A 71,662-nucleotide genomic window follows, 5' to 3' on the forward strand; every position below is an offset into this window, starting at 1 on the left:
TTGCATAAACATGGCTGCCGCTTTTTTCTGGCTCGGAGATTTGCCGGAAAAAGCGCCAGTCTAGACGGGGATCTTTCGGAAAATAAAGCCTTTTCCGAAAGATCCCTTATTCCTTTTTTTAAGAGGTATAAGGGATCTTTTGGAAAAGGCTTTATTTTCCGAAAGATCCGCGTCTAGACTGGCGCTTTTTTCCGGCAAAGCTCCGAGCGGGAAAAAAGCAGCAGCCATGTTTATGCAAATGAAGCAGGGGGGATTTAAATCCCCACCTCATTTGCAATTGCGCTGTGTCTAATTTGCATCCCTTTTACGGAAAAAGGATGCATTCTAGACACAGCCCTAGTGTTTGACTACCCTGATAGTTAGGAACTTTTTCCTAATGTCCAACCTAAATCTCCCTTGCTGCAGTTTAAGCCCATTGCTTCTTGTTCTATCCTCAGAGGCCAAGATGAACAAGTTTTCTCCCTCCTCCTTATGACACCCTTTTAGATACCTGAAAACGGCTATCATGTTCCCCCTCAGTCTTCTCTTTTCTAAACTAAACAAACCCAATTCTTTCAGCTTTCCTTCATAGGTCATGTTCTCTAGACCTTTAATCATTCTTGTTGCTCTTCTCTGGACCCTCTCCAGTTTCTCCACATCTTTCTTGAAATGTGGTGCCCAGAACTGGACACAATACTCCAACTGAGGCCTAACCAGCGCAGAGTAGAGTGGAAGAATGACTTCTCATGTCTTGCTGACAACAAGCAGTATAAGAACCTCTATAGAGTAGTGAAGGAAAAAAGAGCCTCTTCCCAGGATTATCCCTGTCCCTGTCCCTGTCCCTACAGATAGAATCATAGAATCATGCGGAGTATAATTTGATGTATTTCTACAACAGGGAATATAAATAACAAACCCACACCACTAGGTGGAGGCAGATATTTTGAGGAGTTTGTGAGAAAACTTTCAAAAAAGAGAAGTAATATTGGAATTCTGCTTTAAGTCATTTGGCTCACATCTCAGCAGAGTGATCTGTACAGTGCTGGATCTTTAATTTTTTTCCATGAAAGAACCTGGTTAAAATCTTTTAAATAAATCATGTTATTTCCACTCTCCTATTTCTCTGTGCTCTAATAGGGATAGAAAAAATATAATTATTTGCTAATAATGGCTTATATTTGAATCAGAGAGTTAGTAAAATTATTTAAAAAGGAAAATCTCTCTAGAAATGCATATTGTTGTTGCATCAAATTCTGCCGTCCTTGCTCAGATCCTCCCAGGTATTGAGATTCCTGGCTCCCATTGGTTTCAATGGAAATTAGTCTAAATACCTTTGAAGATCTGGGCCTCATACCCTACTCTGACAAATCTTAGGTTGAATTAGAGTCAGTCAAACACTGAGCGGGATTAAGGTGTGCATCTTACTGCACATTGTACAAAAGCTTCTAGCTATCAGTCTATTTTTTGCAGTGCAGCTGCTCCCCGAGTTGCAAATGGTCGAGTTACGACCGTTCGCACTTACGACCAAAGCTCCCATGGAGCAGTCGTAAAGGCGGTCCCCGTGTTACGAATGTGACCCGCGCTTACAAACAGCGCGGTCACGTGTAACTCAATGGGGTCCAAGTTACAAACTGATCGAGTTACAGCCAAGTGTTTGGTCTGTAACTCAGAGAGAGGCTGTAATGTTTTTTCTGTATTCACCAGTTTTGTTTTCTTGCCTCCTTGGACATGTTGGACTTTGTACATAATGGTGAATAAATGGTATATTTATCATCCTCTCTGACTGTAATGTGTTTTGAGTGATGGCAAATTGTCAAGCCATATTCAGTACAGGCTGATCAATTGATACCTATTAGTGAGATAAGCATGTGAATTGTAAGCCCAGGACTTGCTAAGGGCAGGATCCCACTACTAATTGCTGCAGGACAGTGTGCGTTGCTGCAGAACTCTTAGTTGTGTATGTGCACATGACTTGTTTTTGTAAAAATCTGGCCCTGGGGCAAATAAACGAACATTCAACCAACGATTCAGCTTTTTATCTTGTAAAATACTACCAACTGATAAGTAAAATACAACCAGTTAATAAGTAAAGTTTCCTTTTGAGGATATACTATTGCACCAAGATCTGAATTAAGGTTATATGCTAACTTATGAGCTCCCTGACGTCTGCACGGTGTTTGTGATGACTTTGCCACACACATTGGTGTCCTTAATCTGTTCTGTGGTCCTGGGGTTATTTGTCACATGCACAAACATTATTCCTATTGCTGATCCACCCATAGTGGACTGATATTGGATGCCTTGCTCTCATGTGAACAGATACAACGAACAAGCATTGTTACAGTTACCTGTACATGATGCTGTGTTTTTGAAAGGCCTGAACTTATGGAGCAGGTGTAGACAGTGAGGGATGCGAAAAACTAGCAGAGACAGGAAGTTTCTCTGTGCTGACCATGCCCTTAGCTTCTTGTGGAAGTGGCCTCCTGTGCATGTATTAAATATGGAGTACTCTTGAACTGTACTGCTGTACACTTTCTATCTAGCGCAGTTGTATAAGACCCCAGTTTGCACAATGGTATGGAACTGAAGCTTAGCCACGACAGACCCTGAATCAGGGATAAAGTTTCCTAAATATGTAGTATTATTACACTAGTTTCATGTTGGTACCTGGTCAAAGTAGGCTTATCTTCTTGCTTAATTATCTTCTCTGTTGTGCTGTGAATAAATATTACTTAATGACAGTTAAGGACCATCTTATTCTGAGTTTGTACAGGTTCTAAGGCAATGAGATTCTGGCCTATGACTGGGACTACGAGGCAGTACCGCAATACAAATAATCACATGCTGATCTACAGAAATATTTTTCTGCCTTGGACATCCCCACTAGCTTGAGAGATCCAGATGGATCAGTTACTGAAAATGGAAGCAGGTGAACTTGACAGCTTCAGTTTCAGTCCCCTTGTTTCCTGCACTGAGTGTTTTTTCTGCTCTAAATGGTAAGCATGTCCACATAATAGTGTGATGAAGATGGATGGATGGGAGGTTTTGACTTCCTCAGTCATGGCATACTGTTGCAGGAAGGTGGTTTGCTGGGAAGAGATGGGGTGGATCTGACCACAAAAGGGAAGGACATCTTAATGCAGTGACTCACCAATCTTATTAGAAGGGCTTTAAACTAAGTTGAGTAGGGGCAGGTGACAAAAGGCAACTAGGTTCAAAAGGTATCTTTAATAGAGGACTAGTTCTTTGGGGAGAATCAGATATGGAAAATTAGAGTAGAATTACAGGAGCAACAAGAGGGAAATCCCTGGGGGGAATTTGATCAATACCTTAGATCAGTGTTTCTCAAAGTGCTCCGTGAAACCACTTTGAGAAAGTTGCTAACTGGCTGCGCCGGTGTGTTTATTTACCAGCACTGAGGTCACGGAGCCTTGCAGGTCCCTTTGGCTCTGGTTAGCCAGTCATAGCAAAAGGAGCTGTGGCTGCTGCTTCCCATGGCTCCCTTTGGCTGCAAACAGCAAATCGGATCCAATGGGAGCCACGAGGCTTTGTGGCTGCGGCACCAGTAAATAAACACACCAGTGTAGCCAGTTAGCAGTTTTCTCAAAGTGGTTTCATGGACCATTTTGAGTATCACTGCTTTAGACGTCTACTCACAAATTCAAGGAATAACAGGACTAAGCAGTTAGAATTGGGAGTACTAATAGACAAGTCATAACTGAGCTTAAGTGGCATCTCAGATACTTGATGGGATAAATCTCATAACTGCAGTATTGGCATAGAGGGGTACATCTTGTTCAGGAAGAGCATGTAGGAATAAAAGGGAGGTGGTGTTGTATTGTACACTTGTTCTGAGTTCCAGAAAGAGGCAAGAGGCAGACCGGCTGAAAGTCTCTGGGTAAAGACGAAGTGGGGAAAACACATCCAAACCAGGAGGAGGAGGGAGATGAGGCATTTCTAGAACAAATAAAACAAATATCCAGAACACAGGCCCTTATAGTAATGAGGAACTTTACCTACCTAGACATCAGTGGGAAAAGTAATATGATAAAACACAAAATATCCAATAAGTTCTTGGAATGTCATGGGGACAATGCTTTGTTTCAGAAACTGAAGGAAGTAACCCAGGGCATAGGCATTTAAGAATTGATTCTGACCAACAGGGAGGAGATGGTTGTGAACCTGTAGGTAGAGGCCTATTTGGGTGAAAGTGATTATGAATAAGGCTGTGAATCATTCATGGAGGTCACAGAAATCATGAAACAAAAACAGGACTATGTAGCACTTTAAAGACTAACAAGATGGTTTATTAGGTGATGAGCTTCCATGGGCCAGACCCACTTCCTCAGATCAAATAGTGGAAGAAAATTGACACAACCATATATACCAAAGGATACAATCAAAAAAATGTACACATATGAAAAGGACAAATCAAATTTTATGTGTTCATTTTTTTATTGTATCCTTTGGTATATATGGTTGTGCCAATTTTCTTCCACTATTTGATCTGAGGAAGTGGGTCTGGCCCACGAAAGCTCATCACCTAATAAACCATCTTGTTAGTCTTTAAAGTTCTACATAGTCCTGTTTTTTGTTTCAGCTACACGAGACTAACACGGCTACATTTCTATCACAGAAATCATGGATTCTGTGACTTTCTGGGACCTTTGTGACTTCCACAGTAGTTGGTGTGGTACATCTCAGGGCATCCCTGGGGCCAGATGCTGTGCTGGAGCAATGGTTGGAGAGCAGTCAGGGTACCCTAGGCAGTTCACCCACCTGGAGTGGAAGTAGTAGTGGCACCCTAGCCTGCTCTCAGAGCAGTGGAGTCTGCTGGAGTGCTGCCTTTCCCCAGCACCTAAAATTTATTTAGGGCCATTTTTAGTAAAAGTCATAGACAGGTGACAGGTCATCTTAACCATAGTTCTCTCCAGCACAGTGACAGAGTCCCTGTGTGCCTACCTGGTCATCAACAGTTTATGGAATTTGCTTTGGTCACAAGGATGTCACAATAGTGCTTGTGTAAGTTTAACTGGAAGTTCTGGTTGACAGACTGAGAGGCCATCTATCTCTCAGTACTGGAGCTAGTTGGAGGGAGAAAGGATTGAGAGAAGGTGTTGAGGAAAGACTAAACCATGAATACATTTGTGAGTGAACAGGAGGTAATTGATAGAGGTAAGGGTCACTATTGTATTTTTTATATCCAACCTGTATCCACACATACACATTCAAGAGCATGGGTGCATAGAAACGTGTAATATTCTCCATTTATATGACCAGATCATTAGCTGCTGTAAATCCAGTGAGCCTCTACTGACTTCCCTTTTAATTGACTTGAGTTGAAGGACTGGCCTACAGCCTCTGAACCTGGAAACTTTCCTGACAACCTGAGTCACTATTGGATGTTATGGGGAAGGTCTTCTTTCCTTTCTCCAGTTGTTTTATGTTTAATATGGGTCCTTATTTTATGACTTCTGCATCCTTGGAGCCAAAATCTAGAGGTGCAAAGCATCAGAGATGGGAGAAATTAGAAGAGAAAACACAGAAGGACTTCTCTTCTAGCTGACTGTGTCTAGACTACAAAGTTCTATCACTTTTCTTCTGAAAGAGGCTTTTCTGACAGTTGGCCCGTCTACAGTGGGCCAAATGTCAGAAAAAAAGCCTCTTTCAGAACATCCCTTCTTCCTCGTAGAACAAGGTTTACAGAGATGCTGAAAAAACATGTCTGCTTTTCCAATATTTTTTTGGAAAAGCAGACGCATTCCTTGGACGTGGCAGAGCTTTTCTGGGATATCTCTGGTATCCTGGAAAAACTCTGCAGTCTAGATGTACCTGCTGTCTACTTAAGATATTAAGTGGATAGCTAGCATATTAAATGGAGGATAACAAAGCGTTTCTTAGCTCTTAATCCTACGCCATTACTATTGCAACTGTATGGGCAATGTAAGTTACAGTTCTGATTCCATCTGCATCTGGGTGTTGGAATCGAAGGGTAAGGATGGGTAATCGCCTAATCTTGAGCAATCTTTCATGGGAAGGGTAAATTCTGATCAATTCCTCCTCCATGCCTTGGAATGCTGTTACAATGGAGACAGATAAATATGGCATTTCAGATTTCTTGTTAAATATTAAGTCTCCAGGAGAATTTTTGCTGAGAGACACATGGGAGATAAAATCCTGATTTTATTAATACATCAACTATTTCACAGTTTCATAGAGTTTAAGGCTGGTAGGTCATTAGATCATGTACTTTAATCTTCTGTATGTCACAAACCATTACGTTTCACCTAGCAACCCTATGCTGAAACCAAAACTTGTCTTGGACTAAAAATTGTCACTCTTGAAGGGTATGTCAACACAGCAGTGTTAATTTGGAATAACTGATGTTATTGCAAAATAACATAGTCCGCATCTACACAGCAAGCCATTATTTCAACATAATGTCAAATAATGTCAAGTTGGAGAACTTCTTTCTCCGACTCCTATAACCCGCATTTTATGGGGAGTAAGGGAAGTAGGAGGAAGAGTGCTCTTTCCCCGACTTCCTGCTGTGTAGACAGCGCCAAAAGCCGAAATAAACTATTTCAACTTAAACTGCACAATTGATAGCTCAAGTTGTGTAGCTTATTTCTGCTTTAGCCCTGCTGTGTAGATGTGCCCAAGGCCTAGGAGACTAAGATGCTGTGTGCTGCAGACAGAGGATAGGAGAAACTGAAATGCTACCAATGCCTGAGGCCTTTGCAATGGTAGAGAAATGATTAGGTCAGAAAAGCCCTGATGATCCTGGTGGTTGATCAGTGCCCCATACTCCTGAAGAAGACAAATTCCCAACCTCCCAAACAATAATCCCTGCTAGTCTGACCCAGGGAAAATTCCTCCCCACCCTCAAATCTGGAGATCAATTGCATCCTGACCAATGTTCTCTCCAATTCTACGTGTAGAATACATTTTAGGTGCATTGAGGCATGTACGGATGTGTACAACCATTAGAAACACATGTCTGCCACCCAAGTGCTCAGTTTACAGGTAACACTGATCCTGACTATGTGAGCAAGACTTACCAAGACTTAATCTCTGAGGCTTCACATAAAGGTATGGGGCAATCACCCTACCCATGGAAAACACCTAGCTAGATAATTTCATGGAGGTTAGGTCCATAAAAGGCTATTGGCCAGGGGATAAAATGGTGTCCCTGGCCTCTGTTTGTCAGAGGCTGGAGAGGGATGGCAGGAGATAAATCGCTTGATCATTGTCTTCGGTCCACCCTCTCTGGGGCACCTGGTGCTGGCCACTGTCGGCAGACAGGATACTGGGCTAGATGGACCTTTGGTCTGACCCAGTACGGCCGTTCTTATGTTCTTATGTTGTGCATTGGGGGAAAATCTTTTAGGGTCTCTAGAGGCAACTGGACAAATACCTAGTCCGTGTGTCTTCTCTGCAAGTATTTAAATTATCATAAAATAAAACTGAAGCCTTTTTTCAAAACAGAGTGCATAAAGTTTGACTTCTAAATTCATACAGTGGGGTCTTTGAAAAGTGGCTTGATTTTCTAGAGATACTGAACCCCTAGAAGATTTTTGCACCATCCATAGGTAATTCTGGGTGCTCAGCACTTTTGGAAATGACACCCTGACTAAGCAAAACACTTCAGCATGCATGTGTTTAACTTTAGATTTATTTGTTGGCATAGAGTTAGGCATGTGATTAAGTTGCTGAATCAGGATGTAGGCGTGTTAATATGGATTTAGGAGTTTTAGTTTAGGCACCCAGTTTTAAAAATCTTGGCTATAAATTATTCTGTGTGCTATCAAAATGCCTAAATTAATAGTAAAGGTGGAAAAGATTAGTTTATGTGGGGATCTTATTTAAAAGGAGCAGCTTTTCCTTATTATAATCCGTCCCCCCACAATAGCTCTGCAAACAGACATGGTCACCATGAGGGAAGAAAAGGATTTGCATGATTCCCAGGTCCACTTATCACCATGTCTGGTCTCCTACAGAGTCTTTACTAGATAGTGAATTAAAGACACAAGCACTGAATCCCAACATCAATGATAACCAGCAGAATCCTTTCCTTTAATTTCAGCTGTTTACAGCAAGGTTGTTCTCCTCCTGGACCATATGGACGATCAAGATAAGGCCTCTATTGCCCTTGAGATTGTCAAGATAGCTGAGACCAAACTGGCTGTCGTTGTGACTGTTCTGCTAGAAAAACTTCAGCAGGATGAGGTAAGGCAGTTTCATCAAATCACATCTGTTTTCCATGTTTCCACTCCAAATTCTGTTTGACTTCATGGAAGTAATTCAATACAGAACTTGGCTCAGCCCACCTTCAGTGTAATCAGTATTTACCCTTCTGTCTTCATGCAAAACTCATCCTGCAAAATTCTGTTACAGATCAGGATGATATAATAAAGAGACACTCAGAGGAGCACTGTCCTTTTGTACACACTGGAGTACATGGGCTGTATATTATAAAAGTGCACTGTAGGGGTATCTATAATCTCTTATAGCAGTATTTTGTCCTCCTTTAGCATCTTCATCCAAAAACCTCAAAGCACTTACCTACTTACTCATGAATTAGGTTTTACAGCACCTTTGGGAGAGTGATAAACATCCCCATTTACTGATGGGCTGTGTCATGGGGAATTAAATAACTTGCTCAACACCACATAGTGAGTTAGTAGAAGAATGGTGAATAAAACCCATGTGAACTGACTCTCTGCTCTAAACCCAAGACAACACTTCTTAATTATAATGACATATGATTGGGATATAGCTTTGAAGGGTTCTTAAATAATCCAAACCCCTTTTTCCTTTATTAATACTCGCATCCAGCAAAGTCCATTTCTCTATTAAGGGTCAACACAGAAGGCATTTTAGTTTCAAGTACCAGGAAGCCAAGACAAGCAGTTCATTTCTGGCTCGCTTGAATAGTGTGGGGTTCTTGTATTCATAAGTTATCAATTATGATTTTCAATTAAAAATCCTCCTTACATTTAAAAATGAATGGAAAGAGGCAGAGCCTCTCCCCACTAGAGCAGTAATAATAGCAGTTTGCAGCAGCATCCTTTAAAAGCACAACCACTGGAATGTGTAGCCAACCATTGGCTTTGAACATTCCAAAGTGCTTTATGACCTTAGCAGGCAGTTCACACCTTCAGCTGCCTGAATTCAGAGTTATAGACTCACAGGAGACAGATGCAAAAGGCTTGTTGGATCATCCAATTTCCCAGCAGTGCCTTTTTCATTTTTTTGGGCCAAACCAATTTTAACAGCTCCTAGTGACTGGGTTTCCACCACTTTCCAATGAAGACTATGTAATAACCTGATAGATGTCTTATAGCTGGGGCATTTTTCCTGATGTTAAAGTCTAAATGTTATGTCTCTGATACTGCCCCCTGCTGTGCAATGTACGTGCTGCAGGGTAAGAAACACTGACTCCTAAGCATCCTCACTCCACAGTGCATGCTATGCAGCAAGGAGGTGGTGGCTGGCTGGAGTAGGCAGTCACGGTTGTGCTGACTCTGTGGAGGAGAGCTGACCTGATCTGAGCCCAGGGGAGTCCAGTTGTTTTCCCACTGTGATGTGATACGATTTATTTTAGATCCAAGAGAAACCAGGACACTCCAGGGATACTTAACCACTTTCTTATTTATTGCAAGCTTTAAGCAGTTATGACAGTTGTTTAAGTTTTACAAGCCTTAAAAACAATTACTACACAATTTAAACCTTAAATGCCATACATTCTAAAGCAATAATATAGTGCAAAGCAATGCAAAAGCAATTAATAAAAGAGCTACTATAATACAATAATAAAGACTAGTTCACTTACACTTCACCCGTATGCTACCTACAGTAGCAGGCAGGAGGTCAGGGTTCATTTTCTTCCCATGCATTGGAACACCATGCACTGGATCACCGGTGTGTAGGGCCTATTTACTTCTAGTTACATCGAGCAGTACCTGTGGGTCAATCCTGCTCATTCCCTCCCACTGATTGTTCTTACTAAGCCCATTTTATAGCAAAGCGAGACTTGGTTGTTCTAATAATATTTACCAATTGATTACATATTGTGTAGGATATGTAACATGCCCAATACCCTATCTGGAGTACATCCTGTCACTCAGGATGTTGCTGCTATGTGCATAGTTGACAGTTGTATGGCTGCATCTGTAATTTGTGGTTATCAGAAACAGAAGTACCTGTACAAGATTGCTTGCCATGTGTTCTTGACATAGTCTCACGTACCATGCTTCATCTGCATTGTTATGCAAAACATTCCTTCCTCTCACAGCTTCTCCCATGACCTTGCCTGCATGCTTATGTGCACCAGACTTGAGACAGGCCTGGGTTTTGCTTGTTAGAGATCCGCACGTGTCAAAGGGAGACGTGGCCATTTATTGTCAAGGCAGGCTCCCCTACACCCACCCAACCTCACCCTGATGCATGAGGTCAGATCCCATAGAGGTTGCAGGTCTCTATTTAAAAGTCAGTTCTGCTGGCCTCCCTGCACTTTTTAAAATTTTCTCCTGAATTACTTCCAAGCTGTTGATCTTTTCTGGGGAATGTGGTGCCAAAAAAGTGAAATAAGCCAGAAGCAGTCACACCTCAGATGAACAATGAGAAACTGTTGTCTTCCTGCTTTATGACAAGATTCCTGTATGTAACAAACCCAACCCAGATGGCTGACTTTTTTTTTCACTGTCACTCCAGGTCACTTGTTGTTTCCCACTTTTCTCCCTCTCATTATGTCAGTTATATTGACCCCCTCTCTAGGTGCGCTAGTTTGCAGTTCTCTGAAATCAGTCTTGTTCTGCTCAGGTTTCTAATTTCTCTGTGCCCCTCTTGATTATTTCTCTGTCACAACTCATACCTTCAACTCCTCCATATTTAGTATCATCTGTGAATTTGAACTTTGATGGATCCCATAAAAGAGACCTTCAAGTGTGCTACTGTCAATGTAGAGGTAACTCCTGAGCTAATTTTCCCTAAAAGCTGCAGAAGATTTACTGCAGGAGTTGGGTATTTTATAATTGTATTTACAAATTCTGTCTGGAGTGGATAAAAAAAGGCATGATGCTAATAATAACAAGAACAACAATAACAACAATAATAATAATAATAACAACAACAACAATAATAATAATAAACGAAATTAGATAAGGGGGCAGTGCAGGGCCCTTCTTCTGATTAAAAAATTTGTAAATTGCTCAGCTTCTTCTGAAATGCTGCTAGCTGGGGTGATTGTGGAGGGCATAGCAAGTTTTATACAAATGAAGACTAGGGGTTACTTGAGTGAGTATGCAGGCTGTGGAATCAGTGTGGTCTAGTGGAGAGGACTCCAGATAGTGAATCAGAAGACCTGAATTATTTTCCTGGCTATTGATCTGCTCTTTTAGCCTGGGCTAGTTGTTTCATGTTTAGATTGTAAACTCTTTTGGGCAGAAGCTTATTAACGTAAGTGTTACTATATTGCGTTACTATATTAGCTTATAGCATTACTATATTGTCATCAAGGAAACATTTTCCCCAATTGTTCTTTTATGTTTTGTCCCCAGAAAAACAGAGTAGACATTTACTGTATCCTGGAGAAAGTATTACAGCAGGATGCCCAGGTCCTAGAGAGAAGGCTACTGAGCAAAATAATAACACTTGCCTCAAACCACATGAGAGAGACTCAGGTAAGTTAGATTAACGGAAGTGTTGGAGCATAAGCTTTTGTGGTCAAAGACCCACTTCACTGCTTTTGCAGATTCAGACTAACACGGCTACCCCTCTGATACTCAGGTAAGTTAGTTTTCCCTATATGCTAATGACAGGAATGAAAGCATTAAAACACTAATTAAAACATTTTTTGTAAACTATATACTGAAACTCCAGGATTAATGACTGCTAGGGGCCCACAGATCCCCACACCGTCCTCCAGAAATCCCAGGTCCTAAGCAGCATGTGACTAGTTTCATCTTGTTCAAGTTACACATGTGCTTAAGTGCTTTGTAAGGTCAGGATATTGTGACATATATCAGATGCAGAGAGGCCTACCGTTTCTTAACAAGCAAGTATTTTGTGAAGTCTACTAGGGATTTCATTATTGATACTGATTTTGTGTGGAAGGTGCTCTGATACTATGGTGTTAAGCAGCAGGATGAAACCTTTAAACAGAATCTGAGCTGTTTCCAAAAGAAGCAGTATTTGGATTTAGGGGATAGTTTATTCAGGAAAATTCTCTGAATATCTTGAAGCTGCCCACCTCCTCTGAGGGAAAAATATCATGTCACTATGATAGCCAATCATCCACCACAAATAGCTAATAGCGAATAGTCTAAGCAGCTTGCAAACAACTGAAAGGCTGACAAGTGTTTAGCCAAACGATTCAATGATTATTTATGACTCATGATTCTGTTCTCAGAAAGTTGGGTGGAAAACAGAAATAAGAACTTGATTCATTTGAGCAGCATTGGCTGGTGTAGTTGGCTTTAATCACTTCAGTCTCTCTCTTTTTGTATTTTTTAAGGAAGCAACAAATGAACTAAAAGTGGCAGCGAGCAACACATTAGTGGCTCTGGCACGCTGCTATTTCAATGAGGTGATGTATGAGCTTCAATGTCATCTGAAACCACTGAAGCTGTCTGACGTGTTCACTTTGATTACGCTGGACAACCTATCATCAGCCTATCGTATGTCAACTTCCATCTTTTGTTTCAAAGTTATTGTCTTCCATTTAAGGACAGAGGTTCACGCTCTGTACAGCTACACAGAGTGCTATTTGGGGGGCATGAGATGAACTGCTGTGGCTGGTTCCAGTTGCTAGACCATGAGCTATCCACACCAAGGTGCAAGCTCTTATGCCCCATTTGAAGTTCTTAAAGGACAGGATTGAGGAAAATCAGGTCTAGTGGAGCTCTTCTCCATTCCATTTCTCATCCCTCCCCAGTGCTCTCTCTCCTACTCTGGGAGAGGATTGGGCATCTGGCACAGCTGCACATTGGTGGAGAATGCTCCTCCTCAGGGTAAATCCCCCACTGATTTTTTACTTCTGCCTTATCATTTGTGTACGCAGCACAAAATGACCTAGGAGCCCATAGCATCCGACCCAGCGGTGTTTCTAAATGCGATAGTAAGAAGGCAGATAACAGTCAATTGACTGTCTTCCTTTTCTTCTGGTCCTTCTTTTCAGCACTCAAGTGCATTCCTTTTGAGGGAATGACCCTGTACAGCATGAGCTCCATGCGGATGTTAGTCGGCGAGAGCAGGCTGAAGCAACCATTTTGTGGTGGTAAGTGCCAGCACTTATTGTAGATGTCCAAAATGGATATTTAGGGGCCTTGGTACAGAGTTAAGTGACTGATCGTTTACAAACAGGCTCTGAACTGGATTGTACCAGGGGCTGAGTCCTCATGCTCCTGTGGCACTCAGTGGAGTTGAGAGTGCTCCTTACTTTGCTGGAGGTGCTGAGCATTTGTAAGTTCAGGCCCTTTATGACTTGTGGATATTTTAAAAATAAACAAAAGCTGATGCTGCCCATGTGCCAGGAAATTCCTGGGGGAGAATGTGCAGGCAACAGACTGAATTACATTTAAAAATGTCCCGTTTTCCACCCCTCCACCCATTCCTCCTCTTTAGTTTCTTAATTATCATCTCCTTTCACCCTCTTTCTCTGTCCTCTGGTCTTCTCCACTTCTCTCTTCCTTTGCTTTTTAGTTGATGCTCAAGTAAGGCCACGTCTACACTATGCAGAAGATCAATGCTGCTGCAGTTGATCACCAGGGTCCAAATTAGCAGGTCTAGTGAAGACCCACTAATTCGAACTGAGTGGGTGCTCCCGTTGGCACCGGTAGTCCTGCTTCTCATGAGGAATAACACTCCTGTCAACCTTCCACTGTGTGGACAGTCTGAAAACACGATTTAAGATACGTCAACTCCAGCTGCATAATTAACATAGCTGGAGTTGCGTACCTTAAGTCAACTTTCCCCTTTAGAGTAGATCAGGCCTAAGGGATTAATCCTGCACCTTTGAGATAAATGGGAATTTTGCCATCAGCTTCATAGAACATAGGATTGAGCCTTAATTTTCCTTTCAAGGGCAGCGGGTGCATCTAATTTTAGGGCAAAATGCTGTCAAATCTCAGTATAGCTAATAGGAGTTAGGGGCACTGAACATCTTTCAGACAAACTGTAACCCAATAGGAAATCATACAGTTTTAGGGCTAAATAAGCAATAACTGCAGAGGACATGAATCATTCAGAAAACAGCTGGTCAAAATATTTTGTTTTTTTATTACATTTTTCATATTTTTTTCCAAGTTGATGGAATATTAAACTGAAAAAATGTCAATGACAGTTTTAATCAGGATGTGTTCAGTGTTTTTGTACAGCTAAAAAGGTGGCTGAAATTTGTTGATTTTTGAAACATGTGAATGATCTTTGTAATTTGAAATTTTGAAAAAAACAAGAGTAAACACTTTTAATTTAATTTAAACTACCTTTACAATCAGCTCTAATTAAGAGGTAACAAGGGAGAAAAAAATATGTTTTCAAATGATGGGAATTAAAAAGAGATGGAGAGAGACAAAAGAGAAGAAAGCCTTTTGAGAAACAAGAAACGGAAAGGAGGGAAGAGAAATAATTCAAAACTGTTATTGGATTTCATCAGCTGTTCCTGAATTGGGCATGGAATTGTAATAAACTACAAGCCTGGGTGTCTTCACTGATAAAACAACGTATCCTTATTACTATTGCATCCTTTTCATATTGCCTGTCTTTTTTCCTTCCATGCAGTTCTGGAAAAATGGTCAAGGGCAGTAAATCTATATTTTAGGAACTGGGAAAGGTGGCCATTTCCCAAAATGGGTAAATCTCAATTCTGTGATGAAATTCTTCCCCTCTATCGTCATGTGACAAGCAAATGGACCACATGTGAAGATTTGGAGGTGAGAATTGTAGGCTTTCTAAACCTTGATGAGAAATTATATTGTTAAATTCTCTGTGTATGGCACTCTTTGTGATGATGGAGTTCAATGGCAGGTTCTTTGGGATAGAACGGAGTATGATGTAAAACATTTAAAAAAGATTATAATGTCACAATCTCATGGAAATTCTGTCTGTACATAGTGTACATAGATTCCAGTTTTGTCACCTGACATGCAGATGAATATAGGAGAATGGGCTAAATTCATTCCTGGCAGATGTCTATTCAGTTCCAGTAGAGTTACAGCAGGAATGAGTTGGTTTAGTGTGCATACTAATCTGGGGAAATATCCCACTTGGGAAAGTTGTGAGGTGCAGTAGAATATAATTCTGAAACCAACACCATAGCTGTCTCTAGACTGGAAAAACTTGCCAGCTGTCTACACTGGCTGCTTGAATTTCCGGAAAAGCACTGACGATCTCATGTAAGATCGTCAATGCTTTTCCGGAAATACTATGCTGCTCCCGTTCAGGCAAAAGTCCTTTTCCGAAAGACTTTTGCGCAAAAGGGCCAGTGTAGACAGCACAGTAGTGTTTTCTGCAAAAAAGCCCCGATCGCGAAAATGGCAATTGGGACTTTTTTGCGGAAAAGCGTGTCTAGATTGGCCACGGACGCTTTTCCGCAAAAAGTGCTTTTGCGGAAAAGCATCCTGCCAATCTAGACGTGCTTTTCCGAAAATGCTTTTAACGGAAAACTTTTCCGTTAAAAGCATTTTCGGAAAATCATGCCAGTGTAGACGAAGCCCATGAGTCTTAACTCTTTACCAGGAAATATTGAGATAGGGCTGTTTCAACAGTGGAAAAGGGAAATTGCACTCGTCAGAAGTAGAAAAGATGGGCCCATTGCATGATATTGAATGAATTTGTAGGAACATAAATTCTGTGTCTCTATGTAGGTCAAGCAGGCCATTATCAAAGCCCTTGGTACTATGATGAGCCTCCTCCTGCATAAAGAAGATCATCAAGATAAGGTGTTCGAACAGATCCCATGGCTCCTTGAGCAATATAAAGAGGATGTTAATGTTTTTCATGTCACCAAGGTGAGATACTTATTAAAATAACTATCAATGTGTGCGCATAGGTGAACTGCACTAGCTGCTACCAGTGGCGTTTCCTGGTCTACATAGTGACTTGTTAGATAATAGATAAACACGCAAGTCTTGATTTTATAGACATGGTGACCCAGGTGACAAGTTTTGTAGGTAAAAGCCTCTCATGAAAAGTATCTTCTGTTTCTGGAGATGATAAGGAGGTAAGAAACAAAACACCTGTTCCCTCCCCCCGCCCCCCCATAAGATACTCCCTCCTTGTGATTTACTGGTACATCCTATCAACTCTGTGTCTCTCTTTTAGATTATAAATAAACTCCTCAGAGCAGGGGCTGCTGTGTGTTGTCTCTGGGCAGTATTAAATAAACTGCCAGTAGCTGAAAATTAATACTAAGAAGGCCTGAAGTGCATTGCTTTAGATTATATAACTAGATAGATATAAAATCACCGTCTAGTTCATCTACCGTTGTGTACAGGGCTGTTGTAGCTGTGTTGGTTCAAGGATATTAGAGGGACAAGGTGGGTGAGATAATATAATTAAAGATATTATTTCACCCACCTTGTCTCTCTTATTTCATCTACCCTCAGTATCACATGACCAAGGTAACTCTTGTCTGCTGATAGTGAGAGGATGGATTGAGGGCAGTTGGCTTCAGTAGTATGATTGAGCATGCTCAGTCTATGTGAGCTGGCTCAGTACAAGCCAAGCAGCAAATCCAGGGCCACAACCCTGCTGCCCTTCCCCCCTCCCCACTTCCTCCATGGTTTACTCCCAATCTATGTTGGCTTTCTGGTCCAGAATATGTGGTTGCTTTTGGGATTGGAATGCCCATGATTTTGAGGGAATCAATGTCTCATGGACTTGACTAAAAGTATCAGAGGACTACACAAGAGCCTAAATGTAGTAAAATATGTAGATTTCATCAGAGATATCCTGGAAGCTTCAAGCAGCAAAGAAGAAAAGTGTGTAGGTACCGGAAGGAGTTAGACTGTCATCTCATTATCAATAGCCTGGAAGAGAACATAAAATCATCATTGATAAAATTGGCAGATGAAATAAAAATTGGGGAGTGGTAAATAATGGAAAGGACAACTCACTGATTCAGAGTGATATAGATCATTTGGTAAACTGGGTGCTAACAATAAATGTGCATTTAAATATGGCTGAATGTAAATAGATGCATCTAGGAACAAAACAATGTAGGTGATACATACATGTTGAGGGATGCTTCCTGAGAAACAGTAACTCTGAAAAATATTTTGGGAAACTTGGTGAATACTCAGCTGAACATGACCTACAAATGTGATGCTGTGGCCAAAAAAGCTGAAGTGATACTGGGATGCATACATGGGGAAATCTCAAGGAGGAATATAGTGGGAAATGCAAAGTTCATTTCCACACTAGAACTGACCAACAGTTATTAGTAGATACCCCTGATACCGGCTTCCTGTGAGAAGAGTGCCTTCCACACCCTGCTTGGCTTATAGCAATTCAGCAGGATGCCATTTGGGCTGCACAGAGCCTCAGCCACTTTTCAGCAGCTCATGAACCAAATATTGCAAACATATATGCAATATACAGCCGTGTGCATTAAGAATATTGTCATCCACAGCACCAGCTGGGGGAAACACCTCTGACATCTTAGCAAGGTATTGTAAGCCCCAATAGATGCAGGACTCACTGTGAATCCAGCCAAGTGCCATCTTAGTGAACACAGTAGGAAGGGGAAAACTATAGCTCCTTGATAAATAAGGTCTAAGGCTTGTGTGACTGCCCCACCTCCATGACAAAGAAACAGGTGCCACAATACTTCAGACACAGTGGCTGCTTAGTACTCAACTTCATCACACTGGGCACCCTATTATTGGACCTGATGAAGAACACCCAATCACAGAAAGTCCAGTAATCAGAAGACTGTGAGGAAGCCTTCCAGGCCCTGTGAAAACAGCTGAACCAAGAGCTGGTCCTATCCCATCCAACTTCACAAAGCCTTCTATCCTTCAAATGGAGGTCTCGGAGGTAGGACCAGGAGTGGTACTATCTCAAGAAATAGGTGGGAAGGAGCACCAGATCCTTTATCTCAGCTGCAAGCTGTTCTCCTGAGAGACCTGCCGCCCTACTATAGCAAGGGAGGCCCTGGCCATCAAGTGGGTGATCTACACCCTGGGGGTATGTCTACACTACAAAGTTAATTCGAACTAACGGATGTTAGTTCGAATTAACTTTGATAGGTGCTACACTAGCGCTCCGCTAGTTCGAACTTAATTCGAACGAGCGGTGTGCTTAGTTCGAACTAGGTAAACCTCATTGAACGAGGACTAAGCCTAGTTCGAACTTACTAGTTCGAATTAAGGGGTGTGTAGCCCCTTAATTCAAATTAGTGGGAGGCTAGCCCTCCCCAGCTTTCCCTGGTGGCCACTCTGGCCAACACCAGGGAAACTCGTCTGCCCCCCTTCCGGCCCCGGACCTCTTAAAGGGGCACAGGCTGGCCAGCACCCAGCTAGCAGACCCTGCACCTGGCACGGCTCGAGCCAGCCACCCGCTGCCACCCAGCCATCCCCCTCTTCCCGGGACCAGGCTGGCGGCTCTCGGGAGCCTGCCCAGGACCGCACCCGCCTGGTTTAGTGCGGACATCATGGACCTCGTCCACGACCTCCGCACTAGGCACAGAAAAGTGGCCGTCTAGGGCAGGAGAGCTGCCAGCCTGGCCACCTAGGAGCAGGTGTGCATGAAAATGAAGGTGGTCCACTGAGACCCCCGACCCTGAGCCCTGAGCTTACAATGGCCGTCCTGGGTCAGACCAAAGGTCCATCTAGCCCAGTAGCCTGTCTGCCGACAGTGGCCAACCCTAGGGACCCTGGAGGGGATGGACCGAAGACAGTGATCAAGCCATTTGTCTCGTGCCATCCCTCTCCAGCCTTCCACAAACTTTGGGCAGGGACACCACTCCTACCCCCTGGCTAATAGCACTCCATGGACCCAACCTCCATCACTTTATCTCACTTCTCTTTAAACTCTGTTCTAGTTCTAGCCGTCACAACCTCCTGCAGCAAGGAGCTCCACAGGTTGAATCTTTGCTTTGTGAAGAGCAACTTTCTGTTAGTAGTTTGAAGCCTGCTACCCATTCTTTTCCTTTGGTGTCCTCTAGTCCTTCTATTATGGGGACTAATGGAGAACTTTTCTTAATGCACCCTCTCCACCCCACTCATGCTTTTATGGACTTCTATCCTATCCCCCCTCAGTCTCCTCTTTTCTAAGCTGAGAAGTCCCAGTCTCTTTAGCCTCTCTTTATATGGGACCTGTTCCAAACCTCTGATCATTGTAGTTGCCCTCCCCTCTCCCACCCTCTCTCTTCCCCTCTCCCACCTCCTTTTCCCAGTCTCCCCCAGTTTTGTTCAATAAAGACAGATTCTATTTTTGACCACACGTTTTCTTTATTTTGTACATCAGGAAGGGGGGCTAGGGAAGGGTAAGTGGAAGGAGGTGAGGGAGGAATGGGGTACGAGCCCCCGACGGGGAGGACTGGGCTGGCTCTGCGGGCTTCTGGGGGTGGAAGCTCTCCTGCAGCCCCCCAATTGCTCCCTCTCCCCAGATGGCAGCCTGCGGCAAGTACAGCCGGTCTGATGGCCGAGTGCTGTGATGTGCCCAGTGTGGGCACTCAGAGCACTCCAAGCCAGGACTGCTTTGCAAGAGGGGCACCCCTGAGAACTGTCTGTCCGGGGTGGGGGTCGGGTCCCTTTAAGCACAGCCCTCGGCTAGCCTGAGGCAGCAGCTCCACGCTCTAAGTCCTCATCTGATGCCCTGCCGGCACTGCTTCCGGCCATCCTTAACCCCGGTTCAGGGTCCACTTAATGTGGACATGCTAGTTCGAATTAGCAAAACGCTAATTCGAACTAGTTTTTTTAGTCTGGATGCATTAGTTCGAATTAGCTTAGTTCGAATTAACTAATTCGAACTAAGTTAGTTCGAATTAGCGCTGTAGTGTAGACATACCCTGGGATATTCTGTACTGGGGAAGCCCTTTCAACTGGTCACCAACCATGCACCCCTCAGATGGATTAATAACATGAAGGACACCAGTGCCTGAATCATGAGGTAGTACTTCCCGCTCCAACCCTATGACTTCTGTATGTTACACTGGGGCAGGGAAGGCTCATGCAAACACAGACTTCTCCCAAGTGGAAGGAGACGATGAAGAGGAAGGTCCACCAATGGACACCCTCTTAAGGGGGAGTGTTTGTGACAGAGGATACCCACCATGCATGGTTCAGCGGGGGCTAATCATGATCTGTGGGCTATGCCCCTTCATACTTGCTGGGAATGCTCCAACTGGAATCAGGATATAAAAGGGAGCAGCTCAGTTCTGTCTAGGCTGACAGCTGAAGGGAGCAGAGGTGCTTTGCAGGCTTTTGTGGAGGGACTGCCAGTGCCCTAGGATGCAGAAACCAGCCAGCCTGTGGTTCCAGTTGACCCCCCCACAACCATCCAATGCCACAGATGGAGGAGAGACCACGGAGTTACTGAGATGACCTGCTGCAGAAGAATGGTGGGAAGTAATCTATGTGAACTAAGCATTATTGAGTTGAGGTATTAGGCTTTGACTCTGCATGTTTTGGAAGAAACCCCATTGAGCTGCAAGACAAGGCCCTGGGCTGGGACCCTGTGGAGTAGGTAGAGCCTGGTGGAGAAGGGCTGGCCACTAGGCAACACTGGTTTGCCCCAAAGGGTGGTTGAGCACTAGGTTGCACGGTCGTACCTAGAAGGGCTTGGGTCATTGAGCTGAAGAGCCTCATTAAAGGGCTGCTGCACTGACCCTGACTATTAGGCAATGCTGCTCTAAGAACCAGGCCTGCTATGGTGGTTGGGGAGACTAGGTCACTTGGGCTGCCTTAGTTCTTTAACTCCTCCACAACCTGATACCATCCAAACAGGGTGGACCTACCCTGTGACAGGTGACTTACTTACAGTCTATAATATCTTCATGGGGAAATATATGTAATGACCTAGCAGAGAAAGGCATGATATGATCCAGTGGCTACAAGCTGAAACAGGATACATTCAGATGGGAAATAAGGTCTACCTTTTCAGTGGTGGGATATTAGCCATTCAAACCATTTACCAAGAGTCAAGGTGATCATTTTAAAATCAAGATTGGATTTTTTTCTGAAAGTTCTGCTTTAGGAATTATTTTGGCAATTTCTAAGGCCTGTGTCATACAGAAGGCCTGACTAGTTGATGACAATCATCCCTTTTGGCCTTGGAATCTATGAATTCCATGAACCTGCTTCAGTCATTGCATATTGCTCCTTTGTATGCCCACCTTCTAACTTTCACCCTCTGTTGTAGAGTCTGAGGCAGCTCTTGGAAGTCTCCGGTGAATATAAGATCCTTCTACCTGAAGGGAAATTTCAAGCCATCTGCAGTGCTCTGCACGACCAGGTGAGGGGAACTTGTTCTTGTATCACTTGAGCTTAAGCACAGCAGATCTGAAGCATATTAAGAATAAACATCTTTTGAATGCTAGTGAAGAGCCCGGAGACCTTCTCATGCCTTATTGGTTTCTGCTGGCTTAAGAATAAGCAGATAGTGGTCTCATTTTATTAGCTAAAATCCAGCTCAGTTTGTAAAGCAATTTTAGCATAAGCCAGTTCTTAGAGGGAGTTAGAGTTATATAGTAAAAACTGATCCCATCCAAATGGGGAGGACCTATCCTGTGACAGGGTGACTTAATTGCAGTCTATAATATCTATGTGGGGAAACATATGTAATAATCTAGCAGAGAAAGGCAGAACGTGAGCCAATAACTAGAAAATGAAGCTGGACAAATTCAGACTGCAAATAAGGCCTACATTTTTATGGTGGAATAATTAACCATTTGAACCAGTTACCAAGGGTCAAGTCTTGATTCAATTAGCTCTGCTGCTAAAAACACTTTGAAAGCATGAACTTCTGTTATCCAGTGTATCGGTCATTGTTTCTGATTCTTGTTGTGCAGTCAGTACCATTTATTTTGGGTTCAGAGCTCTATTTGGAAAGGTAGGAAGTGAGTGCTTAGAAATTAATTGAGCATCTTCTTTTCAGTTGCTTGTTCTGATTAGTTTTCCTTTGATCACTTCTCTTCTTCCCACAGATCTGTTCTCCAACTCAGCAGCTCATCATGGAAAATCAAATGGAGCTGTGCTATTGTATCCTACTGCTAGGTAGGGGAAGAGACTCCAAATTACACAGTAGTTTCCTTGTAACTTCCTTCTTTTGTAGGTGTGGTAAGAATGAGCTTTCAGTTGTTAGTGAGGATGTGATTTCTTCCTTTGCAGCCCGTTCTTCTCCTGATGACCTCATAGCATTTCTGCACTCGCAGCTGAAGATTGAGAATGAGACTGTTCGTGTGGCATCCCTGAATCTGCTCACAGCTATTATTGGTGCTGACTGTAAGTAACACAGGAGTAACTGTGACTGCTGCGATCATCGCCATCGTGCTGGGGGTTGAGTTGGGGACATCCAGAGCTAAAAGCATGAGCTGCTATAGGTTGATCTAAAGAACCAAGGCTTTGCAGGCATGGTAGGGCTATAACATACTCATGATCTCTGCAAATGGGGCACAGAGGATCTGTAACACAGGGGCGGATATAGGGCAGGGCGAGTGGGGTGGCCGCCCCGGGTCCCGCGCTTCAAAAAGCCCCGCGCACGCGCCGTGGTGCCACCGCGCATGAGCATGGCATCACTGTGCATGCGCCGTGGCAAAGGGGGGGCCCCGCGGAATTATGCTGCCCGGGGCCCCGCAAAACGGTCATCTGCCCCTGCTGCAACACATAGAGTCATATAGTCATAGATTATTAGAACTGGAAGGGACCTTGAGAGGTCATCAAGTCCAGTCCCCTGCCCTCATGGCAGGACCAAGCACTGTCTAGATCACCCCTGATAGGTGTCTATCCAATCTGCTCTTAAATATCTCCAGTGGTGGAGATTCCACAACTTCCCTGGGCAATTTTTCACAGTGTTTAACCAACCTAACAGTTGGGACGTGTTTCCTAATGTCCAACCTAAACCTCCCTTGCTGCAATTTAAGCCCATTGCTTCTTGTCCTATCATCAGAGGCCAAAGAGAACAATTTTTCTTCCTTCTCCTTGCGACACCCTTTTAGATGCATGCTCACCAGAGGGTTGGAAATTCACTAAAGGGACCCAGTGCTGCGCTAAGTAACTCCCATGTGGTCACACAGAAATCAACAGGGTTAATTAAGTGCTGAATGTAGCCTAAAATATTTTCAAGGTACAAATACAAATGTAATCTTGTGGCGGATGCATGTTAATAATAATGAGATAAAAACAAAATAGTACTCCTGACTGAATAAGTATTAGACACTCTAGAATAGATTCCGAATTCTGCTATACTGGTGGTAAACACAGACTAACTTCACTAACCTCCATTTGTCTAACTCTCTTACAATATTTCCATCAGGATAGTATGATGGTGCTATTTACAGAAGTGGAAATACTTCAGACTTAGACTGGTGTAACTGAGATCAGAGTCTGGTCCTATATTTTCCCCGCTGATTCTGTATATGAGTGAAGCTTGGTAGTACTCTTAAATAGGGCACAGGACACATTCTAATGTGGAGCATGAGTGTTTGGAACAAAGATATACTATATTGCACACTTCTCCTTATCTTTCAGTGCCTGAGACAAGAGTTAGAAAGTTTCTGATTGTGAAGGCAGTGCAATCTGCTCTCAGTGATCAGAGTGCTAAGGTAAGATTGTGTGTGGAATAGTGGTATTGCTGTTAATATCTGGGAAGTATTTCACTCAGTGGAGAGTCTGGCAATGAGACACATTTTTAGGGTGAGATTATTAATAGGGTTTCAATTAATCACAGTTAACTAAAAATTAATGCGATTAAAAATTGAAATTTATTAAATATTTTTGTGGTTTTTTACATTTTCAAATATATTGATTTCAATTACAACACAATGACAAGTGTGTACTATGCACTTTATATTATTTTTATAACAAACATTTGCATTGTAAAAATGACAAAAGAAATAATATTTTTCAATTCATCTCATAGAAGTGATGTAGAGCAATCTCTTTAGCGTGAAAATGCAACTTACAAATGTAGATATTTTTTGTTAACTGTAACGAAACAATGTAAAACTTTAGAGTCTACAAGTCCATTCAGACCTACTTCTTGTTCAGCCAGACACTAAGACAAACAAGTTTGTTTACATTTATAGGAGAAAATGCTGCCTTTTTCCTAATTACAGTGTCACCTGAAAGTGAAAACTGGCATTTGCATGGTACTTCTGTAGCCAGTGTTGCAAGGAATTTACATAACAGATGTGTTAATCATTTGTACTTCAGCCACTATTCCAAAGAGATAAAAGCAAAAGCAAAAGGACTCTCATATCCTGTCTCATATTGCATGCAGAAGAGATAATAATAACTCGTGCATAATCTCTACCCTTGCAGGTGAGGATGGCAGCTCTCCATTTTGTCCTGAAGCTGCTCAGTTCAGGAAGTGTGGAGAATTGTGCAGCAGGGGATATGGTCGCCTATGTATTCAGAGAGTTCGATGTGTCCACCAGAAATCTGGTAAGGAGAGTTCTTAACACTTAGGACTCAGTTCTGCCATTCTGGCATGCTGATTGTTCCCCTTGACTTCAGTGGGAGCTTTGGATGCTCAAGGATGCAGCTGGACTGAAGGATTAGAGCTAGAATCTGATCAGTGATATTCGTGTAAAGCCAGGGTAATGCCCCTGACTTCAGTGGCATTATTTTGGATTTACACAAGTGTAACAGAGACCAGAATCTGATTCTGGATATTTACATCTGACAGTGCGACCTACATTCCTTAGACCTCGGGCAAGTCAGTGAAAATTCTGACAACACAATCTTTCAGTGAAATGCTCTTGTATAAGGAAGCACATCTTTTTTATAAATAGACTCTTGATACAATTGCAGTGCCGCTTGTTAAGTTATTGTGGTCACACATAGGCTGGCTGTGTCAGTGTCATAGATGCATTCCTATACTCTCAGGCTGTTAAAGTTGAAGCAAAATGCAGGACAATGTAGCACTTTAAAGACTAACAAGATGGTTTATTAGATGATGAGCTTTCGTGGGCCAGACCCACTTCCTGATCTGAGGAAGTGGGTCTGGCCCACGAAATCTCATCATCTAATAAACCATCTTAAAAAAAAATAAAAATAAATAAATCTTGTTAGTCTTTAAAGTGCTACATTGTCCTGCATTTGCTTCAGCTACCCCAGACTAACACAGCTACATTTCTATCGCTGTTAAAGTTGAATTTCTATTTCTATTTAATCAGATAAGAACATAAAACATGAATGGCCATTCTGGATCCCCCAGACAAATGGTTCATGTAGCCTGTCTTCTGACAGTGGTGGGTGTTATGTGCATCAGAGGGAACAAACAGAACAAGGCAATTGTTGAGTGATCTCTCCCTTGTTGTCCAGTCCCAGCCCCAGGCAGTCAGAGATATAGGGACACCCATATCATGCATCTCTGATCATCTTATATGGCTCTATCATACCCCCCTGTAAGCATCTCTTTTCTAAGATGAATGGTCCCAGTCCTTTTAACTTCTCCTTGTATGAGTTGTCCCATATCCCATATCATTTTTGTTGCTTTTCTCTGAACTTTTTCCAATTATAACCTAACTTTATTTAAGTTGGAGGACTACAATTGCTTGCAATATTCAAGGTGTGAGTGTACCATGGATTTGAAACAGTGGCATGATGATATTTATCATATTATTATTCATCCCTTTTCCTAGTGGTTCCTAACATACCATTAGCATTTTTAACTGCAGCTGCATGTTGAACAGATGTTTTTAGAGGACTATCCACAATGACTCTGAGATTTTTCTTGAGTGCTACAGCTAATTTAGACCCCATCAATTTGCATGTACAACAAGGATTATGTTTTCCAATGTGCCGTACCCAGGTACAGTAATGGAGTTCACAATAAAGAAGGCAAATAATGTCCAGTATAGCCGGAGAACTTTCATTCTTCATTCTTTTAAAATTAGCCTCAGGAAACTTTTCATCAGATTGGATCTCTGATTGGGCTGTTAGCACCATACACCTGTGATTCAGTTACGACATCGCGTCAGAGGGTGGTTGACTGTATCAACTGTCTTCTCAATATACAAGGTGAGGAGACCATGAGCAGGTGTAAGTAACTCTTCACTTTCTTTCATTGTTGTAATGACCATTTTTTCCATCTGTAATTCTTTCTGTCTTGTTAGCAACACTTATATAACAGAACGATTGGGGCCTTGTAAGTACATTGCTGGAAGAGAACTGCACAAATAATAAATAATCTGCAAATATTAGAGGGTGGACAAAATATAGCACACAGGCCAGATCTGCCCTTCTCCCCAGAATTTCTGTCTGGAGCGCTCAGCTGATTAGCAAGCATGCCAGCAGCATGTGTTCAGCTGCCCCTCTCCGACCTTGCTCCATCCTATCTGCTGCTAGTGGTGTGTGGAGGGGAGGTGAGCAGGGAGACGTGCAGAAGTCAGGGTGACCCCTTTGCCCTTGTCATCATCTCTGCAGAGCAGAGTTTGGGGAGAGGGACACATACAATAGTGCTGCTCCAGTCTGAAGTATGGTGAGTAACGGAGTGCCTATCTAAAGAGGCAGTGCACTGTTTCTAAGATTTCTCTGGCAGCCAGCATGTCCCTCTCTCTCTCTCTCTCTCTCTCTCTCACACACACACACACACACACACATTGTCTCACACACACTCTCTCCCCCGCCATATGCCCATATGCCCCCGCTCTGCAGAGTGGGGTGGGGAGAGGGAGATGACAGAGCAGGACAGCTTTCCCTTAAAGAGACTGAGAGCAGAGTGGCTACTGAAACCAGATATACAGAGAAAGATGCTCCACACAGAATACAGTGCCTGTTTAATCCTGTACGAATCACAATGAATCACATGCCATTACTGTTAACTTTCAGACATAGGGGCTACGTCTAGACTACATCCCTTTTTCGGAGGGATAAGGGATCTTTCGGAAAAGGCTTAATTTTCCGCAAGATCAGCATCTAGACTGGCGCTTTTCTCCGGCAAAGCTCCGTGCCGAAAAAAGCTGCAGCCATTTTTATGCTAATGAAGCAGGGGAGATTTAAATCCCCGCTTCATTAGCAATTGCGATACGTCTAATTTACATCCCTTTTCCGAAAAAGGGATGTAGTCTAGACATAGCCTGACGGTAAAATTCTGACTCCGTTAAAGTCAACAAGAATTTCGTCATTGGCTTTAGTGGGGCCAAAATTTCACACACAGCTGGTAATAACATACCCCATAGATCCTCCTGTATGATTATCTATGGATCAGAGGTTCAGTTTTATTAAATGTTGCCATACTTTTTCTCCTTTTCTCTATCCTAGGTCAGTGCACTAACCTGGGGTCAGCAGAGGAGGAGCTGAGTTGTCTCCGTGAGGCACTAACAACTCCAGACCCTGAGGCTCTGTTTCAAGCATCTTCCAAAATGGCTAAGGTAACAAACACTAGGTGACTGTCCTAGTGGCTGTGCACCATTCATTTTCCCTTGTCCAGAGGACTGGAAAAGGGCAAATATAGTGCCCATCTATAAAAAGGGAAATAAGAACAACCCAGGAAACTACAGACCAGTTAGTTTAACTTCTGTGCCTGGGAAGATAATGGAGCAAGTAATTAAGGAAATCGTCTGTAAACACTTGGAAAGTGGCAAGGTGATAGGGAACAGCCAGCCTGGATTTGTAAAGAACAAATCATGTCAAACCAATCTGATAGTTTTCTTTGATAGGATAACGAGTCTTGTGGATAAGGGAGAAGTGGTGGATGTGGTATACCTAGACTTTAGTAAGGCATTTGATACAGTCTCGCATGATATTCTTATCAATAAACTAGGTAAATACAACTTAGATGGGGCTACTATAAGGTGGGTGCATAACTGGCTGGATAACCATACTCAGAGAGTAGTTATTAATGGTTCACAATCCTGCTGGAAAGGCATAACAAGTGGGGTTCCACGGAGGTCTGTTTTGGGACCGGCTTTGTTCAATATCTTCATCAACGATTTAGATATTGATATAGAAAGTACGCTTATTAAGTTTGCAGATGATACCAAGCTGGGAGGGGTTGCGACTAATCTGCAGGATAGGGTCACTAATTCAAAATGACTTGGACAAATTGGAGAAATGGTCTGAGGTAAATAGGATGAAGTTTAAGACAAATGCCAAGTTCTCCACTTAGGAAGGAACAATCAGTTTCATACATACAGAATGGGAAGCGACTGTCTGGGAAGGAGTATGGCAGAAAGGGATCTAGGGGTTATAGTGGACCACAAGTTGAATATGAGTCAGCAGTGTGATGCCGTTGCAAAGAAAGCAAACATAATTCTGAGATGCATTAACAGGGGTGTTATGAGCAAGACATGAGAAGTCATTCTTCCGCTCTACTTTGCGCTGGTTAGGCCTCAATTGGAGTATTGTGTTCAGTTCTGAGCACCGCATTTCAAGAAAGATGTGGAGAAATTGGAGAGGGTCCAGAGAAGAGCAACGAGAATGATGAAAGGTCTAGAGAACATGACCTATGAGGGAAGGCTGAAGGAATTAGGTTTGTTTAGTTTAGAAAAGAGAAGATCGAGGGGGAACATGATAGCAGTTTTCAGATATCTAAAAGGGTGCCATAAGGAGGAGGGAGAAAACTTGTTCATCTTGGCCTATGGGGATAGAACAAGAAGCAATGGGCTTAAACTGCAGCAAGGGAGATTTAGATTGGACATTAGGAAAAAGTTCCTAATTGTCAGGGTAGTCAAACACTGGAATAAATTGCCCAGGGAGGTTGTGGAATCTCCATTTCTGGAGATATTTAAGAGTAGGTTAGATAAATGTCTATCAGGGATGGTTTAGACAGTATTTGATCCTGCCATGAGGGCAGGGGATTGGACTCGATGAACTCTCAAGGTCCCTTCCAGTCCTAGTATTCTATGATTCTATGATTGTTTTATGCTTTTGTGATGTCTTTCCACACTTGGAGCGAGCTATGGGAGTGAGGCATTCATGGGTAATCAGTAACATGCTTTTCATAGGTATATGCTATGAATGCCATGTAAAAAACAAACAGATTCCAGACAGTTGCATGAACATGCCCATGCATGTGCGCGCGCACATCCATCCATCCATCCATCCATCCATCCAGGGGGAAAATATGTGAGCGGGACATCAAGCTGAGAAACCAGTCTTGGCACCTTGTGTGTTTACCTGAACCTATATTTGTGTGCATGCATCTCTTTGCATATTTTTATATTTTGTGAAAAGATGTCATGTACATAATAGAATATAAACTGGAAATTTACATCCTGTTTGTCCCATACAATGTTGTGCTAACTGTACAACCTAAGATCTAACCTGATATTATTAGTGTAGAATAGAGATGTGGTAGCTAGAAAGATTACAGAGAAAATTTTAATTGCAACTGCCTTGCCAGATATGAGCCCAATTAGCAATTTGCTGATGAATACATTATTTTCCTATACAGCTCTTAGGCCTCCTTTCTTAAAAGTACTGGAGCCGACTATCATTGCAATCTTTCCTGTTTTTGATCTGTCCACAGGTGGTTAGTAAGTACTTTCCCTCTGAACAAGCCACAGATTTTATTGAGGCCATACTGGATCGTATGCTGTCTGCTAGCCCCTCCTGTGCCACAGCAGCCGGTCTGTGGATGAAGATCATCCTGAAGGAGTGTGGAGGTGCCATGCTGGATGAGGTAAAATAGAAGCTGGAGAGGTTTTTCTGGCTAACCTGCAGGCTTTCAGGTCTTTGCCATCATTTGCAGTGAACACAAGTCTTGCTGTTTCTCCCCCTGGGATTGGAAGTTAATTCCATCTGTGTTCCTATCCTGAGTCAGGCAATGGGGGAATCAACAGCAGAAGACAGAGATAATCTAACGGTACATCTGCACTAGCTCGTTAGTTCGAGCTCGGTAGGGTAATGAGGGCAAGCGGAGTTGCAAATGAAGCCTGAGATTTAAATATCCCGGGCTTCATTTGCATGTTCCCTGGCGCCACCATTTTTAAATCCCCCTTACTCCAAACTCCGTGCCCGCGGCTACATGCGGCATGGACTAGGTAGTTCAAATTAAAGATCCTAATTCGAACTACCGTTACTCCTCATGGAATTAGGATCTTTAATTAGAACTACCTACTCCGTGCCGCGTGTAGCCGCGGGCACGGAGTTCGGATTAAGGAGGATTTTAAAATGGCAGCACCCGGGAACATGCAAATGAAGCCTGGGATATTTAAATCCTGGGCTTCATTTGCAACTCTGCTTGCCCTCATTACCCTACCTAGCTCGAACTAACGAGCTAGTGTAGCCGTACCCCAAGGGAAAAGGAAGATGCTTGATTATTTGTCTATCTTGTTGTCACAGTTTCCAGCCATGAAAGGCTTGGAAAAATTAGACTCCGAGTAAAATGCAAAAAGAGAATATCCGGCCCCAAGAGACAAGCTAAGTGAACTACATCTTAGGGCCTCAGATAATGAGGGGTCTCTAAAAATACCCCCAAATTACTAGTTTTTACTTGCCTCTTTGCCTATGTACAGAGAGATAGATAGATAGATAGATAGATAGATAGATAGATAGATAGATAGATAGATAGATAGATAGATAGATAGATAGATAGATAGATAGATAGATTAGATAGATTATTTCTATTTTCATTGTCCTTTCTGTTAGAATAATACATGTTTTTTTGGAAATGCAATGAGGCCTCTTTAACTTGACATAGCTTAGGGCCTCAGCATGTCTTAACCCGGTGTTGCAGCCAGGTATGGGCAGAGATATGTATAATTTTTGTGGGTTAAATCTATGCAGCCATGTCTAAATACTTGTTTTTTGAAGGAAGGATTTTCTACAAGAACAGCAAATTGCTAAACGACTAAATAAACGTTTTGGTTCTGCAGAATGAATGGAGAGAATGGAAAAGGGACATTTTTTCTGGTTTTATTCTGTCCAGGTGCCAGCTATCCTGAGTAGAATATACATTCACATGCCTACCATCAAGCAGGGTAGCTTGAGGCAGTTCCTGGTGGAGGCAGTGTCCATTCTAGGTCACCATCACCTAGAGGCAGTGATCTTCAGCCTCCTCCTCAAACGTCTGCCGATGGACAGGTATATAGTGCTCCTTACAGTGTTCATTTTGGTAACCATGGATCCCACGGCTTCACTGGAAGATGTAAGGCTTCATTTAAGCCACAGACAGTTTGAGATAATTCCTAAAGGTTAATAGCTTGGGTCTTTCTGCAGAAAGGTCCAAGACCATGTCAAGGTGGGTGCAGGGAGAAATTAAGTGTCATTCTGTTTCCATTAATTAATAGTTGCTTTGGCATCCTAAAGACTTCCCTTTACTGGCATCACTGGAGTGGACTTTTGCCTCTCCAGACCCCTGAACTAACATCACCCTGGAAATTGCCAGTGACTGTTCGTTTTCTGGTAGCATGAAAGCTTCAAATCCAAATTCCTGGCTGATTAGCAAGGATAGGGCACCAGGCTTTTGGTATCAGCAAGGGTATGGCTGCTGGAATGGAATTGTCATTCTTGGTACTTAAAGACAGGGTGGTAAGCATATCTATCATTTCATTCAAACATCCCTAGCTGAATTATCAGTCATCAGTGCAGGAATCTAAGAACATGAGAACGGCTGTAGTGGGTCAGACCAAACGTCCATCTAGCCCAGGATCCTGTCTTCAGACAGTGGCCAATGCCAGGTGCCCCATAGGGAGTGAACAGAACATGCCCATTCTGGCAAATAGAGGCCAGGGAATGCCATTTGTGAAGAGGTCATGGGCTAGCCACAAATATTTGTTCTCATAGTTGTACATCCAGTTAGTAGGAAGATCATTTTTCTTTCTTCAACTTGTCTCCCAGGCCGTAGATCTTTGGGCATCACATGCTCATGATTCCATATCTACTGAGAAGTAGGAAAACAGGAACTGTGATTAGAGCTCTGTGTCCTTTCCTTCTGAAGTCTAGCATTAATGGTTATGGTGCAGTAAGACTAGGGTTGTGTCTATACAGCACCCTAAACTTGAAATAAGATGCACAATATGCACTCTGCAAATTGCGTATCATATTTTGCATAGCCTATTTTGAAATGTGGCGCTTCTACACAGCACCAAATGTCGAAATAATGTGCTATTTCAAGCCATCCCTTATCCCTCATGCAACAAAGTTTATTGGGATGGCAAAATAGTGTGCCCATTATTTTGAAAAATATTTCAAAATAACGGGCTGCTTGTGTAAATGTGGGGTAGCTATTTCAGGATACCTCCAGGATCCCCAAATAGTCATGCACTGTAGAAATGTAACCTGAAATGTAATTTAACTTAGTTCTGTAACTAGAAACTCAATATGTAAAACATGAGGACCATATAAGGAGGACAGCACTCTGAACTTGCTCATCATAGGCAGGGCTTGACAAATAATACAATCTACTCACCCATGGCGTGTAGATTGTAACCTGGAAGAGCCAGGTTCGGGCGATCTGTGCATGCGCAGATCGCCGGACAGCGCGGTTGGTGAGCCCTGATCATAGTCAAGGAGAAAATTTGTTCTTTACTTGAATATGATGCATATAGTCAGAGCCACAAAAGTCTCCAGGGGTCACATATAACTTATGTTAAATTGCAGTGACACCACTGAGCTGTGGAGATCTCTGGGGACAGATCCCTTGCTCGCCCCTCAAGTCCTGAAGGTCCTAATAGAAAGAATAAAGACTCCAACAAGCCAAGAAGGAAGCACGACCTCAGAGACAGAAACTGACCTGCATTTAGCAGCTGCTGAACCTCTCACAGTAAGTTAGACGACAGACATGTATTTCTCTGCCTTGTGACAAACATGCTGATGGAAAGCTAGATGAGTGGTATAATATTGTCATATGGGCACTTCTTTTCTGAAGTACTGTTTCCTGGATTCCAGCTGTGCTTTCTGTGGAACAACAGATGGCAGATTTAGAGTATGTGGCTGATTCACTTAATAATATCTGGCAATTAGAAAGTCTTTGAATCAGATTTCTTACAGTGCTTTGCAAATGTTTTGTGCAACTCATAACATGCCTTGATAGGTCGTACACATTTTTACAGATATGGGACGCTAAGGCACACATGGAGTGAATTGCTCTCGGTCATTCATCAAGTTAGTGACAGGAGTGGGAATTTAGTCCAGCAGGTATCAGAAGGGGAGAGAGTGTGATAGTGTTAGGAAGAGACCTCTTCTTTTACCATGCTCTCCTTTCAGGCAACATGTGCCATCTTTGAAGTGGTGTCAGCATTGCAGTTGAGCAAAACTGTGCAGGAGCTGTTCCCGGAGTTGTTCACTGTTCTTCTGCAGCAGATCAGCCAAACCCTAGGACAAAAGATGCCTTTGCCCAGGATGAGCAGCCGAAGGAGGTTATTTAGAAAAGGACAACAACTATGTGAGGGCAACCCTTGCAGGTAATTAGAAGAAAGGGAGCAAAACAAAGAGAATCCCAGTACATTTGTGTGACACTCCCCAGGAGTTCTCAGGGTTATGAGGCACCTTACCATCACCTGCTTTTAATATGAGAAAGTCTTGTTTGTGCTTGCTATAGGTCAGTTCCCTGAAACCACCAACCTCTGGCAACACAAACACTACTATCTAGGCCTCCTCAGGCCTCAGTCTCTTTGTCCTCTCTTTCTGACTACAGCTTAGAGAATCTCTATCAACGGATTCTCCTCTAAGAGAAGTCTCCCTGCATCTCCCCACCAATCGGCTTTCCCCCATCTCTTAGTTTAAAAACTGCTCTACAGCCTTTTAAATGTTTAGTGCCAGTAGTCTGGTTCCACCCTGGTTTAGGTGGAGCCCATCCTTCCTGTATAGGCTCCCCCTCTCCCAAAAGTGTCCCCAGTTCTTGATAAATCCAAACCCCTCTTCCCTACACCATTGTCTCATCCACACATTGAGACTCTGAAGCTTTGCCTGCCTACCTGGTCCTGCGCGTGGAACTGGAAGCATTTCCAAGAATGCCACCATGGAGGTCCTGGATTTCAGTCTCTTTCCTAGCAACCTAAATTTGGCCTCCAGGACATCTCTCCTACCCTTCCCTATGTCATTGAGACCTACATGTACCACGACCACCGGCTCCTCCCCAGCACTACACATAAGTCTATCTAGATGCCTCTAGCATTTTGTCTCTTTTGCTCTCTGTTTCCCTCAAACACTCCTGTGGGTGTCCCTTTAGGCAGATTCCTTATTAATGGGATAATAGGTTTGTTGATTCTATAGCCCCACTCTAGCCAGGCAATCAGGTACATTTCTATCCAATTAGGCTTTCTCTGGGGAAGCTAATTAGTACTAGTAGTTACCAGAGTGCTGACCCCAAGTGCAAGCTCTCAGCACCCTGTCACATCTCGCTGGACATAGGGCCCCAAAATAACCATTAGTGATCACTAATCTCTCTGTGTCCCAGCTTTTGGGGTCTGGTTGTGTATTTTTTCCATATTACTGTACTGTGCTAGTGCCCATACACCTTGCAGATAGGAGAAAGTGACTGCAAAATGTTGTCCATAGCAACACTAGTAATATGAGAGGTATGAGACTGAAATACCTCCTGGAATTAAGTCCTTCCAAAAACAGTGGTCCTCAGGATACTGTCAATGGATGAACTGTCAATGAACAACAGACCTGACAAGTAACTGGGGTTTCCTGACTGCTTAGGCTGTGCCTTTCTATTGGTTACTACAGTTCTGTGCCTCTTTTCCCCCAGGCTTTCTATTGAAGCATTAGAGGCTGTGCTTCTCAAGGCTACGAATGGGAAACTGATAAGAACTCTCTGGATGCAGAAAACTTGGATGCTTCTTGAAAATCCGCAGACTCACCACGAGGGGGTGTGTTTGCTGGTGAGGTAAGAGATCTAGGAGACAGCACTTCATCCTCAGGGATCGGCAACAAATAGAGTGACTGACAGGGAACTTTCAGGTATAGCTTTGTGCGGGGTGCCCTGGGTGAGAAACACAGAGCTTCCATGCGTAGGTTTTAGAGTTGTATGGTCATAGCAGCTAAGCTTTTGAAGTGCACAGTCTGCCCCATAAGTGGTTCCTTTTGTCTTCCAGGGTTCTGCAAAGATCTGGACTAATAACAGTGGAGATCATACAGAGCCTCCTTCCCTGGGTAAATTCCCCATCAGAAAACCAGCGAGTCACCAGCACAGCTTTCTTTGCTCAGGTATGAGCAGTTCCACCATTAGGCTGTTATCTGTTGTTTACCTTTCTCTGGGGAATTGTACAGTTCAGTTCACAGGAATTCATTTTAGATAGTAGAATGTGTCCTTTATAAGGAAATCTCATAAGGAACTTCATTACACCTTTCTTAATCATTTTCTCTTTGTTATTTTTGGGGCCTAAACTAGCCTAGCCTAGCTGCCTATTCTAGTTGCTGGTTAAGAGAGAGTGAGCAAGATATAGATAGGCTACGTCTACATTGGCAAGATTTTGCGCAAATAGGGTATGTCTACACTACAGCACTAATTCGAATTAACTTAATTCAAATTAGTTAATTTGAAATAAGCTAATTCGAATGAGTGCATTTAGACCTAAAAACTAATTCAAATTAGCATTTTGCTAATTCGAAATAGCATGTCCACATTGAGTGGACCCTGAACCGAAGTTAAGGCTGGCCAGAACCAGTGCCGTCAGGGCATCAGGTTAGGACTTAAGGTGTGGAGCTGCTTCCTCAGGCTAGCCGAGGGCTGTGCTTAAAAAGACCTGACCCCCATCCCGGACAGACAGTTCTCAGGATTCCCCGCTTGCATGTCTAACTCGATGGGGACATCAAAGCAGTCCTGTCTTGGAGTGCCCTGAATGCCCACACTCGGCACATTTCAGCACTCGACCATCAGCCCGGCTGCACTTGCCGCAGGCTGCCATCCGGGGGAGGTCAATCAGGGGGCTATCAGGATCCAGGAGGCCCTACAGGAAAGCTTCCACCCCGAGGAGCCCGCAGAGCCACCCCAGTCCTCCCCATCGGGGGCTCGTGCCCCATTCCTCCCTCACCTCCTTCCACTTACCCTTCCCAAGCCCCCTCTTCCTGATGTAAAAAATAAAGGACACGTGTTCAAAAAAAGAAACTCTCTTTATTTAACAAAACTGGGGGCGGGGGGGATTAACCTCTGGGGGACTGGGAAAAGGAGGTGGGAGAGGGGAAGAAAGAGGGTGGGAGAGGGGAGGTAGAAACCTGGGAGGAGGGAGCTGGAAGGGGGAAGCCAGGGGAAGAAGGAGGAGGGGAAGTATAAAACTATGGTACGCCATATCTTCAGAACTGTCTACAGATGTGGTCTTCTCACCTCAAAAAAGATATGGCCTTAGAAAGGGTTCAGAAAAGGGCAAGTACAATGATTAGGGGTTTGGAACAGGTCCCATATGAAGAGAGGCTAAAGAGACTGGGACTTTTCAGCTTAGAAAAGAGGAGACTGAGGGGGGATATGATAGAGGTCTATAAAATCATGAGTGGTGTGGAGAGGGTGCATAAAGAAAAGTTCTTCATTAGTTCCCATAATATAAGGACTAGAGGTCACCAAATGAAATGAATGGACATCAGGTTTAAAACTAATAAAAGAAAGTTCTTCTTCACACAAAGTTCTTCTTATAGTCAACCTGTGGAACTCCTTGCCACAGGAGGCTTTGAAGCCTAGAACTATAACAGAGTTTAAAGAGAAGTTAGATAAATTCATGGAGGTTGGGTCCGTGGAGTGCTATTAGCCAGGGGGTAGGAATGGTGTCCCTGGCCTCTGTTTGTGGAAGGCTGAAGATGGATGGCACGAGACAAATTGCTTGGTCATTGTCTTCGGTCCATCCCCTCCGGGGTACCTGGTGTTGGCCGCTGTTGGCAGACAGGCTACTGGACTAGATGGACCTTTGGTCTGACCCAGTACGGCCATTCTTATGTTCTTATGTACTAAGCGCAGGGCTCAGGGTCGGGGGTCTCACTGGAACAACTTGATTTTCATGCAAACCTGCTCCTGGGTTTGGATGTGGCCTTTGGTGGCCAGGCTGGCAGCTATCCTGCCCTAGACGGCTGCATTCCTGTGCCTAGTGTGGAGGTCGTGGACGCTGGAGGCCTCCCCCCAAACCTCGATAATGTCCACGATCTCTGCACTAGACCAGGCGGGCGCCTGCCTCTTGTGGCCCTGGGCAGGCTCCTAGGAGCCGCCAGCCTGGTCTTGGGGAGAGGCGGAGGGCTGGGTGGCAGCGGGTGGCTGGCTCATGCCATGCCAGGTGCAGGGTCTGCTGGCTGGGTGCTGGCAGGCTTGCCACTGGCACAGGCACTGTAGCCAGACCATGCCCCTTTAAGGGCTCTGGGGCTGGGAGAGGGGCAGAAAAGTTTCCCTGGTTTGGCCCAGAGTGGCCATCAGGGCAACCTGATTAGGGTTAGCCTCCAACTAGTTCGAATTAAGTGGCTACACAGCCCTTAATTTGAACTACTTAATTCGAACGAGGCGTTACTCCTCGTAGAATGAGGTTTACCTAGTTCGAATTAAGCGCTCCGCTAGTTCGATTTAAATTCGAACTAGCAGTTTGTATGTATAGCCGCTATTAAAGTTAATTCGAACTAATGGCTGTTAGTTCGAATTAACTTTGTAGTGTAGACATACCCATACTTTTAACGCAAGAGTTTTCGCATTAGAATATTTGCGCAAGAGAGCGTCTAGACTGGCATGTGCTGTTGTGCTAAGAGGCGCTTTTCTGCAAAATCATCCGTGCCAGTGTAGACGCTCTCTTGCGCAAGAAAGCTCCGATGGCCATTTTAGCCATTGGGCTTTCTTGCACAAGAAATTAATGTGGCCTGTCTACACTGGCCTCTTGCGCAAGAACAGTTGCACAGGAGGGCTTTTTCCTGAGTGGGAGCATCATAGTTTTTGCGCAAGAAGCACTGATTTTAGACATTAGAATGTCAGTGTTCTTGTGCAAGAACTCCCCGCCAGTGTAGACTGGCAGCTGCTTTTGCGCAAAATCATGCCAATGTAGATGTAGCCATAGAATTTGCATTACTAGACCTTTTCTGACAATTCCTAGGGCTAATACTGACCAACAGCTCCTGATTTTGGTCTAGCTCAGCAAATCTTCTAAATGAATCTAGTGTCCTAATACTATAAAATAAGCAACATACAAATACATTAACATCTATCTTAGATTCTCATTAATCTAGAATAATAGATTCATAGAACATTCGAACTGGAAGGGATCTTGAGAGGTCTTCGAGTCCAATCCCCAGCCATCACGGCAGGACCAAGCACAGTCTAGATCATCCCTGACAGGTGTTTGTCTAACCTGCTCTTAAATATTTCTAGTGATGCAGATTCCACAATCTCCTGAGGCAATTTATTGCAGGGTTTAACCACCCTGACAGGCAGGACGTTTTTCCTGCTGTCCAACCTAAACTTCCCTTGATGTAATTTAAGCTCATTGCTTCTTATCCTATCCTTAGAGGCCAAGGAGAACAATTTTTCTCCATCTTCCTTAAAACATCCTTTTAGAAACTTGTATTATCTGAGTACTTCAAAATGATAATGTAGTATCTGAGTGCCTCAAAACTCTTTAAAAGTATGTATCCCTACAATACCCCTGTGAGGCAGGGAAACACTATTAGTCCCATTTTGCAAACAGGAAACTGATGCACAGAAGGCCCAAGTGACTTGCCCAACATCATCTAGGAAGTCTTTGAGGGTGCAGGAAATTGAACTGGAACCTCCTAAGTCCTAGGCTGCTAACTACTGGAGCATCCTCCCTCTCCACAGCCTTGCTATAACGTCTGTGTCATATTTCACATTTACGCTAAGTCGCTATTTTAGAGGCTCATCTGGTGGTTCTAGGAATCTGTTTGTGCCCCAAAATCTTTCTACACCCCACCTAGGAAAGGAGTCACAAACGTGGGTTTTCAAGAGGCCTCATGAAAGCTGCCAATCAGAGCCCAGCTGGCTCAGATATATGGAGCTACAGGGCTTTATTAGGTCAGTTCCTTTCAGGAAGTGGAGGGCCAAGAAAAGATGCTATTCTCTGGCCAAACCAATTCACAGGGGTTTATTTCAGGCAGCATTTTCTGAAGCTGAATTTGCAGAGAGAGAGTCCTTACGAGCCTTAAACATATAATTAGAGGGAGAAACTGAAAGTGGCCCCATAGGAAGAACCCAAGGAAAAAGTAGCAATAAACTGAAATGAAGCAATGACTCGCTGCTATTTCTAGGTTGGAACCAAGAGTAGTGGGCAGGCTCAGGTTCCCCAGTGGCATAAACCCGATGAAGGGGACAAGGCTTATGGAGAGGTTGAACAAAGAACAGACTATAAAGGGTCCAGAGTTGGGGCTGAAGACCCTAGTGAGGGCAACAGGACCTAAAAGGCATTTGTTTGGACTTTGGGACTTGGCCAGAGGGCTGAGCCATGGAAGACTCACTAAGATCGACTGGCAGGATGCACCTGGGAGAGAAAAGGACTGTGGTATCAAATGCAGTCACTGAGAGGCTTTCAAGGGATGAGCAATCACCCATTATAGTGCCTAAAAGGAAAAATCCATGTTTTTAACACAGTACTCATTCATATAGAATAATAAATTACAGTGTATTACGTGTCTCCTCAAATTATATTCGCTATCTTAATGAACATATTAGAGCTAATGGACATGTTGATTTTATTTCAGCTAATGACTGATCCCATACTCAGGGAGAAGAAGATCCTTAAGTCTATCTTACATAGCTTAGAAGAAAGGTCACGGGACAATAACAGCATTGTCCGTCAAATGGCTGTAAGAGGCCTAGGCAATTTAGTCTATGGGGCACCTGAGAAGGTAAGATAGAATACTGTGTAAGCAGGGTCAGGGTAAACTCTATTCTGACATCTAGTGGCGAACTGTGGCAAGTGGTGCAAAGAGACTTCAGGGGCTGAGCCCAATTTGCATAGACACACCCACCCTGTCTAGTATGTGCCACAGCAGCCCAAATCGTCACTTTGGCCACTGTGGGAGCCCCAGTCTCTCTGTTATTGAGGCAGAGGGGATAAAAGTGTTGTTACCCTGATTATGTGAATCAAGGACAATGGAATGGTGGAACTGTTTATGACAGAGGGATTCGCCATAAACTAAGTAGCACTCTCTAGACAAGGGGCATGGGTTCCAAACCCAGTCAAATTGAGAGAGGTTGGGGACAGGTCTTGGTACCTGGTGGTGGGGCCCTGTCTGAGGGCCTAAACAACACTGATTGCACTCCCTGCTCTCTCCACTGTGGAATATCAGAGTTAATTTAGATTCCATTAGGAGTCTAGTTTTGAGCTGTGGAGCTAACTTTGCTGTGGGCCAGTGCTAAGGCTCCTCTGTTATGAGCTGAAATCACTGTGTGCTGTGGACGAGAGCTGAAATCACTGTTGCTGAGCTGTGGACAAGAGCTGAAATCACTGTTGCTGAGGGGAGCCTGGCAAGAGCTGAAATCACTGTTGCTGAGGGGAGCCTGGCGCTGTGCTGCTAGCAAAGCAGTTTGCAAGGGGCAACCAGCAAGCACAGGTGGACAGTAGATGCAGCTGGCGGTGGCCTGTGGCTGGTAGGAGCGGCAGCTGGTGGAGCAGCGGCAGGAGCAACCAGCTGGCAGCCGGGAGCGTGGACTGAGGCGGTTGGTGGATTTGCGGAGCCGGACAGTGGAGGCGGCTTACCTGACGACAAGTGGAGTGTGGCGGAGTGACTCTCGTTGACGGTGGCGGCACGGAGAGGTGGAGCCACCGCCGGGCCACGTAAGGTGCATCGATCCCCACCCCTCCAGGTTGGAATGGTGAAACCCTGCCGGGTGGACTTTTGAACCCTGGGATGGCACTGACCCAGGGCTGAGACTCTTGGGGTGTTGGACTTTTGGGACGTTGGGGAGATTTGTGGCTGGGGGGAGGGCCGTTGCTCATTGGGTTACCTCATGTTATTAAAGGTTTGCTACTCTACTGAGGCTCTGTGCTTGCGAGAGGGGAAGAATTGCCTCTTTTGAGGCACCCAGAGGTGTATGTAAGATTTCCCAGGTCACTGGGTGGGGGCTCGAGCCGGTGTTGTATTACCTCGTTGGGAGGAGACCCCTAGACACTGAACCCGGCCCTTGCTGCTGCTATTTACTCGGCCTGGCAGAAGGGTTACATTTTTGGGGGCTCGTCCGGGATCATCTGGGTCAGTACCCCCGCAAGCACATTGCGAGCAATCCATTAAATTGGGAAAACCCAAAATTCCTGTTGGTGTTTTGAGCTGTTAGATTCGGGAAATTTACTGTTTGTATAATGGCCCTACACTTGTTGGAGGACTGGTGCAAGGGGATGTCCATTAACCCTAAGAATTGTGTTCTGGTGACGGGGGTGCCGGAGGCATTCGATGAGGGCTCAATAGAACCTATGTTAAGGGCTTCCACTGAGTACCTGAGTAAGTGCAAAATGCGTGGGCGCATGTTTGTGAGGGAGCAGGGAGCTTTTGCTGTACTATGTGAGCTGTCCTCAGCTGTGGACCCTCTACAGGTCCCAGGCAGGATAGCAGTGGGAGGTAATGAGTGGACAGTGATAACCACTGAGAGCCAGCCCTTACCAGCCCCTCCCTCAGATGTAGAGTTTCTAAAGAAAATGTCGACCTTTTTGGGGAACGAGGGAAAATCTTTCGCTGATATGCCAGGTCTGTTGGGCCTTCACCTGGGAGTCCCACCCCGGGAGGCTACTCCGCCACCTGATGAGTGGGTGAAGGTTTTGGGGCAGGCATTAGAAAAGGTTGTGCCACCCCACCCTGAGTCAGGCCCCTATCGCAAACTGAGGTTGTTTTCTGGGGGTCCCACCCCAATACCTGGGGAGGAGGCATTTGAACCCTGGCTGGAACACACCACTGAGATGCTGCAGGAATGGACGGGGCCTGAGGCTGAAAAGAGAAGGCGACTAGTAGAGTGCCTCAGGGGACCAGCACTAGATGTGATTCGCACCCTGAAGCTCGGTAACCCTGGGGTCAAGGTGAAGGACTGTCTAGAGGCCCTTGATCATGCCTTCGGGAGAACCGAGGGCTCAGAGGATGTTTATTGCAAGTTCCTCAGTGCCAAGCAACAAAAGGGAGAGAAGGTTTCTGCCTATGTCCAAAGGTTGGAGAAATTGTTACAGAGAGCCATCATGAGGGGAGCAGTAGACGTAGAGCAAATGGACCGGACTAGATTGACTCAGATTGTGAGAGGAATTCAATATCATAACCCGATCCTTCTTCACCTTCGATTGAGGGAACGGCAAGACAATCCACCCAGTTACTCTCGGCTGATAAAAGAGGTCCGAGAGGAAGAAGAGAGGCAAGCAGCTGGTGAGGTTTGGGATGTGCAGCCACACCGGGCGACTGGCGCAACACCCATACAAACACCCACAGCACTGATGGTGAATCCTCAAGAGGAACTTACCCAACGATTGCAGGCCCTGACGCAGAAAGTGGCCGAACTAGAGAATACCGTTGATTCAGCCAATATCTCAACGTACAAGGAACCCTCTGTTACCACAGTCCGGAAGACTACATTTAGAGCCTCCGCCTCATCCAGGCAACCAGAGAGAGGTCAATCCTTCTTCTGCTACCGGTGTGGCCAGGGTGGGCACATCGCTGCCAGGTGTCACAATGCAGAGAATCCCACACTAGTTTATCAAAAGCTAAAGACCACTTGGGGACAGTCGGGAAACGGCCCCATGGCCTGGGAAGGGAGCCGCCCAGGCCTGCCGCGTGCGGAGGCTCCTCTGGAAAGAACCATGCAGCCCAAATCCCATCGGGACTGATAGGACCTCGGGCAGAAGTCACTGTAAGGGTTGAAGGGACAGAATGTAGGGCCGTGCTTGACACGGGATCCCAAGTGACTATCATATTCCAGTCTTTCTATCAGAAGATGCTTAAGCACCTGCCTATATGGCCCCTGACAGGGCTTGGACTGTGTGGCCTCAGCATGGATGAATACCCCTATCAGGGATACATCATAGTACACCTGGAATTCCCAGAAGAGATTGCTGGGGTGAGACAGGAAGTGGACACTGCTGCTTTAATATGCCCTGACCCCAAAGGAGCCTCTGATGTGTCCGTGCTAATAGGGACCAACTCCAGCCTTTTTAAGGTACTTGCAGATTACTGCCGACAGCGGGCAGGGGACCAATATCTAAACACCCTGGTGATTCACACCTATTGTGCCGCAGCCTATAGGAAAATTGAGGACACAAGAAAAGTGATGCCTGACTTGCCGGTGGGAGCTTTGAGGTATGCAGGGCCTGTCCCCTTAGCAGTGCCTGCAATGACAGAAAAGGAGGTGATTGTCCTGAGTACCTGCCTGAGAGGCAGTAAGGGAACATTAGCAGTGGTAGAGCCGCCGACCGAGGGAGGGCTCCCTGAAGGAGTACTGGTCCTCAGTGGTGTCATAAGCCTGCCTGCTGAACCCCAGGAAAAGGTGACTATATTGATTGCTAATGAAACGGGCCGTGAAGTGTTTGTAAGACCAGGGCAGAAGGTTGCAGACCTCTTTGAGCCTGAAACCATTGTGAGACCCCAGCGTGAAGCTGAAGCTCCGGCGTTGGATCCTGCAAAGTTTGACTTCGGGGACTCACCGTTGCCTGAGGAGTGGAAGGATCGTCTGAGGAAGAAGCTTTGCACAAGACCCAAGGTATTCTCACTACATGAGTGGGACGTTGGATGTGCCAAGGGGGTGGAACACCACATCAGACTACAAGATCCCCGACCCTTCAGGGAGAGGTCTAGGAGGATCGCTCTCTCTGAGATGGAAGACGTACGCCATCATCTTCAAGAGCTCATCGCGAACGGTATCATTACCGAGTCCCACAGCCCCTACGCCTCGCCTATTGTGGTGGTTCGTAAGAAGAGTGGGAAAATTCGGATGTGTATCGACTACCGCACCCTAAACAGGCGCACTACAGTTGATCAATACACCATGCCCCGAGTACAAGATGCCTTGGACTGTTTGTTGGGTAGCCAGTGGTTCTCAGTATTGGATCTTCGGAGTGGATACTACCAGATCCCTCTGGGAGAAGAGGATAAGGAGAAGACAGCCTTCATCTGTCCATTGGGGTTCTACCAGTTCGAACGCATGCCCCAAGGGATTTCTGGAGCCCCGGCCACATTTCAGCGTCTGATGGAGAAAGTAGTGGGAGACATGAATCTACTTCAAGTGTTAGTTTACTTGGATGACTTGATTGTGTTTGGAAGAACCTTGGAAGAACATGAGGAAAGACTTCTTAACGTGCTTGATAGGTTGGAGGCATATGGTTTGAAGCTTTCAATTGACAAATGCCAGTTCTGCCAAACCTCAGTGAAGTATGTGGGTCACATCGTGTCCCAAGAGGGTGTGAGTACCGATCCCGATAAAATAGAAGCTCTCACCACCTGGCCACGTCCGCGTAACTACAGAGAACTCAAGACCTTTCTTGGATTCAGTGGCTACTACCGCAGATTTGTGAAGAACTACGCTACGATTGTAAAACCGCTGAATGATCTTACCAGGGGATACCAGTCCAGCAAGAACAAATCTAAGACCAAAAATAAGAGGAGGCCTCCCAAGCCTCCTATGCAGAGATACTATGGCCCTTTCGAGCCACTTGGGCCACGGTGGGATGAGAGTTGTGAAAGGGCGTTTCGGGAAATCATTACTCGACTGACTCAGGCTCCCGTCCTAGTCTTTGCTGATCCAAGCAGACCATTTATACTACATACTGATGCCAGTTTGGAGGGTCTGGGAGCTGTGCTGTACCAGGAAATGGAAGGCAAACGTAACCCTGTAGCCTTTGCCAGCCGAGGACTGTCCGACAGTGAATCTCGCTATCCCATCCACAAGCTGGAGTTCTTGGCCTTGAAGTGGGCCATCACTGAGAAATTTCGAGATTACTTGTATGGTGCTCAGTTTCAGGTATGGACGGACAACAACCCTCTGACTTATGTGTTAACAAGTGCAAAGCTGGATGCTACTGGGCAGCGATGGGTGGCCGCCTTGGCTAGCTATGAGTTCAGCATTCAATACCGATCAGGGAGAAGCAATGTAGATGCGGATGCATTGTCCCGGCGTCCCCAGGCACCCGAAGTTGCCGTGATACCCCCGGATGGGGTGAGAGCTATCTGCAGTGTGAGTCGCCGAGAACCGGAGGCCCCTGAGAGCCTCCATGGGTGTGCTGCAGAAGCTTTGGGCCTGCCCCCTGAATGCGTGTCCTCTGCGGTAGTGAACTATATTGCCCTGAACCAATCTCACTTGCCCATGCTCAGTGCAGCTGATTGGCAAGAAGCCCAGCTGCAAGATGCAGACATTTGTGATACGCTACTTGCCAAAAGGGATGGACGAAGCCCCGCTGCGGTTGTCCCACCTAACTCGGAGGGTAAACTACTATTGAGAGAGTGGACCAAACTAAAACTGATTCGGGGAGTGCTGCACCGAATGACCACCGACCCTTTACAAAAGCAACGGACACAACTAGTGCTACCCAAAGAGTACAGAGCCCTGGCCATGAGGGCCCTTCATGATGACTTTGGACATTTAGGGATGGAAAGGACCCTGGAACTTGTTCGTAGTAGGTTCTATTGGCCCCGGATGGCTGCAGATGTTCGCAGGAAATGTGAGACTTGCGCTCGATGTGTTCAAAGGAAAACACTGCCCACGAGGGCCGCATACCTCAAGAATATCACCAGCAACAAGCCCTTGGAACTGGTGTGCATTGATTTCTTGTCTCTAGAAGTAGACAGAAGGAACATTGGGAACATCCTAGTAGTGACCGACCATTTTACGCGGTATGCACAGGCATACCCCACACGTGATCAGAGGGCCACCACTGTTGCTCGAGTACTATGGGAAAAATATTTCTCAGTTTATGGATTCCCAGCCCGGATACACTCAGATCAGGGGCGGGACTTTGAGAGTCGCCTTCTAAAAGAGGTACTGAGGATAGCGGGGATTAAAAAGTCTAGGACAACGCCCTATCACCCACAAGGGGATCCCCAGCCAGAAAGGTTCAACCGAACCCTGTTAGATATGTTGGGGACTTTGCGACCAGAGCAGAAGGCAACTTGGAGCCAACATGTCGCATTCCTGGTGCATGCCTACAATGCCACGAGGAATGATGCTACGGAAGCCACACCATATTTTTTGATGTTTGGGCGAGAACCAAGATTACCCATAGACCTGTGCTTTGGTGTATTAGAGGATGGAGATGGTTATGAAACTCATCAGCAATACGCATCCCAACTAAGAGAAAAGCTGCAGGATGCTTATCGCTTAGCTACAGCTGCGGCTCGGAAGAATGCAGACCGCAACAAACATCGCTACGATGCCAGGGTACGTTCGCAAGAACTCCAGCCTGGGGACAGAGTCTTGCTGCGAAATTTGGGTATTGCTGGCAAACACAAGATAGCTGACCGATGGAAGGCGATTCCATACTTGGTGATAGAACAGCTGGGAGACCTGCCAGTCTACAAGATCAAACCTGAAGAGGGTCCAGGGCAGACAAAGACAGTACACAGAAACCTTTTGCTTCCTGTGGGGGAATTGGTAAGCACCCCTTGTGAGATGGGCCATGACAGGGCAACCGAGCAGAACAAGGGTGCTAGGCCAAAGCCACCCTCCATCATGGACAGCCAGCCCCCTGCAGCTAACCTACCCCTATGCATCGCACCCGAGAGTGAGTCTGAGGAGGAGGACGCAACCGTGGTGTATCCGGAAAGGGGGACAAGATCTCAGGATCGATCAGCTGAACCAAAAGAGAGCCCCACCTCTGCCACCCTAAACCCCATGGCAGAAGTATTTATGCCCATTTCTGACACCCCTGTGCCACTGGTGGGACCCCCATGTGAGGACACACACAGGTTATTGGAAAGTGGAGACATACAAGGGGAGGATGTCCAGGGCACCCTGGACCCTGCACTGTTAGAACTAGAAACGCAGGGGCCTATGCCAGTAGCCGAGGGGCCAGCAGAGGTAACCTCACCATCTATCACTCAAGAGGGTGTTTCCCCCACCATGGGAACAGAGATTCTCAATAGACGAGACAGGGTAATAAGACCAGTAAAACGGTTAACTTATGATGCACCTGGAGTGATTAGTGAGGAGCCCATACATTTAGCACACAGGCTTGTACAAGCTAAAGTGGGCTTCCTGAGGCCCTTTGGGGGGAACCAGTGAGTGGGTATAGTAGGTGGTGTGATTTGTCGGGACGACAAATTCTTGGCTGGGGGGAGGATGTAAGCAGGGTCAGGGTAAACTCTATTCTGACATCTAGTGGCGAACTGTGGCAAGTGGTGCAAAGAGACTTCAGGGGCTGAGCCCAATTTGCATAGACACACCCACCCTGTCTAGTATGTGCCACAGCAGCCCAAATCGTCACTTTGGCCACTGTGGGAGCCCCAGTCTCTCTGTTATTGAGGCAGAGGGGATAAAAGTGTTGTTACCCTGATTATGTGAATCAAGGACAATGGAATGGTGGAACTGTTTATGACAGAGGGATTCGCCATAAACTAAGTAGCACTCTCTAGACAAGGGGCATGGGTTCCAAACCCAGTCAAATTGAGAGAGGTTGGGGACAGGTCTTGGTACCTGGTGGTGGGGCCCTGTCTGAGGGCCTAAACAACACTGATTGCACTCCCTCCTCTCTCCACTGTGGAATATCAGAGTTAATTTAGATTCCATTAGGAGTCTAGTTTTGAGCTGTGGAGCTAACTTTGCTGTGGGCCAGTGCTAAGGCTCCTCTGTTATGAGCTGAAATCACTGTTGCTGAGCTGTGGACAAGAGCTGAAATCACTGTTGCTGAGGGGAGCCTGGCAAGAGCTGAAATCACTGTTGCTGAGGGGAGCCTGGCGCTGTGCTGCTAGCAAAGCAGTTTGCAAGGGGCAACCAGCAAGCACAGGTGGACAGTAGATGCAGCTGGCGGTGGCCTGTGGCTGGTAGGAGCGGCAGCTGGTGGAGCAGCGGCAGGAGCAACCAGCTGGCAGCCGGGAGCGTGGACTGAGGCGGTTGGTGGATTTGCGGAGCCGGACAGTGGAGGCGGCTTACCTGACGACAAGTGGAGTGTGGCGGAGTGACTCTCGTTGACGGTGGCGGCACGGAGAGGTGGAGCCACCGCCGGGCCACGTAAGGTGCATCGATCCCCACCCCTCCAGGTTGGAATGGTGAAACCCTGCCGGGTGGACTTTTGAACCCTGGGATGGCACTGACCCAGGGCTGAGACTCTTGGGGTGTTGGACTTTTGGGACGTTGGGGAGATTTGTGGCTGGGGGGAGGGCCGTTGCTCATTGGGTTACCTCATGTTATTAAAGGTTTGCTACTCTACTGAGGCTCTGTGCTTGCGAGAGGGGAAGAATTGCCTCTTTTGAGGCACCCAGAGGTGTATGTAAGATTTCCCAGGTCACTGGGTGGGGGCTCGAGCCGGTGTTGTATTACCTCGTTGGGAGGAGACCCCTAGACACTGAACCCGGCCCTTGCTGCTGCTATTTACTCGGCCTGGCAGAAGGGTTACACTGAATACAATGCAGCATAACTAGAGAAACTAAAGGAAACAATTGCTCAGGATTTACAGAGGCCATGCACAATGCACTAGGCCAATGTCTGCTCTCTCATACCCCTGTAACCTCTTTGCAGTCAATACACAGCAGGTTTGTTCTCTTGGTAAGCTGGGCATAAGGAAACAATATGTACTTAATATGATCATATGTAAATGTATACTCCTAGGAATGAAGAGTGTAGGCTTTATTTCCACGATGAGAGATTCTATTCCAGGAAACAGAGACACTAAAAAACTCAAATCATGATAGATAATCAGCTGAACGTAAGCACCCAGTACAAAGCTGTGACCAAAAGAGCTGAGGTGATCCTCGGAGGCATAGACAGAGGGATTCTGAATAAGAATAAAGAAGTTATTTTACCTCTGCTTATGGCACTGGTGTGAGAACTGCTAGAATACTATGTCAGGATCATGCCTGCAATTCAAGAAGGATGTTGATAAATTGGAGAAGAGTCACAAGAATTTTCAAAGGGCTAGAAAATGTGCCTTTAGATTCAATGGGGGAGGGAGGGGGAATGAAGCTAAACTAATTCAGACTGCTAGTAAGGCATACATTTTAATGGTAATTTTAATCATTGGAACCATTTACCAAGGGTTGTGGTGGGGTCTCTATCAGTAGCAACTTTAAAAACAAGATGGGCTGTTTTTCTAAAAGAGGTGCTCTAGTCAAACAGACATTATTTTGGGGAGGTTCTGTGTTGTGAAGGAGGTCAGACTGAATGATCACAATGGTCCCTTTTGGCCTTCAAATCTAAGTAATTAGAAATCTAATAGGATTACATAGGTGTAATATGGCACAGAGTTTGGCTTATTGTAGCTAGTACCTGATGTAAAATATAGCTATAGGTCACTAGGGGGGCAGATGAAATTCCCACTGCTTCATAATTGCTAAAAAAACATATTAGAAATGTGGTTAGTGGAAAGTGTTTTTTAATGTCATACGTCTGAACAGGTGAAAAAGTACAAGAAGTTTCTTCTGGAGGCACTGATCAGGACTTTAGAAGACACTTTCAGTTCTGAAGTCACTGCCGAAAGCCTGAAGGCACTGGCCAACGTTCTGAACGAGCTGAAAGGGAAGGACATAGGTTCTTCCTTCAGAGACCTCACCACACAGATCCGGAAGTACTTCCATAATGTACGTGAACAGAAGCCTTCAACCCCAGTTCAGCTGACATTGATGAGGCTCCATTTACAATGCATGATGTGTCCTCACTGGGCATTGTTCATGTCAGAATGAAGTGATTTTAGGCCTTAGGGAAGAGATGTGTTTTATGGAGGAGCAGAGAATTAAGAAAATGAGGATGCCATCCCTGCTCCTTCAGTCTCACCCTTCTGTTCATCTTTATTTCCAATGAGAATGGCAAAGGAAGTATGAATACTAGATTAGGTAGCTGCATACAAGGAAAATGGGCATACAGGGTGTAATAGACTGTTTTGGGCCTGCTCCATACGATTTTTATGTCAGATGGTTGAAATTATTCCATTTTGCAGAGAAGTTTGAGATTTCAAATTTTGGTTTTGTTCCTATTTGGGGGACACACCCCCCAGCCCAAATTTCAAAACTCTTTGTGAAACCGTAATACTATTCTCAACCCAGCTCTACTGGGAGCCTTGCCTGAGGGCAGTCTACTGGCAGACTATGCTGGAGACAGGGAACCTGGAAACACTGGGAATTAGAGGTGCCAGGGTGCACATTTCCTGGCTCCTTGTCAGCCTGCCAGACAGGCTGTTCTGAAGGTGAGGGCCAGGAAGCCCAAGATCCCAGTTAGCCTGCTAGATGGGTCACCAAGAAGCTGACCAAGTACCCCTACTTGGCTTCTGGAAGAATGTTGTCAAAATTGAACTGTCTTCAAAGTATTTTGATGAATCAACACATTTGGCCCAAACTTGATTAATTCCAGTTCTTTTAAACTTCTGTAGTTGGAATCACTCTACCCTAATGTAGAAGAGACAGCTGTGCTAGATACATGATGTGGTTATTTCTTCGTTACCAACCTGTGTGGCTTTCTTGGCTATAGGAGGACAACACTCTTCGTGCATTGGCCTTTGTCCTGTTTGGTATCCTGGCCGGCTCTGCAAAGAGAAAATGGAAGGACTATTTTGCCAAGCAGGTTAGACAGAGCTGGGTCACGCTTCTGCTGCACCTGCAAGATCCAAGCCCTGAGGTTTCAATGGTAAGAATGACAGTGACTTAATTACTAAGCAAAAAGAATCTTCCTCCTGATGCCAGGGGAGCTCTGCTATTCCTTCCCGCAGTGGAGACCTAAATTCTTCCCTCAGTTCATTGCCCTCCTTTTGAGTCAATCCCAGACAGGCTGGTCCTTAGCAGCCAGGGTTGTCTCACTGGAGTTCAGGATAGGTCATGGGTCTGATCCCAAGAGTTCATTCCTGCCTATCTCTGCACCCCACGTTCCTGCCTCCCCACAACAGAGGAAAGACCACAGCTATGCCTAGTGAAGCAGCTTTCATAGCTACATCTGTTCTGAAAAAACATTGCTGCTATCTCCAGTTTTCAGTATTATAAAATCATAGAACCATAGGTTTGGAGGAGACCTCAGGAGGTCACTGAGTCCAACCTCCTGCCCAAAACAGGACCAGCCTCAACTAAACAATCCCAGCCAGGGCTTTGTCAAGCTAGGATTTGAAAACTCTAGATTTAGAGGTTCCGTTGCCTCCCTAGGTAACCCATTCCAGTGCTTCACCACCTTCCTAGGAAAATAGTTTTTCCGAATATCCAACCTAGACCTCCCCCACTGTAACTTGAGACCATTGCTCCTCATTCAGTCATCTAGTACCACTGAGAACAGCCTCTCTCCATCCTCTTTGAAATCCCCCTTCAGGTAGTTAAAGCCTTCTATCAAAGCTCCCCTCACTCTTCTCTTCTGAAGACTAAATAATCCCAAATCCCTCAGCCTCTCCTTGTAAATCATGTGTTCCAGCCTCCTAATCATCTTTGTTGCCCTCCATTGGACTTTCTCCAATGTATCAACATTTTTTAAGTAATGGGGTGCCCAGAATTGGATGCAATACTCCAGAAGTAGAATCCCTTTCCCCCTATTAAAGTCATGCTGGCATATTTTCTGTCTATTACTTCAGGGGAATCCCTTTTATTCTTGGGGTAGATGAGCAGTCAAGGACATGAGTTCCATTTGAATGAGCACAATACGTGTTATGGAACAATTCAATGGTGCAACCCTCTTTTTCAGGAGTGCAGAGCTACATTTCATCTCTGTGCCCCATTTTTGGGACTGAAGAGGCTCCAAACTATACTTAATGAGCATCTTAGTTGGAGAACCAAGCTGAACCCTGAGGAGCTCCAGATGGATATCTGCAGACACCTTGTGAGTGACCTACAGAATTATATGAGATTATTGACAGCATAGGCTTGTGGTGTAGAAGCAGGGGGAATGTGTGATGGGCAATGTAAGTATCTATGGGTATGTCTATGCTACAAAGTTAGTTTGAACTAACGGACGTTAGTTCGAACTAACTTTCATAGGTGCTACACTAGCGCTCCGTTAGTTTGAATTTAATTCGAACTAACGGAGCGCTTAGTTCGAACTAGGTAATCCTCATTCCACGAGGATTAAGCCTAGTTCAAATTTACTAGTTCGAATTAAGGGCTGTGTAGCCCCTTAATGCGAACTAGTGGGAGGCTAGCCCTCCCCAGCTTTCCCTGGTGGCCACTCCGGCCAACACCAGGGAAACTCTATGCCCCCCTCCCAGCCCCGGACCCCTTAAAGGGGCACGGGCTGGCTACGGTGCCCGTGCCAGGTGCAAGCCTGCCAGCACCCAGCCAGCAGACCCTGCACCTGGTGCGGATCGAGCCACCCACCCGATGCCCCCCAGCCCTCCCCCTCTTCCCGGGACCAGGCTGGCAGGTCCTGGGAGCTTGCCCGGGACCGCAAAAGGCGGGCTCCCTCCTGGGCTAGTGCGGACATCGTGGACCTCATCCACGATCTCCGCACTAGGCACAGGAAGGTGGCCGGCTAGGGCAGGAGAGCTGCCAGCCTGGCCACCCAGGAGCAGGTGTGCATGAAAATCAAGGGGGTCCACTGAGACCCCCGACCCTGAGCACTGAGCTTACAATGGCCATCCTGGGTCAGAACAAAGGTTCATCTATCCCAGTAGCCTGTCTGCCGACAGCGGCCAACCCTAGGGACCCTGGAGGGGATGGACCGAAGACAGTGACCAAGCCATTTGTCTCGTGCCATCCCTCTCCAGCCTTCCACAAACTTTGGGCAGGGACACCACTCCTACCCCCTGGCTAATACCACTCCATGGACCCAACCTCCATGGCTTGATCTCACTTCCCTTTAAACTCTGTTCTAGTTGTAGCCTTCACAGCCTCCAGCAGCAAGGAGTTCCACAGGTTGACTCTGTGCTTTGCGAAGAACAACTTTCTGTTACTAGTTTGAAGCCTGCTACCCATTCCTTTCCTTTGGTGTCCTCTAGTCCTTCTTTATGGGAACTAATGAAGAACTTTTCTGTATGCACCCTCTCCACCCAACTCCTGGTTTTAGAGACCTCTATCCTGTCCCCCCTCCGTCTCCTCTTTTCTAAGCTGAAAAGTCCCAGTCTCTTTAGCCTCTCTTCATATGAGACCTGTTCCCAACCCCTGATCATTTTAGTTGCCCTCCCCTCTGCCACCCTCTCTCTTCCCCTCTTCCACCCCCTTTTCCCAGTCTCCCCCAGTTTTGTTCAATAAAGACAGATTCCATTTTTGAACACAATTGTCCTTTATTTTGTACATCAAGAAGAGGGGCTAGGAAGGGTAAGTGGAAGGAGTTGAGGGAGGAATGGGGTACGCGCCCCCGATGGGGAGGACTGGGCTGGCTCTGCGGTCTTTTGTGGTGGAAGCTCTCCTGCAGCCCCCCAATTGCCCCATCTCCCCAGATGGCAGGCTGCGGCAAGTGCAGCCGGTCTGATGGCCAAGTGCTGTGATGTGCCCAGTGTGGGTACTCCGGGCACTCCAAGCCAAGACTGCTTTGCAAGCGGGGCACCCCTGAGAACTGTCTGTCCGGGGTGGGGGTTGGGACCCTTTAAGCACAGCCCTCGGCTAGCCTGAGACAGCATCTCCACGCTCTAAGTCCTCCTCTGATGACCTGCCGGCACTGCTTCCGGCAATCCTTAAGCCCGGTTCAGGGTCCACTTAATGTTGACATGCTAGTTCGAATTAGTAAAACGCTAATTCGAACTAGTTTTTTAGTCTAGATCCGTTAGTTTTAATTAGCTTAGTTCGAATTAAGTAATTCGAACTAAGTGAGTTCGAATTAACGTTGTAGTGTAGACGTACCCTATTAGAGTGGGATACAGGACTGAGGGTGAGAGGAATGTAAATCTGCCATAGATTCCCACTTTCCCCACTTCTACACAGCCTCCTGTCCTTTCTTTTATTTACTTGTTTAAATTAAAAAAAAAGTCTGAGTGAGTCCAATAACTGACAGCAGTGGCAAGAGGAACACAGACTGTTTACTTGTGGTTTGTAAAGGCATGTGTTGGCAGTCAAAGGGCATTTCTAGCCAGAGAGAGCTCATGTGTCCCTGATTTTCTCTAGGCCAAAGAGAAGGCTGAGCTACTGGAGAACTTTTACAAAACTACCATCACATACTTCTGCAGCAGCTGGGAAGAGATCCGGGCAGTTGCAGCCAAGTTAGCTGGTGAGAGAAAGTGTGCCGTGTCCCTTTTGGTATTCCCTTTGAGGTAGACAGAAAAAGTCCCTGTGTGCAGCACTGAGCTACTATTAATCTCTCCGTGCTGTGACTTCTCATGCATAAATGGAGATGTTAATGTTCTCCTACTTCTCCAGTGTGGTGTTAGGAGGAATTTGTAAGTTGCAATAGAATGCTTTGAGATGGCGCAGTCATTTAGTAGCAGAGGCTGGCACACTGTCACGTAGGGTATGTTTATTCTCCGATCAAACTAGTGTGCTAAAAATAGAGTAGCTGTGGCAGGAGTAGCAGGAGGGGTTAACTATTCCAAGGATGATCCCATCCAAACCCAAAAGTCTGTTCTCAAGGTGGCTAGCTCCTCCGACTGCTTCTGTCATCTTACCTGCACTCTATTTTTAGTAGTCAGAGTTAGTGTGGACTCAAACTATAGACCTAAGCTCAGTGTTGTTCACTGTTCCTTACTGGTGCTTCATCACTGGGAGGTAGGCAGGCCACCGCCACACAGTGCCTGCTGTTGCAGGTTCCTGATTGCCTTGCCCAGGAAGCACTAGATTCCTCCCCTTTGGCCCTGTGCCATCCTTTCCTTAGCACACCCATGCAAGCCAGGCAAGCATTGTGGCCTAATTAATTTATCCATGTGAGATCCTTGCTTAGTACGCACTTATTCCTGGCCCCAGCCCTTTGTTCACACCACTAGATTAATACACTATCCTAGTATATCTCCAATAACTGACAGCAGTGGCAAGAGGAACATAGATTGTTTAAAGCAAATGAGGTTTTATGTAAACATTCTTAATTTTTTTCTCTTATTCTCTTCAGTGTGGACGCTAAACTTTTCTAGTATTTTCTTGCTTACAGCTCACCTTAGACCCACAATAGAAGCCAAAGGGCCAATGTTATCACCTTGCACTTAACAAGAGAAGGTTTTTTATTGATGTTTATTTTACACTGCTTATTTAGGCATCATCCTGGAACATACGGACACCAAAAATATGAAATGGCTGGACATGGAACATCTGTTGACCTGTAAGTAACAAATACAGGTGAAATCCTATTCATTAGTGAGTTATAAAGAAATTTAGCTGACAAGCAAGCAGTAACTGATACCACAGGTGTGAAGTGCATCAGCCACACATCAAAGGACAGATTCAGCTTTAGTCTGCTCTGAAAGAGGTACGTCTACACTACAGCGTTAATTCAAGTTAACTTAATTCGAAATAGTTAATTTGAATTAAGCTAATTCGAATTATGCATCTATACACAAAACCTATTTCAAAATAGCATTTTGTTATTTTGAAGTAGCGCGTCCACACTGAGTGGACCCTGAACCGAAGTTCAGGCTGGCCGGAACCAGTGCTGGCAGGGCATCAGGTTAGGACATAGTGTGTGGGGCTGCTGCCTCAGGCTAACTGAGCTCCGTGCTTCACGGGACCCTACCCCCACCCCGGGTTCCCCGCTCGCTTGTCTACCCCGATGAGGGACAACAAAGCAGTCCTGTCTTGGAGTGCCCTGAGTGCCTGCACTCGGGACACCACAGCACTCGGCCACATGGAGCCAGAGCTGCCCCTGGGCACACCGGTGCGTCTCGTAGGGTTGTTGCCATCAGCCCAGCTGCACTTGCTGCAGGCTACCGTCCGGGGAGTCCATTGGGGGGCTGTCAGGATCCAGGAGGCCCTGCAGGAGAGTGTCCACCCCGAGGAGCCCTCAGAACCACCCCGGTCCTCCCCACCGGGGGCTCGTGCCCCATTCCTCCCTCACGTCCATCTACTTACTCCTCCCTAGCCTCCCTTCCTGATGTCAAATAAAAGACATGTATGTTCAAAAATAGAAACTGGGTTTATTGAACAACAGGGTGAACCTCTGGGGAGACTGGGAAAAGGAGGTGGGAGAGAGGAATAGAGTGGGTGGGAGAGGGGAGGGTGAAACCTGGGAGGAGGAAGTTGGAAGGGAGAAGCAAAGGGAAGAAAGGAGAAGGGAAGATCAGGGCCCAAGGTTGGGGGTCTCACCGCACCAACTTGAATGTCATGCAAACCTGCTCCTGGGTTCGCATGTGGCCTTTGGTGGCCAGGCTGGCAGCTATCCTGCCATTGACGGCCGTGTTCCTCTGTCTAGTGCGGAGATCATGGATGCTGGGGCATCCCTCCCAAACCTGAATAAGGTCCATGATCTCCACCCTGGACCAGGAAGGCACCCGCCTTCTCCAGCCCCTGTCAGGCTCCTGGGTGCTGGCAGACTGCTCCTGAGGAGCAGTGGAGGGTTGGCTGCCAGTGCCTTGCTGGCTCACGTTTTGTGGCTACTGGCTCAGGGGCCCCAGTGGCCACTGCTGGCTCTTGGCTGGTAGGCTTGGATCTGGCACGGGCCAGGGTCTATCCCTTTAATAGCTCTGGGGTTTACCAAATTTGAATTAAGCGCTCTGCTATTTCGAATTAATATCGAAATAGCGGTTTGCATGTATAGATGCTATTAAAGTTAATTCAAAATAACAGCTGTTATTTTGAATTAACTTTGCGGTGTAGACGTACCTGGAGGAAACTGCAGCCAGTGTGATATAAGTCAGTGCATCTCCTGGCTATCCTGGCAATGCCTCTTCCCAACCTGTGTGATCCACTCTTTGGGCTCCATCGGCTCCCTGGAAGCCACTTTTTGCTACCCCAAACTCCACACCATCAGATTTATTTCTGTCAGGAGATGTAAAATAACTTAAAAGCAGAAGCTATTGAGTCAATGGAGCACCTTCCAATTGGATGAGTTTCTGGTAGGGTCAGGGTCTCCCCTCTCCCCCCTCCTCCATCTCAGTTTGGAGCTTGGAAGGATCCCAATGGAGGAACCTAAAGCTTTGTTTGTACAGAGAGCTTCTGTAGCTTGGTACTCACTGGTACTAAATCTCCAGCTACTGCAGGCATAGGTGACTATATGAAAAGTGAGTCATATTCTCTGTAATTCCAGCTCTCCAGGTACTACAGAATGACCCAAGTCCCATTGTCCAGCTGGTGGCAACTCAGGTCCTAAGAGACATCTGACCTGGATGAGTGCTCGGGGAATGAAGCACAGACAAATAGATCAAAGAGCTCCTGCTACCTTGAATGGGAACAAGAGAGGGATTGCTGGAGGACAATGTGCTCTGTCTGTGCCAGCTTGTTTCCAGCTTGCACCTCATATACTTCGGTGGGAAGCTAGACCTTGGTGGTGTGCGGCCAGCTCTGCTATGGGGTAGGAGAGTAGTATAAGGGCCCTACCATCAATCAAACATTAGCCCTGCCACCTGACCCTGGAAGTCCCCCCCCGACTCCCCGGAAGTTCCTTCTCCCTTGTCACCGGCAGTCCCGCCCCTGGAGGGTAGTACATCCGGGTCGAGAGGGACAGGTGACCGGAAGTAAAACAGGATGTCATGTGACCCCCGTTAGGCCCGTCCCCTGTCACCGGAAGTCCCGCCCTTGGGGGTAATACATCCGGGGTCAAGAGGGGCAGGTGACCGGAAGTAAGGGGTGTCATGTGACCCCTCTAAGGACTTGCCCCGCCTCCCTCTACCAATCAGGAAGGGCTTTCCCCGTAGGACCGCCCCGCGAACCGCTTTGACCAATCGGGGGGCAGTTCTGGGACCGGATGACCCGCCCAGAAGTGGGTCGTGTGACCCCTCTAAGAACTCGCCCCGCCTCCCTCCACCAATCAGGAGGGGTTTTTTCCCTGTAGGACTGCCTCGTGAACTGCTTTGACCAATCAGGGGGCAGTTCCGGGACCGGAAGACCCGCCCAGTAGTGGGTTGTGTGACCCCTCTAAGAACTCACCCTGCCTCCCTCTACCAATCAGGAGGGTTTTTTTCCCTGTAGGACCGCCCCACAAATCGCTTTGACCATTTGGGGGGTGCAGTTCTGGGACCCGTTGACCAGACCGGAAGCTGGTCGTGTGACCCCTCTAAGAGCTTCCCGTGACACCCTCTGTCAATCAGAGCATAGCACTTCCCCATAAGTTCTAGCGCCACACAAAAGAAGCCATCTTGTTCCAAGAGCGCGTGTTTCAGAGAGCGTGCAAACGCTGAGCAGAAACATGGACTCTTTCACCACCCCCACCAGAAGTTTGGAGTTTGTTTTGGTGACGAGGGCCTTCCACCACATGAGAAGAAAGTGCCACATCAGCAACAGTTCCGAGGACGAGGGAGAGGCAAAAAGGGGCCCTTTGCCCCCTCTGCTATTGGATACACCAGGATCTGATCCCGAAACCCAACTCCTCCCACGGCAGCCTGACGAGCTAGACGGCCTCTCGTTATCTGTCCCTGTGGAGGATGCTGCCCATCTCTCCCAGGAGTCGGACAAGGTGAACGGAAAAGAAGTCAAACAGGTAAATGAAAAAATCGAGGTGGGGGGCATCATGGGTGTTTTGTGAATCTAAAAACCAGCAGCTGTAGCTTATTCTCTTTTTTGACAATCTCTTGCCAGGTCGACGATGACTTTCTAGAAACCTTTGAGAAATTGCACATCGGTAATCCTGTGGGAGTAAATCTATCTTGTGCCCGCTTTTTTTGCTCATATCTGACACATGGATCTCGAGAACAAACGTGCAAGAATGAATTAACTCGGACTCCCTAATAGCGATAGTGGTGGGGGTGTCATGGTGCCCATTTGCAGATGGCTGTAAAAGGGTGTGTTAATCCAGATGCTTAATAAAACTTGTATTAAATGTGTTGGTGTGAATGTGTTCCTTCCATACTTACAGCATCTTTTATTAACACAAATAACAGTCATGTCTACGCAGATTGCTCTGTTAGAGAAAATACATTACACCCCCAGGGAAGCTGGCAGCTTTGGTGGGGTGAACCCTCTGTTTCAAGCAGTCAAAAAGCACAGTAAAACTTTGAACAGAAGACAGGTAACATCATGGCTTTCGGACCAAGACGCTTACTCTTTGCACAAGCCTGCTCGAATACATTTTAAAAGAGACAAGACCATTGTCTCAGACGTGGATGCACAATGGCAAGCAGATTTGGTGGATATGCACCGGTTCTCCAAACGCAACAGCGGTTTTAAGTATATTTTAACAGTGATAGACATTTTATCAAAATATGCCTGGGCCTTAGGCCTAAAGGACAAGACGGGCAAGGAGGTAGCCAAGGCCTTTAAAGCTATTTTCAGCGAAGGTCGCGTGCCTCAAAAATTACAAACGGATCGGGGAAAAGAATTTTTAAACAAACCTTTAAGTGGATTGTTAAAGCGGCATGGTGTCCACCATTTTGTTACTAACAATGAAGTCAAAGCGGGGGTTGTGGAGCGATTTAACAGAACTTTAAAATCTAGGATGTGGAGATATTTTACAGCCCACAATACCTTTCGCTACATTGACATATTATCTGAGTTTATAAAGAGTTACAGCTGGAGCTTTCACAGAACTATACGGACCAGACCTGCTGATGTGAACCCCGCAAATTCTCTGAAGGTCTGGAAAACTGTTTATGGAGATGATGTTAAAATAAAACAGGCTGTTGTTCCTTTTAGAAAAGGGGACCACGTGAGACTCTCTAAAACCAAAGGTGCCTTTAAAAAAGGTTATGAACAAACATTTACCGATGAGATATTCATAGTGGATGAAGCCTTAACCAGGGGTGAGAGACCTGTCTACCGATTAAAAGATTACGAGGGGGAGACAGTGACGGGGTCGTTTTACCCTGAAGAATTACAAAAGGTGAACCCCAAACAAGACAGGATTTACAGGATTGAAAAAGTTCTAGCAGAGAAAGGGAAAGGAAGAAAAAAGCAGCTATTGGTGAAATGGCTGGGGTGGCCCAACAAATTTAACAGTTGGGTAGAAGCTTCTCAACTCTGTAACGTTTAAGCGAGAATAAAAACAATCCCACCTGCAAGGAGAGAAATGGGGGACGGGGGCTTCTACATCACTCTGCCCAGCAACGCCAGCTCTGGGGTTTTTCCCCAAAACACCAGCTCGGCCTTTACAATACAGCTAATAAAGTCGTTGGATCTCCCGGGGGCCTGGGAAGTGGGGTTAGCGGAAATACAATATCCACACAGCTGGAACAACATTACTGAGGACACCCCTTTCCAAATCACCTTTGGAGATAAACCATGGAGTTATATCCTACGGCGAGGTTATTACTCAACTATACCCGAATTATTGGAACATATGAATAGCATTGTGGCACGTCATTCTGGACCGCCTGATGTTATCATGAATTATGACCCCGTGAGTAGAAAATGTAGACTTAAATCCACCGATGCTACTGCTACGTTTTCTACCCTCGGGGAGCTAGCTAACATTCTGGGTTTGGCCCCCGGGCACAGTGTCCAGAAGAGTCCCTTCTCAGCAGACATCACAGGGGGTTTCAACTCCTTGTATCTATACACGGATATTGTAGAACACCAGTTTGTGGGGGACTTTTCTGTCCCCCTGTTACGCTGCGTCCCTGTCAGAGGAAATAACAATGAGTTTGTTACCATCACCTACGATAAGCCTCATTACGTACCCATCAGTCAACACCACATCGACACCATCACCATTGAAATAAAGACGGATCAAAACAGATGCGTTTCATTTCGCTTTGGCAAGGTGATTGTGAAGCTGCACCTGCGTTCCCGGAAAGAGCGAGGTTTCTAAAAAGCAAAACACTATTATGGCGATCGTAAAAAATTACGGTGACTCCAAAGTCTACAGCAACTATTACAAAGCCCAGGCTGGATATGCCCTTCCTGGATATCATGGAGCCCCTGTGATGTACGGGGCCGGCGTGGGCGGTATATTCCGTAGCCTTTTTCGAAAAGCTGTACCGCTTTTGCGAAGAGGGCTAGAGATTATTAAACCCCACATAAAAACAGCCGCTCAAAACATAGCCAGAGATGTGGTAGGCCACGTTTCCCAGGCTGTCTTGGAGAAGGTGGGGAATCCGGCTAAACAGGAAGGGTCAGGGCTGATGTATATTAAAAGGAGGAAGAGAAAGAGAAATGCGTCATATCCGCGACGCACAGGACCCCCGAAACCCTTTAAAAGAAGAGCCTTGACACGCAGGACAGGCCATCAGCAAAAGTCCAAGAGGAAGCCAGGGAGAAAGAGGACACGCTCTGTACCTGGTAAAAGAGATATATTTTAGTCAACATGGCTTTCGTTCACTGCGGGTCGGAAGAGTGCACCAAATCTGAACTAGACTTGTTTCAGATAGCCCCTACTCAGACCAGCATTGAGAAAAGCATCTACATCGAGGTGCCGCCTCTGTCAGCCGTGACAGAAACTGCCCCCATCGACTTTTTTATAGCAGGGAATGGCATAGATTATATGGATTTAAACAACATCCTACTCTACCTTTGTTGCAAGATAGTAAAAGGCGATGGGACTGCACTCCCCAGGGATGCCGCGGTAGGCCTGGTGAATTACCCAGTGGCCTCTATTTTCAGTCAATTGGACGTTACATTGGGAGACCGCCTAGTAAGCAATTTTCCGCCTGACTGTTTTACAAAGACACTCCTGGACAACACGAAAAAACAGCTGGATGGTGAGAATCTAGGATTTGTGAGGTGTGCAAGGCTGACGTCCCAGAGCAGGACAATGGAGTTGTTGGGTCATCTACACAGCGACCTGTTTTTTCAAGAAAAACTTTTGTTGAACGGGGTGGATGTGAAAATTAAATTGACACGCAGTAAAGCACCCCAGGTGAGGGGTTTAAAGGCAACTGATGGTTGTTTTTCTTAATTTTTCTTCTTAAAAACAATGAACAATTCAGAAAAAATACCTAGACATAATATATATATATATTAAATAGATATTCTATATATAGAGAAGTGTTTTATTTAAAGCAAAATGTGATCAAGTTCAAAAATTATTTTTAGAACATGACAAACTTCACACACTGAGCCAGTCAGACAGTTTAGCCAATTTTTGTTTTTTAGAAGGCAAAAAAGGAGTTGGTGTTTCTCGATCCATCCCAGCGTCAGTGGCTGAGGCCTTCAGGCGTTCCAAAAGAACTCTGTTGTCTGCACTGCCCATGATGGAAGATGGAACGTTTAGTTCTGCCATGGCATTGATAAACACATCCCATCCTTTAGGTACATGTCTGCTAGGGACAGAACGCGTCTGGGTGACGGCTCTGACTAAGTCAAGCATGTTAGAACCATTCACCACCGAGCCTTTGTACACAAATGCACCTTTATCATTCCAGGAAGCGATAGTTTTATCCTGGCCCAGCTTATTTAGCAACACTGAGGCGTTTTTCTTATAACGCTTATTCACGTTATCCAACAGCTCCTGAACCACAGAGTCTGAGGTGTTTTCTGTTTCTGGAGGTTTGGCGGTGTCACTCTGTTCTGGTAGAAACAGACTTATTTTCCTTTTATCTGCATCACTTTGCCTCACGTACGTTAGGTATCTCTGAAGCACAGCGCTGTAGAGTTTAGCCTTTTCGTATTCGGCTAAGTCAGTCCTTTGAAGAACAGACTTCATTTCAGCATCCAGTAAGCGAGTTGCAGTTGTTCTGATATTTTCCTCCACTGGAGGGGGAGCCCTTAATTGCTCCAGCTGATGACTGGGCACCAGGTACATTTTTTCTGCATACTCCATTATCGGTTATTCAAAAGCCCCGTTATCAGAGGGACAGCAAAACTTAACAAAGGGCCGATAAACCCCCCAGACTGCTTCACCAGATGCTTCTTTCTTTTAAGCGAGACCCTTTTATTAGACAATGTTTTTATAAGCGTGCGTTTCTTTTTCAGCACGCTCACTTGATTCTGCGTCAAAGGCACGTTTCCTTTTAAGGTATTGAGTGCTAGTTCTGAGATGGCCGCTACTAAATCGTCAGAGGCCGAACACAGTATAGCCTTCCTTTGCTGCGGGGGTGATTTGCTAAGTAATTTTAAAAGAGCCAGGTTTCTCTTCACGCAGCTAGACATGTTTTCGGTCGGCAACCCCCAGCTGTTAAAAAGGGTCTGCCGATAAATCATCTCTTTTTATACCCGGCGGTTGTTCTTTTCAAAGTAGAAGCCACCGGCCAGTCTGGAGGGAAAAGACCAGTTCTTAGTCTATAAGCTTCTGGCGTGGACGCATTTAAATCCACCACCAGGTAGCCATAAGGTCTTTTGGTAGCATCCTCAAAAGCTTCTAGAAAGAATTGAGCCTTGCCGAGGTAAATTTGCCGAGCAAGCGTAGCGATTTGCAGTTTATCCCTGGGGTTTTTGAACAGAACCATGTACTTAGTGTTTAGGTTAATCGTACGGCTCTTTTTCCCCTGACAAAATACGTTCTGAACGATATACATAATGCTCAATTTCCTGTGGTGCACGTACTTGGTAAAGGCTTTCTCAATTTCATCGCTTTCACAAGCAGAGTTCATCAGATCATCCACGATAATCAGATTCACTTTATTAGTAGGAAACAAATGGTCATCGTCAAAAGCATTAGGCAGACCCTCCACAAAATTAGTAAAGGGATATTTACAGAGCAGTTCTTTATACAGAGGTTGCCAACAACTGTAACACCACAAAATATTCTCAGGCATAACAGACAGTGTGTGTTTGGCATTATCCAATACGTTTTTTATAAAGTAACTTTTCCCACAGTTGCTAGGCCCTGCGAGAATTGCAGAAAAGGGGTGTTTCCACCTCGTATCCATTTTTCAAAAGCCGAAGGGCCGGGTTTTAAACCCTTCTCCTAGGACCCTCTTGTTATAAACACCTTTGTGTTTTTTAAGGGTTTTTGTCTCTATTTGCCACTGATTTTTGTTTCTTACAATCGAGGGCTGTTGCACCTCTATCTTTTTTGAGGTGTTTTCTTGCAGACCCGTGCAATAGTCCAGGACTAGATCTTTCAAACTGTCAAAGTTGATCTTTTCACAGTTTGCTACGTTTAGGGTAATTCCTTTGACTTTCATACAGGCCTTTCCTCCCGACAGCTTATACCCGTAGGTTTTCGGGCCTGCCGACACAAACTCAGTGATGTGTTGATCTGACGGGATCTCGCTCGTGAGGTCCCCTAAATAATCCCCCAGAGGGGGATTCCAGTCACCTTCCCTTTTCACAAATATCACTGAGTCAGTGTCATGGTATAGGCACCGCTCTTGCAACCCATCTAGGAGACTGTATAATTCTAAGTGGGCATAAGCGGTGGTGAAACAGGCTATGAAAACATTGGTATTGCCAGAGACAGAGTACCGGTCTTTTGCGTGCTTCCAAGACACGCATGCTGTTTCATTGTCGATAAACTCGCAGGATGAAACCTCGTAATTGGGGGAAAACAGGTACCGAAAGAGTTCATCAGGGTCTCTTACGATGCTGGTGTTGGGTAGGTTTGTTCTTTGGCCGAATTTACCCCACAGAGAATTTAAAAACAGTTTAGCAATTTGGCGTTTAGCTGGGTTCGACCTGATCTCGTGTTGGCGTAAACGCACGCCTTCTTTTTGGTAAAAATCGTTAACGTACTTATTTTGTTTTTGTTCGTCTGTGCACCAGCCGGGATACCCTGAAGCCTCTTGTTCCTGACGGAGGTGTAATTTGATATACTCTGACAAGAGTTTGTCAGATTTGTCACTGAAATGCCAGATTTCACAGATTTTAGCCACTGTATACCCCTTTGCTATGGCCACAGTCAATTCCACCGTGCACCATGTCCCCAGGATAGCTCTCTCCTCATCAGTATGGGTGCACGTCTCCCGCTGCTCGGTTTCCGCACATGTTTGGCATAGCGGGAACATAAGCTTGCCACCCACTCTGACAGGTAACAATGGGAAAAAGAGGCCTCGCGGGGGGTACACCTTAACTTTTGCAATTCCAAAATAATTTGCAAGGGGTCCAAAGTTGTCATAAACTATATCGGGGTGTCCAATAGGGTATTCTTTGGTTTTGTTTACGAAAGGGTAAAATCATAATAGTGGATTTCTTCCCCGGGGTTAGGCTTGTAATATAGGCGGATAGCGTTTGTCCTCCCCCCGAAAAGAGCATCCCTAGGCCTGAGAGGCTGGGGTAACTGGGCTCGGTTTAAAAAGCCTGCAAGCTCCCTGTCTGTTTCTTTCATCACCTCCCACTCGTGCTCCCAGAGAGTCCTCACTACAAAACCAAGTCGTTTTAGATAGTCAGTCTTAAGCTGCGTCTTGTAATAAAGAAACCCAAAAGTTGTCCCTGTCATAGGGTTTTGTGCTTTTTCACAATAACAGGTGACACAGCCATGGAAAAAACACCCGTTAAACTCAAAGGCCGTGCGTACCCCGTCAACATTGGCATAACCGTCTAAAAAGTAGGGGCCTACCTGTAGTGCCCCACCCTGTAAAGCATGCCGTATTTGTATATTTTCTTTGTAAGAGGTATACAGCAGCCACTGAATAGATGGGGTCGAATATCTCTTTTTCTGCCGGTGGTAATTGTCTGGAGGGAGAAGAGCTACCGTGTTAGGCTCCAAAAGCATAAACCTGTACATCGCCATGCAGATGGAGGCCAGCGTGATGTACTGGAAAGGATCGATATACAGGTTTATCTCAGTGAATTTACCAGGGCCTCTCTCTGCTACATCCCCCATCTCTGTCATGTTCATAATCTCTTTTCTATATAGAATACAAGCCTGTCTCAAAATGTTAACATCCTGTTGACAGTAATACGCGAGCTCTTTCTGCAAGTCAAACGTCTCATAGCTGTGGTCCCGATACCAGTCGAGAAACTCTGCTTTTTCCCTGGGCATCATACTGTCTACACCATAGTGTCCCACACCAGGCATAGGCCCCACGTAATTTTGGTGTGAAAAAAATGTGGAAAATACCCTTTGCACCCTTCAAACCCCATCGCCTGCAGTAGCTTGCTAAGCTTCATGGGCAAGAAGTTTAAAGAGTCTATAAAACGAATGTCCAGGGCCTTAACTTTCACACACATTAGTTTACTACCCTGAGTGATCAGCTCTAGGCACATCTTTTCCTTCAGTAGCTGTCTCACGACAAAGTACGCATCGTAACCTTTGGAATTGTGCGCTATGAATGTGTAGTCACGGAACTCTTTGCCAATAAAGGTCTTAACGAACATAGAAAGACACTTGCTACCCTTAAATTCCCAGGATTTTTCTGGCTTTAGGGCCATCGCAAAAATGTAATTGGGAGTGTGCAACCCCGTCTCCTGCGTGCATTCGAAATCATAAAAAATATACTTTTCTGAGGCTTCGGGCTTTCTAAGGCTGTCCATAAAACAGAAATGATTGTCAATGTTGCCAACAAGCAAGCCCTTACACTGCTTACAGCGTCGCCCTTTACAGCGGTGCCGCTTGTCCATGTAAGACTGACACACATCACACAAAGTTTTAGACAGGCATTCAACTTGTTTTTTCGATGCGCAGTCTATGTGTCTGACTAAGCACTCTTTGGCTCAACAAAATAGTCTACAGCTAGGACACCGCAGCGGCACGCCCACGCTGTCTGAGCACGTTCCGCTCAAGCAGAGGCGGCAACAATACCTGCAAGAGTGGTCATGACTGTACACTGTGTGGCAAAACTCACAATAATTTTTCGCTCCGAACAACTTTTTCACATCCAGAACCCCATAATAATGCTCATCTCCGCCAAGCACCGCGCGCCCGGGGCCGGCACCCCCACCCTCAAGCACCGCGCGCCCGGGGCCAGCGCGCCCCCCCCCCCGCGCAAGCGCCACCCGCTATGTACCCAAGGCCAGGTCAACCCCAAGCACCTGGCAGGTGCATGCAAATGCCCCTGCGGGCGCCATGGCGCCCGCGGGCACCGTGTTGGGGACCACGGACCTACGGCAATAACAGTATTTAATAAGCTTTCCAAACACAGTTCAGCACATAGGCCCCGGAGCTTGCAGTTTATACCCTCTGGAGTCCAAGTCAAACAGTCATGGTACCGCTGGGCTGGCGCATTTATGACACAACCCTCACAGTCCTCAAAAAGCTTTTCCCTAAGACAGTGACTAAGGACGGTATAAACACCAACGCGTACAATAGAGCGCATAACTTTTTTACGCTTATGATGTGGCACTGGCTCAACGAGGTCAATGCACAGCCACCTCCTGAATTCTTCATGGCCGTCATCCTTGGCGTTCTCTTCAATGCTTTGTATCAGTGTTGAGCAAAAACAAGGTGGGCCCGGTTCGTCTTCCTCGTCCGATGCAATGCTGTCCCGGGTCTGACGGTCAGCTAGAAAGGCATCGTCAAGCTGTCAAAAGATTGCCAGAAAGAAATAATGTAAGACGCTCTGGTCATTTTTTTTTTAAAGTTTACAAAATCCCGGTTTCCTAACCCCATGATGCCCCAACTTCGATCTTTCATTTACCTATTTGGCTTCTTTTCCAAGCGTCTTGTCCGACTCCTGAGAGCCATGGGCACCTTCTTCCTCCAGGCCATCTAGCTTGTCTGGCTGCATCGTGAGCGGTTGGGTTTCGGCGTCAGATATTGGTGTATCCATCAGCGGCTGGGCCAAAGGGCTCCCTTCAACTTCTCCTTCCTCCTCGGAACTGTCGCTGATGTAGCGCTTTCTTCTCGGCACCAAAACAAAGTTGGTGAAAGAAGCCATGTTTCCGCTCAGCGTTTGCACGCTCTCTGAAACACGCGCTCTTGGAACAAGATGGCCTCTTTTGTGTGGCGCTAGAACTTACGGGGAAGTGCTATGCTCTGATTGGCAAAGGGTGTCACGGGAAGCTCTTAGAGGGGTCACACGACCCGCCTCAGGTCTGGTCAACGGGTCCCGGAACTGCACTCCCCGGATTGGTCAAAGCGATTCGTGGGGCGGTCCTACAGGGAAAAAACCCCTCCTGATTGGTAGAGGGAGGTGGGGCGAGTTCTTAGAGGGGTCACACAACCCACTGCTGGGCGGGTCATCTGGTCCCAAAACTGCCCCCCGTTTGGTCAAAGGGGTTCGCGGGGCGGTCCTACAGGGAAAAACCCCCTCCTGATTGGTAGAGGGAGGCGGGACAAGTTCTTAGAGGGGTCACACGACCCACTGCTGGGCGGGTCATCGGGTCCCAGAACTGCCCCCCCGCTTGGTCAAAGCGGTTCGCGGGGCGGTCCTACAGGGGAAAATCCCTTCCTGATTGGTTGAGGGAGGCGGGGCGAGTCCTTAGAGGGGTCACATGACACTCCTTACTTCCGGTCACCTGCCCCTCTTGACCCCGGATGAATTACCCCAAAGGGCGGGACTTCCGGTGACAGGGGACGGGCCTAACGGGGGTCACATGACACCCGGTCAGCTGTCCCTCTTGACCCGGATGTACTACCATCCAGTGGCCGGCCTTCCGGTGACAGGGGAGAAGGGAATTCTGGCGGTCAGGGGGCGGGACTTCCGGGGTCAGGGGGCAGGGCTAACGTTTGATTGATGGTAGGGCCCTTATACTACTTAGGGGATTACACATGCCGGGGGAATTCACTAAGGGTGGCTTTAATTGGCATTTAAGCATCTAACTGTGGATTTTGGTGATTTCCTTTAGATATCCAGGGCCTTTAACTGTGCTTGTATTGTCCAGTCCCATAAGTTGCTGAGTGACCTCAAACTCCCTCTGATGTTATTGGGAGTTCAGAACACTCTGCCCTTCAAAGAAGGTACTCAGCAGATATCATTCGTCCTCCAAATTTAGAGGCTATGATCCTCCACCTCATAGAAAAAGTTTCCTGAATAGTTAGGTTTCTAGTCTCTCTCAGCACTTTACTCTTGCCCTCCTGGGTTCTGGGCCTATGAGGAGTCACCAGACAACAGTTAGCAAAGGAGGGTAAAAGGCTGAGGGGGTCTGGGATATCATTGTCTGTGGTTCTCAATGGGGAGAGAATCTTCCTGTGATGGCTGAATATGGGAAGGGGATCAGTGTTTTCCCCTGTTGAATTGACACTTTCTGATAATTCACTATATTAGGTAATAGGAGTTCCCCTAATCTTGTGGTGTTTCCTGTTTTGGAGATTGTTTTCCATTCCATATCCAGCAGCTTAATCCCAACCCATGTTATTATATTTATTAAGGGGCATTGTACAAATGCTGATGACTCTTTAAGTTTATTTCTCAGGTGCTGGCCATGCTGTGTCTCACAAACAGTCACCTGTAAATAACCCTCCCCTGTAAATAATATAGTGTTTGTATTTACTGTGCACATATCATTCGTCCTCCAAATTTAGAGGCTATGATCCTCCACCTTATAGAAAAAGTTTCCTGAATAGTTAGGTTTCTAGTCTCTCTCAGCACTTTACTCTTGCCCTCCTGGGTTCTGGGCCTATGAGGAGTCACCAGACAACAGTTAGCAAAGGAGGGTAAAAGGCTGAGGGGGTCTGGGATATCATTGTCTGTGGTTCTCAATGGGGAGAGAATCTTCCTGTGATGGCTGAATATGGGAAGGGGATCAGTGTTTTCCCCTGTTGAATCGACACTTTCTGATAATTCACTATATTAGGTAATAGGAGTTCCCCTAATCTTGTGGTGTTTCCTGTTTTGGAGATTGTTTTCCATTCCATATCCAGCAGCTTAATCCCAACCCATGTTATTATATTTATTAAGGGGCATTGTACAAATGCTGATGACTCTTTAAGTTTATTTCTCAGGTGCTGGCCATGCTGTGTCTCACAAACAGTCACCTGTAAATAACCCTCCCCTGTAAATAATATAGTGTTTGTATTTACTGTGCACATATCATTCGTCCTCCAAATTTAGAGGCTATGATCCTCCACCTTATAGAAAAAGTTTCCTGAATAGTTAGGTTTCTAGTCTCTCTCAGCACTTTACTCTTGCCCTCCTGGGTTCTGGGCCTATGAGGAGTCACCAGACAACAGTTAGCAAAGGAGGGTAAAAGGCTGAGGGGGTCTGGGATATCATTGTCTGTGGTTCTCAGTGGGGAGAGAATCTTCCTGTGATGGCTGAATATGGGAAGGGGATCAGTGGAGACCCCCTGCTGAATTGACACTTTCTGATAATTCACCATATTAGGTAATAGGAGTTCCCCTAATCTTGTGGTGTTTCCTGTTTTGGAGATTGTTTTCCATTCCATATCCAGCAGCTTAATCCCAACCCATATTATTATATTTATTAAGGGGCATTGTACAAATGCTGATGACTCTTTAAGTTTATTTCTCAGGTGCTGGCCATGCTGTGTCTCACAAACAGTCACCTGTAAATAACCCTCCCCTGTAAATAATATAGTGTTTGTATTTACTGTGCACATGTTTCCAATTAAACTCTTTGAAGTATCTGTTTCAATTACTCAGGGGCCTGATTTCTTCTTTCAGAGTATGTCTACACTACAGCATTATTTCAAACTATCTTATTTCGAAATAGCGCGTCTACACACAAAATGCATTTTGAAATAGCGTTTTGCTATTTCGAAATAGCGCGTCCACACTGAGTGGACGGTGAATCGCATTTAAGGCCGGACAGAACCAGGTCCGGCAGGGCATCAGGTCAGGAGTTACTTTGTGTGGCTGCTGCCTGAGGCTGTCTGAGGCATGTGCTTAAAGGCACCCCCCTGGACAGCCAGTTCTCAGGTTTCCCTGCTTGCTTGCCTACCTCCATGAGGGACAGGAAACCATTTTGTGTCTGTGTGCTCTGGTTGCCTTCACTCGGGACATCACAGCACTCTGCGACATGAAGCCAGAGCTGCCCCTGGGCACTCTGGTGCTTTTCGTGGACGCGTTGCTGCGGACCTGTCTGAACTTTCTGCAGGCTGCCATCTGAGAGGTCCATCAGGGGGCTGTCAGTATCCAGGAGGCCCTGCAGGAGAGCTTCCATCCTGAGGAGCCCTCAGAGCCTCTCTGGTCTGCCCCACTGGGGGCTTGTGCCTCATTCCTCCCTCACGTCCTTCCACTTACCTCTCCCTCTGCCCCCTTCCTGATGTCAAATAAAATACACGTATTTTCATGAACACAAACTATCTTTATTTAACAAAACCCCGGGGGAGAGGGGGGAGAATGAAACTCTGGTGAGACTGGGGAAAGGAGGCGGGAGAGGGGAGAAGAGAGGGGGGAGAGGGAAAGGGGAAAACTTGGGGGGAGGAAGCAAGGGGAAGAAAGGGGAGGGGAAGGTCAAGGCTCAGGGATGGAGTGCTCTCCAGACCAACTTGATTTTCATGCAAACTTGCTCCTGGGTTCACATGTGGCCTTTAGTGCCAGGCTGGCAGCTATCGTGCCATTGATGGCCGCATTCCTCTCTCTAGTGCAGAGATCATGGACATTGGGGGCAATCCCCCCAAACCTGAATAAGGTCTATGATCTCCACCCTGGACCAGGAAGGTGCCCGCCTTCTCCAGCCCCTGTCAGGCTCCTGGGAGCTGGCAGACTGCTCCTGGCGAGTGGTGGAGACTGGCTGCCAGTCTTTGCTGGCTCATGTTTTGGGGCCACTGGGTCAGGGGTAGTGACTGCTGGCTCTGGCCTGGCAGGCTTGGAACTGGCACAGACACTGTGGCCAGAGTCAACCCCTAAAGGCTCCGGGGAGGGAGGAAGGAGAGGAGTGATCTTGGTTGAGACTGGAGTGGCCACCAGG

General features: G+C 45.9%; 2 protein-coding genes across 2 annotated transcripts; both read left to right on the plus strand.

The window, feature by feature from the left end:
• The first annotated feature begins 24,468 nt into the window (after positions 1 to 24,468).
• LOC142825336 (maestro heat-like repeat-containing protein family member 2B) lies at positions 24,469 to 33,515 on the plus strand. The gene is made up of 7 exons (XM_089776538.1): positions 24,469 to 24,587; positions 26,045 to 26,168; positions 27,411 to 27,520; positions 29,620 to 29,772; positions 31,021 to 31,175; positions 32,694 to 32,856; positions 33,300 to 33,515. Exons 1-7 carry the CDS (start codon positions 24,471 to 24,473, stop codon positions 33,498 to 33,500), a joined length of 1,023 nt encoding a protein of 340 aa, XP_089632664.1. The 5' UTR covers positions 24,469 to 24,470; the 3' UTR covers positions 33,501 to 33,515.
• Positions 33,516 to 49,713: 16,198 nt separating this feature from the next.
• LOC149525966 (maestro heat-like repeat-containing protein family member 1) lies at positions 49,714 to 57,453 on the plus strand. The gene is made up of 5 exons (XM_089775749.1): positions 49,714 to 50,742; positions 51,775 to 51,909; positions 54,126 to 54,228; positions 55,201 to 55,266; positions 57,187 to 57,453. Exons 1-5 carry the CDS (start codon positions 50,740 to 50,742, stop codon positions 57,258 to 57,260), a joined length of 381 nt encoding a protein of 126 aa, XP_089631875.1. The 5' UTR covers positions 49,714 to 50,739; the 3' UTR covers positions 57,261 to 57,453.
• The last annotated feature ends 14,209 nt before the right edge of the window (positions 57,454 to 71,662 follow it).

This window comes from Pelodiscus sinensis, chromosome 1 (genome assembly GCF_052426305.1).
Source record: "Pelodiscus sinensis isolate ZL-2025 chromosome 1, ASM5242630v1, whole genome shotgun sequence".
Classification (NCBI taxonomy): Eukaryota; Metazoa; Chordata; order Testudines; family Trionychidae; genus Pelodiscus; species Pelodiscus sinensis.

Coding starts and splice junctions, on each gene's coding strand:
- LOC149525966 (XM_089775749.1), top strand. Junction 54,229..55,200: donor AGTTGCAGCCAAGTTAGCTG/GTGAGAGAAAGT, acceptor CTGCTTATTTAG/GCATCATCCTGGAACATACG. Junction 55,267..57,186: donor CATGGAACATCTGTTGACCT/GTAAGTAACAAA, acceptor CTGTAATTCCAG/CTCTCCAGGTACTACAGAAT.
- LOC142825336 (XM_089776538.1), top strand. CDS start 24,471: ATGGCAGCTCTCCATTTTGTCCTGAAGCTGCTCAGTTCAGGAAGTGTG. Junction 27,521..29,619: donor CATCTTCCAAAATGGCTAAG/GTAACAAACACT, acceptor ATCTGTCCACAG/GTGGTTAGTAAGTACTTTCC. Junction 32,857..33,299: donor CAGCTGCTGAACCTCTCACA/GTAAGTTAGACG, acceptor CTCTCCTTTCAG/GCAACATGTGCCATCTTTGA.